Source organism: Vidua chalybeata, chromosome 1, assembly GCF_026979565.1.
Source record: "Vidua chalybeata isolate OUT-0048 chromosome 1, bVidCha1 merged haplotype, whole genome shotgun sequence".
Taxonomy (NCBI): domain Eukaryota; kingdom Metazoa; phylum Chordata; class Aves; order Passeriformes; family Viduidae; genus Vidua; species Vidua chalybeata.
In genome coordinates, this window is record NC_071530.1 from 120237486 (window position 1) to 120309574 (window position 72089).

The window sequence follows — 72089 nt, forward strand, 5'->3', positions numbered from 1 at the left end:
CACATGATTTGACTCCTAAGATTCCATCTGCTCCATTTCCCATCCGTACTTGCTGGATCACTCCAAACCTGGCATCAGAGTGAGCCGATGACATTGAGAGGCGCAGAAGGGGAAAGATAAAGTAGGAGTTGTTACAATCATCTTAGATGCCATGTACCCATCAAGACCTGTCCTCACCACCTACAGTAGATTTTCTGTCACCTGACAGGTGTAAACAGTGGCAAGTAGATCTGGTTCTTGAAATTATGTGTTTTCCATTGATTTTCTAACACAATTTCTTTTTAAGCCACAGTTTAAGCTATGATGTCTAACAATGAAGTCAAGAACAAGACATGCCTTCATGAAAGACAAATCTTCACTTAACATTGTCTTTCAATTAGCTTGAGGATTTAAAAGTTACAAATGCAGGTTTTTAAGAATGAAATATTTAAGTAGTTCAACAGCTCTTCAAAAGCAACAATCTGATGTGTCTTGAACTGAAGTGAATACAGAGCTCATGGGATCTGTAGATACTCCCTCTACAATGTACCAAGTCAAACCTAATGGAAAGTAACATTCACCATAACAGTTTTCTAAAAGCAGTCTAACTTGCCCTAAGTTGGGTACAGTTCTCAGATCCCACCACATTGCCAAATCACCAACAGAGCAGTGTGGAGGCTCCAATTAAGATTGGATGAAATTTTGCTCTTCTGTATCAGGGAAAATTAAGTCTACAAAGGCTTTAAAAGTTTTTCAGCTGAAGGGAGTGGACACATCAGAATAGCAAGTTCCCAGGCATCACCAGATACTGCCCAGCACAGCTCTCGGTGTTCTCCAAGTTCATGGTTACTCTCAAGCTGGAAAGTGCTACTCAAAGGACACAAAATGCTGCACAAACATTACAGCAAACAAGCCTCTCCCCTTCCCAAGAGGGAGGGCCAATGCAGTTTCTCAAGCTGGCAGAAGGTTTGAAAATCACAACTCCTGATAATTTTGTGCAAGATCCAGCTCCAGCCTGAGTTATAAGCCATCCCTCTTCAGCCTAAGCAGATTTCCTGTCTCTGGTGTTCACTGGTTCAAGTGAATATCCCCAAATAAAACACTGTATTTGCCTTTGAGCAGTATCTCCCTGATGCTTCTGGACTGTAAGCAAGGCCAGAAGCAATTGACATGCTTCCATTTTTGTAACAGACTATTCAAGCACAGTTTTAATTCGATACTCTTTATTATGATATCCAGGAAAACAATAACAAGGTGATTGCTTATTACAGCTTCCACAGACTGGGGCTCCAGACCTCATTGTCCTGGGTACACACGCGCACGCACACACACGCACGAAAGACAACCTTTGCCACAAGAACTTACAATCTACATAAACAAAACAAAGAGAATGATTAATCAAGAAACAAAGAGGAGGAATCACCTGCGTGAGAACATGAGTTAAGTTTTGGCTTGGTTTATAGTCTGGAGTTCAAGAGTTGAAATTCCTACCCTGTTACAGTATTCTTATTACCATGGGCTGAATATTTATCTGTTGATTACAATGCAAGATACAGTCTTCAACATTTAAAAGCAAATATAAGGAGACACAAAGCTCTAGACCATAATTTTTCATGTCATATGCAGCAAAACTACAGTCTAGAGATTCGGAGATCTTAGGTGCCCAGTTTCCTAAATGAGAAAGGCAGTGACAGTGAATTGCAGTATGCAAAGCAAAACCATCCAGGAATATCAACTTCTGTTAAACCAGACTGACCAACATTTTTTTTTCAGTTCAGTATATCATATTGCCGAATGCTCTTGTGTGTGGCATGTAGAAGTAACAACTGTGTTGTGCTGAACGATAATGCCTGACCTTTAATGTTAACCACAATAAATATGGACAAAGAATGAATACTGAAATGCTATTGAACTATAAAGCTACATTTTAGCTGCTCTGATTCTGCAAGAAGTTTCAAACACAAAAGAAGAAAAAGGAGTTGTCATTTCTGGCACTCACATCATAGACTTGCCATCCTTGAGCTGGATAAAACTAAAGTATCTGCAGAAACCTAAAATAAAAGTGACAGGACACATAGAAAGAGATCAAGAGCAAGTGTATTGGATTCAAAAGTAGGCCGTACGCTTTTTTTTTTAAACCAGAAATAAAAGTTGTTGCCTTTTGAATTGGCAACATCAAAAGAGCTTCTCTAAAAGGCAGAAAGCAGTCAACCTACTGCTGCTGCAGCCCAGCACTCCTCACCCATTGATCATCAAAGGGAATGGACAAGGGCAGATGCCAGCAGCAGTCCCATGTCACCCACAACAGCACTTGTTATGTGGATGTGAGCTATATCCAAGTTGTATTGCATTCTATTCATCCTAAAGAGTTTCAGTTCCCATTAAGAAGGTTCTGATGACACTCAACATATGGATGTGCATGTTTCTTTTGCACGTCTGATCCAAAAACACTCCAGCACTGAGCCTATTTTAGTTCTGAAGAACACACAAAATTCCTTATTGTGTACAGATTTAGGGTTATCAGATCCAAAACTGAATAGTTCAGGGAGCAGTGTGAAGAGGGCATACTCACCAGACATCCACAACAACAACTTACAGTATATAAAATAACCCCACCAACAAACATAGGCTAATCCAGTGCTCTAAAGATAATACACAGCTCACAATGTAAGAAATTCAAATATGATGAGCAGATGATAACTGACGTCAGTCCTTTGAAGCATTTTTCTTTTTAAAGGATTTTCTAAATATTCCCCAAGCTTTCATTTTGTAGGACATTCTTATACCCTGCACCAGAAATAACCTAAGTATTTGCATAACCAGATTCAGGCATTACACCACAGCCCCCCCTCCAGATACCATCTCTGTATGCAGGCTCCCACCAGCCTGTAAACGTTACAAACATCACCACTGTCTCTACTTTGTGTTCAAGTCCCTTCAATACTGACATTTTCCAGACAGAACAATTAGGACAGCAATGATCACCACTGCACAGGGAGCCTATTGAAACTGCCAATCTCCAACATTTACAACACAGGCCCACAGGGCTGAGTCACAAATGGAATCAAACCCAAGCATGACCTAGGAATCAGCTGGTGAACTTCCTGAAAACAGGAAAACAAAATAAGAGAAACCAAACAATCCTCCCCTCCATGTACCAAGACTCACATACAGTGTAATTCTTGTGAAGCTCTCTGGAAGACCTCTTCCAGTACATAAAGGGTTGATGTAGAAAAAAAAAAATCTCACACCAAAAAAGCAAAAAACCCCATAATTTCCTGGCTGTTAAGGAAAGCAATGTTATTTGTTTGATCCAGGACAATCTACATTTTCAAAATCCCTATTTCTGCACTGGAAACCCTGATGACAGATAAGAGGTATCTCAGTACAGTAAATCACAATGAGTATTTCCCCTTCTCCCACAAGATCTGAAAAAAATCCATTAATACTTCATGGATTTGGCATGTAGGAACTACCAGAGAGGCCAGGTCCCTTCTGGTACTGGTGACTGGAAGCCTTTAAAGATCTCCCACACTGTAATCTAGGGTAATTTTTAAGCAACATGCTGTTGAAAGGGGCAGTAGCCTTAGAACCTGATTGTTCTTTCCCTGCAACTTTTCTTCTTGCTTGCACATAATTACTTGTAAAACTCTGGGGTTGCTATCAGGCAACTAACCCAATGGAAAAAACCCAAACATCCTTGTTTTCAGGTGCACCAGCTCCCTGGTCTAGCTCACCATGCAACCAGAAAGGCTGGTGCTAGCTAAGGCAAGGGATAGAGCAACGATTCTGGCAGCAACCCACATTACTTTCAGGCTAGCATGGCTATGGAAATCCTCCCTTCCCTTTCATAGCAAGTTTTGCCCCCAGCAAAATCAACTCAGGTGCAGTCAGTCAGAAATGTTCAAAAAACAAAGGACTGCAGATGTGTATTGACCCTTTTTACAGAAGTCCAATTACCTATACCAGAGAGAGGACCACACTGCTTATTACGATTCTGTGTACTTTAAGTCCATAAACACAACTAAAATTTTCAAAGAAAAAGAGTATTTAGAAAAAATACCAAACACTTACAAATAACTGCTGATTTTCTAAATGCATTATCCCAACATACATAATTACCTTCAGCATAACCTAAACTTAGAGGAAATAGCCTATGCATTTTCTCTGCTCAGCAGATTCCTTCACCATTCCTAAGTGTGGGCATGGGATCACCAGAAAAACAGTATTTCCAAAGAGTATTTTCACATTCATGAATGATTCACACAGGAGAAATCAGTCTTTGCAACCAGTCAAGGAGAAAGTGTCCAGATGAAAACTAAAACTCTGAAAATTAATTTCAGCTGCTCTGCATTCCTTGTTTGTACTTTGAAATTAAATATAACCACTTTAAAAGTAAAATATTGGTTTTGAGAGAATATTCTGGCACCAAACATACATTTGGGGCTCAAAAAAGGCTTGAAATCATCTGTTGTTAAATCTTGAAAAGTTTTGACAAGATGAGGCAAAGAGAAGGAGGTTTAAGAAAAAGAAACAAACCAAACAAACTCTCTCCACTGTCTAATTATTCAATTCAAATCCATCTAAATGGACAAAGCTTTCTCTTTGTGGGACCTTGTAATTGATGAGGATAAATTAACTACTGCCTATTTTATTTGGAGTAGGATATAATAATGAACTCCTCAGTCATTTCTATTTCTAATTTTCTTGATGCCATAATTAAAGAAAACATGATTAGACAACTAATCTTCTTCCATCTTACTGAAACCCAGATTACAAGCAAAGAGCCAAAACTGCAATAACATTTGAAAATCAATTTTAAGCAATTCAAAAGAAGTTATCCAGCCAAACAATACTCTAACACTAAAACAAATAATATCAAACTAGAAATCAAAGTCTCAATATCTTCTAAGTTTATGAATATTTCCATCCCAAGGCAGATAATTAAAAATTACTGGTATTGCCTCATCAAACATGATAAATATGCATTTTTAGTTATGAGAGAAGAGACAGAAAATACTGGCTTCCAATGCTCTAACAAAATTCTAGAACAACTGTTGTTATTTTCTATTACTTGGTAATAGATACCAACAACTCCTATAAGGCAATGATGAATATTAAGCCATTGTGGAAACAAAAGTGCTTTTGTAAATGTCCAAAGGACAAGAATGTCCATCCATAAGGCCAAAAGGAGACAAAAAGCAATGTCAGTAATAACAGTCAAGAATATATTTTTCTGAAGTTTTTGGAAATTAACCTGAAGTCATTTCAAGACTACTGCATCAAAGAATGAGGTTTACAAGAGATAGTTTGCCTTGCCTTAGGGAAACAACTATTACAACCCTCAGACTCCTAGAAGTCTTGAAGATCTCAAGAAGTACCTTAAATGACCGCTTTGTAATTTGTTCCTCCACCCTTTATGGTTCTTTCAGCCCCAGTACAAGCAGATACCACAAGCAAACTGATTTAGAGCCCAAGCACCAGACTAGACACTTAAAATTTACCCCCTTTGGCTTAAGGTACAAGTTGAGAGCAAGGCACACAGAATCTTTGAAGGTTTTTTCTAGAAACATCAGACACAAAACATGATTTTGAACAAGTATATAATGTACACGTGTCTCTCAGAAGTTCCGAGTTCCAGTTTTGTGGTCAGGTTGGACAGATTCACAGTTCTACATGGGATGTCACAGGACATGGGATACCTACTTCTACTGAAGCAGACTGGGCATACTAGAGGGCACACTACCCCAGAGTCCTCAAGCTAAGCAAGTACAAGTCTGCCAAGTCCACTTCAGGAGCTGTGAACCACATACTTGGGAATTGTGTCTGTAACCAGCTGAAACGTAATAAATTATACTGTAATAACTCTGAACAGCACTAAACAACTGAAGAATGGATAGTTTCTTGTAGTGAGAATTTTGTACTAGAAATGTTTATTCTGAATAGTAAGCAATTGAACTGTAGAAAATACAGAATGCAGATTTATCATTTTGTTGGGTATAAACTCCATTATAATAACAGTTTTTAATTAAAATTATTTTATTTATCAGCTTGATTGTTCATAATTATTCCTTAATCAATAAGCAGTTCAATACTTGGGTTAACTTGATAGACTAATTCAGCAACTTCTTCTTAAGACTGCAATAACTGTCTCACTCATTCTCAAGTGAAATAGGTTGAATTATACCCATTACAAAAGTGTACAGAGGAAACATTATCTGCATATTAAACTGGAAAACTAACTGGACAAGGTTTCACATGGAATACAATTATGAAAGATAATGGAAAAATTCTTAAATTTAGATTTTTCCAGTTGTAGCAGAGGTCACAATAAATCAGTTTTAAGAAGCTGTAGCTTTTAAATATTTTTTTCATAAAAATATATATAGGAGAAATCAAACTATTTCCTAACAGAGGTGAAACAAAGCAAAGCAGTTAGAATAAAGGAATGTTTCTCATCACTTGATCCATTTATCTAATTCCCTCTTCATGGAGCACTGATTGCCTCCCGGAACAAACACAACATATTGTAATAACCTCCACCTGTAAAATCAGACAGACAAGTTTTCAAAGAAGGCCCAATGCACACTAATTCTCCAAGATACATACACTTCAAAAGCACAGACAGAAGTGGACAGTGCTACTCAAAGCAACTCTTTCTATCACCATACACACTCCCTTCTAGTTTTCAGGTGCTAAAAGCTATATCTCAAAAAAGTGTTGTGCTCCTCGTAAGAGATTTCTAATCAACAAACAATAAGACTCTGCAACTTTTCCAATTAGTTCAGTTTTGTTTTAATGATACAGGGCAATTCTTAGAGCAGACATTGTGCAGCTATAGTAACTACCAAATAAAGAGGTCTATTGGTGTGGTCTTGGAATCCCAAATTGAAATGTAAATTTGAGTCAAGGTAACTAACTGAAAACCCAGAGTATCTGAATATGCATACTATGTTTTTACTTCAATTTTGCAATACTTCTTGAGGAACTTGGAAAAAGTGAAGTTGGTAGAACAGTATCACCAAGATTACAAAAACTGGAAGGAAATAATACACTGCAACAGTGATCCTCATTAAGTTATTTCATCACAGTAAATATTTAAAAAAGTGTCAATGTGTTTTAAAAAGTGTTGAATCCTCCCCCCAAATATTTGAAGAGAGATAAACCTTTTTCCTTAGTCAAAATGTTTTTTTAAAAAAAGTTTCTCAAAACAACAGCAATAATCAAAAAACATGAATTGTATTTTCTTTAATCCATAATATCTCTAGTGCTGAAGGGCCATCCATGTAAAAAGCAGATTCTTTGGGGACATTAGTCAATTAACTTAAGAAAACCCAGTTTTACGAGGATTTATCCTTCCTGCTGCGAGGCGAGTCTGCTCCATTTGAGGTCACTGTTCCATTTATTCCATTTTCTAGAAAAAAAGAAAAAAACACTTTTCAAATACAGTGAGACCTTCATATTTTATTACATTTTTGTGGGTTCTACACAAACAGCCTTTAACTTCTTTTCTGATGTACCTTCTTCGTTAAACCTCTTAATTGTCATTCAGAGCACAACAGTATAATGAAGTTTTTTCAAACTGCAATATTTAAAGTTTACTGCAATAAATTCCAGTTTCCTGATGTGGCAAGACACTGAAATCTGTCCATTATATACATCTAGACTGAAAATGAAGACCAGTTATGATATTTTAGAAGACATTCTGTGAAAAAGTAAAGTACAACTTGAAGATGAGATGGCTCTGTGAAATTTTGGAGACACAGTATATACAGAGATCTCTGCTACAAGTCTTAATTATTTATCCCACCTACCTCATAATTCTTGCTAAAATTACACTCCTTTGCTTACCTTTACAAGCATTTGATACATAGAGGAAATCCCTTATACACAGATACACTCACATTTTTTAAAGCATAAACTTTAACATACAGAATCCACTTACTTTATGATGAAGATATTTACATAGATAAGACAGACAGAAGTAAAACACTAGTTCAGATATGCAATGAGTATGTGTAGGTGGAAAGAGTTCAAGATCAGGCACCTACCTAAGAACACAAAGGTACTTGAGATGATAGTTTGTGCTTAGATTTAGCTGTTTGTTATTTCTTATTTATATTATAGTCTCATAGGTAGTGTTTTTTGGGTAGTTTTTTACTAATAAGATATAAAATGGTTAACAATTTTTTGTTATAAAGTTTTTTAAGGTTAAACTATTTAATTAAGAAATTATACTTAAATTATTTTCACTTTTTATCTAATAACTAATTAGTCAAAGTCCGCAATGCAGACTTTTTTGTCTAATTACAAAATACTAGTTATACTTAAGAAGAAGAGGGAAGAAGAAGGTAAAGAAGGACTAGCTTATGCTTTGCTTTACAACTTCTATCTTGTTCTATATATATTATTTTAAAACTTCAAACTCTAAGTTTTTTACCTTGTGATATTACACTCTTCTAATTAACTACGCACTCATAATCCTAGTGTTATCAGTTAATTTTGGAAGCCTTCTCCACAGCTTCAGGTCAAATGTAGCGCTCTCCTGGGAGTTGGATTGTGTCAGCACAGAAAGTCTAAAATTCTCAGCATCCAGAACTCCAACACTCCCTTCATTCAGTTTCACCACAACCAAGGAAACAGATGTTGCCTGACAGTAACTATATTTATAAAACAGATCTAAAGAGCACAGTGCATAGCCAGCTACAATGCTTGCAGCCTAACATCTCTGCTCTGACTCACATCATTCTGACTTCAAGCAACAGCTGCTGGTTTTTTGGCTGCTTTTAAACAATTATAATATATAAATATTGATCTATTTTTACAAAGGACTGGGTAAACTTATTTTTTCTATCCGCAGAAGTGCTGAAGGTCACTAGAGTATGGACAGTCTACAAAAACAGCTGTTGGCCTCCCTCTTTCTCCCATGACACCCAAATGCTCCCATTTATGCAAACAAGCAACAAAAAAATGTAACAATGACAACTACACATGAGCACAAGACCAGACACAGGCCCAAAGAGTCAAAGTCTGTTTGACCACATATCTGGCTGTAAATGACACCACCATTTTAAGCCTACATAAGGTGGTCTTTGGATATTTCTGAAAATGTTTGAATTATTTTTAAATAAAGAAACTTACATACAATTAATTAGATCCAAGCCAGCTAACTGAAATCATATTTTCTTAAACAGTTTAGGTAAAACAACAAAGAACATGAATCAGTATGTGGCTATATATCCCACCTACATCACCAGCAGGACTTTTTACTGTCATTTCTTGCTTTTGGCATAGACTAAAAGTAACACATTTTATTGTGCCCTGGCTCCCCCAAAAAAAAATTCAACCACACACACACAAAAAAGTGTTTTAAACAATTCAGTTGCATATATTACTCTTTCAAAAATACTGCTTTGCTGCACCCTATGTAAGTGTTCTGAACAGATAATGTAACAGGAGTATTCAAAACAGAAGAATCTGAATGAACGGAGTTCTTTTATGTTCATTTAAAATAAGGAATAAAATTCTTCAGTGTTCAAGACAGGCATAGTTAAATTATTCTGCGAATTAAACCACAACTCCAATCAACTGACTTTTTCACTATTTGTTTATCACTTGCAAGTCTCCACTGAAGTTGGGTGAAACCCAGCAGATTCACTGAATTACATGAATGAAATAGATTAAGAGATTTTTAAAAAGCTATTACATTTCTGACTCCCTGACCAAGGCACATATTTTAAAATTATTTGACATAAAATACTTAAATTAAAAAAAAAAAACAAAAAAACAAAAAAACCCAACCATAGAGAGAAGGCCATGAACATGAAGCTCTGATTAAACAGGAAACTTACATAGGAAACTATCTTCACTCAATTAAAAAAAAAATTCCGACTGAATTTTCAGATGAAAAAAAACCCCTAACACTACACAAAAGCCAAGTTGTGATAATTACAAATCATCTAAAGGGAGTGCAGCAGTACTCTAAAACACATGATTTTAATAAAAATAGAAACTTGGGAGAAATAGAAAAATTATTGATCTCCCACCACAAATCTCAGTTCTCAATGCAAATCGTCTTGATACACACTACTTTCAATATATCTAAAAGTGGAACAGATTGGTAATACATGATTGGGAGCAAAGGATCATGCTGAAGAAAGCTTTTGAAACAACTTCTGCCATTTCAAAAGGGTGCAGAAGTTATTCAATCTAGCAGTTAAATTCACTGGAGTTGAACTGTTGGTGCAACAGATATACTGAAGTACAGGGATTTAATTTTTTTTTTTTTAAAACAGCACATAATTTTTTCTCAGAAGAAAGAGCATTCTGTTCATCTTTCATACCCTTTCCACAAAAAAGGTGTGACATAATTAAAAAGTCAAACCTGGACTCTTCAGTTAATTTCCAAATACTTCAACACAGGTTTAGAGTAGTAAGGTGCTATTACCTTTCCTTAAAGAACTACCAATTCCTGGTTTTTGTAAAAACAGTCCAACACAAAACTTTTTACTGGGTGGATCATCAAACTATCTCCTTGCTCTAAATCCTCAGAATTTTGTGGCAATGAAAAAGAAGCTTGAAATCCACAGCAAGAAAATTTTACAAATAAATGTCTAAGAGAAGAGATGTAAAATTGCATCTGTTCCCTTTATGTAAGAGAACAAAACATAAGCATGACACACTTTGTTCAAGTAATGAAATTAAAGAGAATAAAAATATCATGCTGCATTAACTAAAAAAACTGCAGTAATTCCTTAATTTGGGCAGTTAGAAAACCCAACAATATATAGTGGTTTTTCTTAAAAATCAATTCTTCCCACAGTAATATTCCCCAGTACTGCTTCTCTAGCTGAGTCATCTCAATCACAAGTTAAACAAAATGCTTCTTTAGCGACCTGAAGTTGGTTTTGAGAAGTCAAAGGAGCAGAAAAACTGAAACTACAAACCTCTTTCTTTTCTGGAGGTCTTTCCTTTAGCTGATACAAACTTCTTTTTCACTGACTGAGGCTGAGAAGAAGAATGCTCTCTCCACCTCCGAAGCTGGAAATTAATGAACTTCCACATCATAAATGCTTGGGTCATGCAGATGGAGGCCAGCACACTGATTCTAGAAACAAATAATAGGTAAAGTTTTATCAGTAACTTTGCCTCATTATTCAAACAAAAAAGGAAGATAGAACATCTCAGGATTTTTTTTCCACCCACTCCTCCTGGTAACATCCATTTTCTGAGCCAAGAGTTCACTTGCATAGGCTTAAGTACAGATGATCAAAACCAGATAGAGTGATAGTGAAAACTTTGCCCATCAAAACTGACAAGTACTACATTTCTTTCCTACTGTCTTTCTCAGAATTACTCTCAGGGTACCAAGCAGTAGCAGCTGAAAATGGTTTAAGACTGTCTTGCAGCCCGGAGTATCAATTTTGCAAGGTAATGCTGACATTGTCAAAGTTTCAATAACTTCCTTCTCTGCAGTCGTAAGAAGGCAGGCAGTTGGATCATGCAGCAGCAATAGGAGCCATAAGAAAGGCAGAGAAAGAGGCAGTAATCTGCAAATGAGACCAAAGCTGCTCTGGGCACAAATACCTTGACCTCTAAGATAGCAATTGTATTTAGAATTAAATTTATTAACTTTAAAACATTTGAAAGTAGTGTCTGTAATATATTCCTATTAATTCTGTTTGTTTGGTTTTGCTTTTTATTTTTTTGGTTGCTTGGGTTTTTTTTTAACAAAGAAAATAAGGGTAACCAGTTACAGATTTCTCAGCTGTAGACTAAATTCCGTCAATTCATTTCACTGCACCTTAAAAGTTTCTTACATAAGCTATTCCTATTGATCCCATTGGTTGCATGAAAACAATGATTCAGAATTACTGGCATTAGTACCATGCCACTTACACTGTGTATTTAACATGGGTTTACAGCACACGCTTAAGAACTGTTCCAGGTTTACTATACCTAACAGCCAGGATATTAAAGTTCCCAGTACTGAAATTCAGCTGCTGATCTTCTGCTCTTGCCAGTCCAAAGCCAAATGTGAGGACTGAGAGAATCAAGGTGAGAAGCCTTCCCAAAACAAAAAGAACTGCCCACAGTGAAAATCTAGAAATAGAAACACCACAAACATTAAATAAAGTTTCCATTCGAAACACATGCACTAACAATGCAAATTTCTTTGAAATGTAAGAACTTACCTAAATACATGATTTTGCACCTATCTTAAATTCATCTTTTATTATGTTATGAAAACTGATTTCAACTCAGAGGAAAGTGCTTTGCAGTACTATTAGAACAAAAGCACATTTTTAGTTCCTACAGAGCTGGCTGTATTAGCAATCTATCCAGTTCCTTTCTCTACAAAACGTAAAAAAACTCCCACATTAGTATACATTGAGAGATTTATTTAATTGAATACTGCTATTAATATTTACTTAAATAGGCTAAAACAAAGTAGAAAGCATACTGATGATTTAGAAATATAAGTACTAACACTAGTCTGGACAACTGTGGTTGCTTAAGAAACACTGTTTGAACTCCCTTGTAATTTTGGTTTCTGGTTAGTTAAGTGCAAAAGGCTCTAAGACAGAAATTACAGGATTTTTAAAGACAAAGACTATTTACCCTTTCTGGTATTTTTCATCACTGAAGTAGAAAAGACGGGATACGTGGAAAAGAAATTCAACGAAGTAATGCAATACCAGAAGAACAAGTCCAAGGTGGGTCAGACTATCAAAACAAATAAAACAAACATTCAGACGTTTTGTTAGATATTTAAGGCAAAGAATGGAGCCAGCAAAAGTTTACAATTGACTTACTTCAGGAGATAGGCTCCAGCAATATGAAAGAGGTAAAGTCCAATGTAGACAATCTGGCGAAAGATATCTTCCTATTTGGAAGAAAAGAGTGACCATGTGTTATACACAATGTTACACAGTACTGTACTATGTTATCTGTTATTACAAACTATTCCCTAGTCTTGGAAATTCTTCTTGGTGTATCAGCTACCTTAACGTGCTCTGGTCTGGCACTAAATCACTCAGCCTGGAACATCTAATTCCACACACAACTTATTGCTCACTTACCAGTCACAGTCAGTATCTTACATATGCTACTATGAGAAAAGGCATCAAACATGGAAAGATGCTTTTGAAAAGGATCCACTTTCATTTGTTATGACCACTGTGAATATATACAAGTTATTACATTTCTTATTTGGTATGTATTACTGTATCATCAGATCCTACAGTTCCACATGTTTGCTGCCCATCAAATTGTCAGATTGCTACAGAATAAAATAACAGTCTACAAATCAAAATGAAAGGTTTTCCAAGTGTTGACATCAATTTTAAAAAGTCAAGGCTATCCAAAATTCTGGCACACTGTTTCTGGCAGATACAAAGAATATTGTTACTAACCAGTAAAGCACATGGTCCCACTTTAAGTCAGGCTTTAGTCAGCCCAATTAAACTGAACACTTCATGGAGATGAAATAAGAAAGAGCAAGACACACAGCACATGGAAAGCAGATTGTGCCATATGTGAACAAAAGAACTCCTGAAGAATGCCAGACCACAATAAAAATCTCTTTTGGAGTGGTAGCAGAATACATTGAGTTGTGCTTAAGAAAACTTCTTTTTGCAGAGATTCTCTAAACTTCAAGCAAGGATCTTTAGCTTTATCTTGTAAAAAGGGCCTAAAATTTTAATCTTACAAGAGCTACACTGTTATTCAATACTCAGTATCACATCCAACAAACCTACAGAATCAAACAATTATGACAACAGCAAACATCACCCTCATAATACACAAAGAGCAAGAAAACAGGTGGAGAAAGACCTACTCTAAATTATCTGAAAGAAAATTAAAAATTGGTTATTTCAGATAAAGACACAGTAAATACACACACTTGGTTTCTCCAAGCACAACCAGGACCAGCCTACGACACTTTAACTTTAGAACTGAGATAACATTTAAGCAGCCCATGCTGCCTGCTTAAACAAACTGTCAGAGACTGCAGGCCTTGTGGAATAATGCATGAGGTATACATGACTATAGAGGAACCAGAACTGAGAAGTTCTTTTCTTGTTTATGTCAGCAAAATAGATAACTAGGCCTGAGTAAAAGCTGCCAGTTTGTTCAGGAGAAGGAATAAGGCAAGTAAGCCAAGATGGTAGAGGTTAAGCTATGGTTGAAGAAATATCAACAATGCTAAAACAAATGAACTATCACTCTTTAAACTTCATGCAGAAGTCAGAGGGCACAATTTCAAGGAGACCAAGTAAAACACTACTATTCAACAGACAGCACTTAGGCCACTTGTGACAGCTTTCTTGAAGTTATTTTAAGAAAAATCTCCACACTTGGTTGTGAAGTCAAATTTGGAAGGTATCACTAGCACAATAAGAGAACGTCAACTGCAGTGTTTCTGCAATATAGCATTTATACTGCAGCTGAGCAGCATAAAACCAGTGCATTTTGTTACTATTTAACTAAGCCTCTTCTAGGCTCCTGTACAAAGACCTGTGGTTATGTAACACCTATGTTTCATTTTCTTGAATAAAGCAGAACCGGCAAAAGAGATGCAACCTAGTTACAGAATGTTTTGGGCTCAAAGATACCTTTGTAGATCACCTAGTCCAACCTCTATACCATGGACACCTATCACTTGTTCAGGTTGCTCAAAGCCCCATCCAGCCTGACCTTGAACACTTCAAATGGAAACAAATTCACACTTCTCTGGGCATTGTGTTCCAGTTTCTCACCATAAAGAATTTTTTCACATCTATTCAACTTTTCAAAACCTTCTAAATCTACTCTAAACTCTTTCAAAAACACTGTTCCTTGTCACTACAGACCCCAATAAAAAGTCTCTCTCCATCTTTCCTATAAGCCCCTTTCAAACCGTGAGAGGCCACAACAAGCTCTCCCCGGAGCCTTCTCTTCTCCAGGTGGAACACCCCCAACTCTCTTAGCCTGCCTTCATAGAAGGGGTGCTCCAGCCCTCTGTTCATCTCCATGGCCCTCCTCTGGACCTGCTCAAACCAATGCACACTGTTCTTGTGCTGGGGACCCCAGAGCTGGATGCAGCACTCCAGGGCAGTCTCACCAGAGCACAGCAGAGGGGAAGAATCCCTTCACTCAACCAGCTGGTCCCTGCTTGTTATGCAGCCCAGGTGACACTTGCTTTTTTGGGATGCAAAGGTACATTGCCAGCTCATGTCCCATTTTCATCCACACATTTAAATGCTATTTAAATCAAATCCCAGACTTTCATACTCCTTTGATGTATAGAATTATTCACAGTTTATATTCTACACCTATATCATGATTCATGAAGCAACTGTGATTTCAATGAGCCTATTCAGACTATCAACTCTGAGAAACAAAGGAAAAAAAAACCCAAGAGTTGAAAAGAAAATCTCACAATCACTTGCTTGAGGGAAAATTCTTCCAGTGGATGAGAAACACTAGTGATTTTTATTTACACAACATATATTTAGCAATTTTACTGCAATTAGGATTTAACTGAAAAGAAAAAAAGCCACCTTGCTCTGGAGTTCCTCCCATTTACATTTTGAACTTACTTTTTTTGTTTTCTGAAAGTACAGTTCAGGAAAAGCATGAAACCAGTATGCTAACTGTAAGATGTAGAAAAACTTCATTTGAAACCTGTACAATACAGCAAGAATTGAAGAATATTATTTATTATGAATAAACTTAAAACATTTCAGAAGCTTCTAGTGAACTCATTTTATCACTGTCTCTTAAAGAAAAAATACAGATCCTTCATGCCAGCCAAGTCTAAACTAATATCTTTAATAACAAAATCATTCAGACAAAGCTTGAAAAAATGGAATTCTTTAAGTAATAGTCTACACAAAAAAAACTTTGTATGCTACAAGTTGTTAAAGAATTGAGCCCACATAAATACAACCAAAACCACATTAGTGACTAATATAGTTTTACAAACTACTTATTCTACACAGATTGTACATGACACACCCTAGGCTTAAAACACTCCCTCCTCTCCCCCAGCAATCCTCGAAGGAAGAGGCCTTACGGAATCAGAGTGTGTGGATAGTCCCTCCACAGAGAGGTGGGATCTGATATATAGTTCTCCTAAAAAAAGAAAAGGACAAACAAAAAACCCAAATAAACACTCTAAGATGCTACTTTCTAGTCAGAAATAATGACTGGGTGTACATATATGCATTTATGTATATGTACATGTATACACAAAAAATACATATACATACACAAGCAAAAGCTGCAGATCCATAAATTTACTTTTTTGAAAATCCCCAAAAAATCACAAATAAACAAAACCAAACCAACCAAGAAAACAAATCCCCAAAACAAGAGTTGCATGGGCTTAGGAAAATAAAAAGCAACAAAACAAATCAGGCAATTTTTCAAGATAGAACGTCCTTATGAGATGGAAATTATTCCAGGATTACTAGCCACAAGTCTTCTCTTGTAAACTGCTGACAAACTTTCAACTTAACTAAGAGAAAGAAAGGTTTTCCATGAGTTCTTATGTTAAAATAAAGAAAGAAAAAAAAAAAAAGGCAAGTCTTCCCTTTCTCTGAGCTAAGCTCATATACATCCAGCCACTAGCAAAGAGTATGTCACCTAAAAGCACACAGTGACCTGAGGTTACAGCAATCTGTCATATACCCATTCCCTAGGTTCCAGAATGCTATGTGTGGTGTTTTCTAAACATTTATTTTATGTTAATAAACCAATGCTAAAAAACCTACAGAGAATTAAATACCACAATAAAGTTAAATGGTTTTATCTTATTCAGTTTGACAGTAAATCTACTCAAGACTGAGCAACAGTAACACTACTGACTTTATACTCAGTTATGACTAAACAGAATCCTTAAACTTGTCCCCACTTTAAAAATAAAGCCAGCTAAAACCAGAAAAATAAGCCAAAACTATATTTATTATCAACATAAGTGAATTTTTTGAAATCTCACAATAGAAACAGAAGAGAAAGCATACTTACAGAGACAAGAATACTCGTTCCCCAAACACAGGAGAAAAGGTAGAATGCACTAAGTTGCCCAGACTCATTGAACTTGCTATGCTTTGTTTTTGAAAAGTGCATTTTCCTGTTAATTTTCTGAAATGAAAGTCCACTGTTATTCATATGCTGCAGTACTTCACATTTATTTGGTACTTGCATTACAGTACCTAAAAGTTTTAATGCATGCTTTTACAGTTAAAAAATTTAATGCAGAAGTTTACTTCAAAGTGAATAGTCTTGAAGTCTAATTAAAACCTGACAATTATCTTGATGAAAAGAATTAACATTTTGTACTTACATCCAGTACATACTCCTGAATTATAGCATGTATGATTATTGCTACAAGCATGTAAAAGAAAATTGTAGCCAAGTCTTTGATGCCATAGTAATAGAGAGAGATTGTTTCTGCAGATTGTTCTTCTGAAAGACAAAGAGAATTAACTGTTAGGCACCTATACAGTTTAATAGTTCATAAGTTTATTTCTCAGAGTGAAACCTTTCAGACAGAAGTAGCTTGTAGTCAGCTGAACAAATAAAAGTCAAATTAAATTGCCACCATGAACTAGGTCACTAGATTGTTTACAGTTATCTTCTCCATCAATTTGACTCTGGAAAGATACTATAAAACTAAAAACTTAAGTGCACTTAGGAAGCTTACCCAAATACACTAAAAGTGGACAATAAAAATATGTTAAACTATCACCCCACTTCGATTATTAAAAATTATCACCTGTAAAGCCAGAGTAAGAATTCATGTGAACTTATCTACCAGTCAGATGGTATTTCAGCACTAATAACGAATCCAGCAGAACACAAACACTGTCTCTAACTTAATTAGTTAAAACAGTGTTTTAATAAAAATAAAGTGAAATCCTTGAAAGCTGACCATTACCTATAGAAAGTGACAAGTTCCCTTCCTGTCAAGTCTAGGAAGCATGGCACACCAATAATGTCTGATACATTGTCTTCTAACTAACCTCCTGCAAGATACATACCTGTGGCAGGAATGGTAACATTATACTGAAGTGTAACAAAAATGACGGCTGCTTTTGCTGTAATCTAAAAGAGAAAAAACCAAAAGTGCTGTAAATTCTAATGGAAATAAACGACATTAAACTGAAAACATTTGCCCAGACTTTTGGCACCCTTGCCCAGCAAGTTTGTCTCCTCCCAAAAAACTGACCAACTCCCATTATCTCACAACTGCACCTGACTTTCCAAGGGCAGCACACATGGCGTGGTCTCTATAGGTTTGTTTACAGACTACTCAACCTGCCAAATGAAAGATCCTTGAAAATGTTACTTATATACAGCCTTTCCTGCAAAACTAAAATGAAAACACACGCTACAATTCTGTCTTTAGTCCATACTGTATTATCACATTAACACAATGTGCAATATCAATGAGTCCCTAGACCATGATGTATTCAGCAGTGGCTGAGAATAAACTTTATTTAAAAGTACTTTTCATATTTGACAAAATTTGGAAGTCAGTTATCATATTCATAAATCTGTGGGTGATCCGAAAAATGTGGACAGGGAAGGAAAAAAGGCATAAACAACAGAAAACAATTTCAGGCCAGTGGGATACCAACTCAGTACAATTTCCATTCTTTTGACCCTGGGGATCCTTTGGCAAGAAGCATAAAACAAATTAAATTAAATTTAGCATTAGTGGTACTACCCCTTTATGATGAGCTGTAAGAAAAAACAGAATGAATCAAAACAGTTTGAAGAGAAGATGTTCTCCTAATGGCTTTCTTTGAGGAGTGGGGTGGGGACATTCTAAAATCCCCAATATATAAGATGGAGTACAAGTTATTATTTGTCAATTAGCAGCTTATTTCTTTCTATAACACATCTTCACTGAATCCTAACCTGAATAAACATGCCCTAAATGAGAGGAAAAAATAACTGGGCTTCACCATATTCATGATCAGATGGTTTCTCATTGCTGTAAAAAGCCAGCGTCTATGCGGTAATTAATAGGGCTAACAAAAAACCCAAGGTCCTTAAGTAATCCTGGAAGGGTATGTTGAGTGTCTGAAGATAATGACTAGGTTACTACTAGTATTAATTATTCATAGGAAGTGAGATTTTTAAAACCAGTGCTTTGTCAACAAGCCCTAGATTTTCTACGAAATCCTGAATACGTGGCAGACTGTTCAGACCATGTAACTTCAGGGAATCCAACTAGTTTGCTCAAATTAGTGAAGTTGCCTTGGGCTCCCTATTCTTCAAGGGAGCAGAGGACAATTCGAAAGAGTACTCAATTCTGAACTGCCCTTTGAAGGCTCTGTCAGCTACTCTCAATACTGGAATTGTACAAGACAGGCAGTGTAAACACCTTAACATACCAACATTAACCACAGCAAGTGATTTCCTGTATCTGTATCTAACCACAGCAAGTGATTTCCTGTATCTGTATCAAAGCATTAAAGAAATTGCAACATACCACATCTGTACCAACAATGACACATGGCCTTTTTACACTGGGTTAGAAAACACAGTGGATTAAAAAAAACGGAAACAAAAGAATTCAGCACATTCAATCCCTCAAAACCTCTAAACCTACCAGTAATACCGTTAATACAGTAAGCCTGATGTAGGCACAAAAAGAAACAGTTTAGGTTTACCTCTTTGACTTCATTCCCCAGAAAATCACCATGTAACAGTGCTTTGGTGATTTTTGATAGCAAACCCAAAAACAACAGTGTAGCTGGTCCGCCCTGTTTTCACTTTCTATCTACCTATCTACTTCCTAACTCCAATGGCCTTTAGTGCTGAGCTGTACCAACAGCTGGATGAACCCTTCGTGAAAACCATCCCTATAACAAAAAGGTCCATAAGCCTTAACAAATGTCTCAACAAATGCCTAAAATACCAGAAACATTTAGTCAACAGTGTCTTAATTTGCTGATCAGCGATCTTAGATCACTGATAACATTTTGGTAGTCACACAGGTAAGTTACCTTTCCAGCGCCAAAAGGCACGTTTTAAAGCATCTGCATTCAACATGGGGGCCCAGAGAGCGGAGGGCCTGCAGCAGAGCCAGCCCTCAGGCCGGAGGGAGAGCTCCCCCCCGCCGCTGCCAAACCTCGGCGCACCTCCGAGGCGGGAGGAGGCGGCGGGGGAGCCCAGCCCCGCCGCACGGCGCCTGGAGCCGCCGGCAGCCCCGGGATGCTCCGCGGGCGGGGGCGCGGGCAGGGGGACCCGAGCGGCGGCCGTAAGGACACGTCACCGCTGCTTTCCCTTCCCTTCCCGCCGCGCCGCCCGCCGGGAGCCGTAGTGCCGGCGGGGCCCGGCGGGGCCGCGCACACAAAGAGCGGGGGATCGGCTGTCGCGGCCGGGCCTCGCCCCCCGCCCCCTCCCCGCCGTGCCGCGCACTCCTCCCTCCCTCCCCGGCTGCCACGTAACCCCGCCGCCCGCAGGAACTCCCGCCGCCGCGGCGGGCAGCGCGCCGCCCCGCTCCCGGCCCCGCACGGCCTCCCGCCCGCGGCGGCGGGGAAGCGGGACCCGGGTCCTGGCGATAGCCACGGCCGCGCCTGTCCAAGCCGAGCCGGGGAGAAGGGCGTTCCACCCGGGGAAGCGGGGATGCGCTGCGGGGAGGGCGCCCGCGGTGATTCTCGGGCGGTGCGGCGGGCGGGGGTCGCTCCCGTGCCCGCGTACAGCGGGTCGGGCGTGGGCTGGCGGGCAGGTGCGCCGGGAGGCGGCGGCGCTGATCGGGGGCAGCCGCAGGGTTCTACCGCAGCCCGCACAGCCTCCCCTGCTGCCACGGCACTCCCGCGCCCTGTCTCTCCTCCAGCCTCCGGTGGAGCGGGAGGAAGCGGGAAGAGGACCTCCGGCGGGGGCGTCGGTGCCGCCTCACCTCGAACATGAGCCCCAGCAGGAAGATCATGGCCATGCAGGACACGATGTCCGCATGGTTCTGCACGATGAACTCGTGGCTCAGCACCGGCGGGTTCTTGTTGCTCTTCTTGCGGATCGCCATGGCGGGCCGGGAGCTGGGCGCCGCCGCCGCCGCCTCCCCGCTGCCAGCACAGCTCCTCTGGCCGCGGCCAGGAAGAGGCGGAGGGGAGGAGGCGGCCGCGCAGCCGGGGAATGGCAGCGCCGCCGCTCCGCTTCCCCCGCCCCGCCGCCGGCAGCGCCCCTGCCGGCCGGCGGCGCCTCCGCCCGCGCTGCGCCCGCCGGGGCGGCGAGGCCAGCGCCCGCCAATTCAAAGCCACCAACCCGGGGCGCGGCGTGGCCGGGGCTCGTCGGCGCAGGCGAGAGGAGCGGAGCCGAGCCCTGTCGTGGCACCCGGGCAGCAGTGCCGGCAGCGCCGGCCGGATGCTCACTGGCGGGAGCCCGAAGCTCGCGCTGTGCACCGGCCCAGCAAAAAACCCCAACTCAGTAACAGAAGGCTCTTGTCAGGTTAAAACGATGAACGAAGAGGTCTGATAAATAAACGCTGATCCAGGCTGAATTCAGAGGTCCTTAAACTCTCGCAAAATTCGTGCTATCTTTGTTTGTTAAAGCTTCTGTTAGGCAGATACTCCCAGTGGATATATGGAAAAGAAATATAATGAAACTGACTAATTTATAGCTGAAATTTAGTGTTGTCAGAATGACTTTTGCTGCCGGCAGCTTATGAATGAATACAGGCGTAGCTATTTGGTATTGTTTTGCTTTGCCAGAATTGAGAGTGTGGACCAAATTCATTGTGTGAGCTATTTTAAAAAGGTTGATTTCTTCCAACTGTATGGAGCAGTGACTCATGGAACAGATTGATCAGCGTACGACCAGGTTTTTCAACTATGAAACACCTTCATCAGCTGTGTAGATGCTCACAGATCTTTTATGAATTTGTAACGAGACAGCTATATTTAGTGTCTGGAGATGATCTAGGACACTTAAAAATACAGAAAAAGCTACAGAAAAATGTCCCTTCACAGATGGATATTTTTTAAAAAGTTTAAACAGAAAGAGCATTCATATTTTAATCCCAAGATGTTTTGTATTCTAGAAATGCCTTAATCCCCTGAGTGTACCAGTATTGTGTAAAAGTAAGCAGGACATCATTTCAATGTGAAAGTGTATCTCTGACTGCATACAGTTTAGTCATGGATGGAACATACATGTGGGAATCCAGGGCATCCCTGTGGCTGCCCTGGAAGGTCTGGGATCCTGGCAGGGGGTCAGGAACCCCCCTGTACAGAGCCCTGAGAGACACTGTCTCTGATCTCTAGCCATGGAAAAGAGTTTTCAATCTTACAGGATGAATTACAAGCTCTGAGTGTTTGATATAAGTAGTAATTAGTGTGGCACGGGTGCAAAAGTAGAATTTTAGGATTCTAGATAAGGGGTTCAAAGGAGTCAAGATGGAGGAAATTTGGTGTGCCTGGTCCTTTTTCTTCTTCTTCATGCCCTCCATGTTTCACTGTGGTGTTGGCATTTTTCTATTGGTTTAGGCTGGGGACACACTGTTCAACATGGGTGATAGATATTGGCACGTTATTGTAAATGTAGCACATGTAGTTTCTAGTATATAATGTTTGTAACATCCCACTGAGGGGCAGAGCCCCGCACGCTGTCCTGTGAGACAGACCTGCTGCAGGTCAGAGAGAAAATATTTTAGATAAGAAGAAATAAACAACCTTGAAAACCAGCAGAGACGAATTACAACTCCTTCTTTGGCAGAGGGGCTGAAAGACAGAGACTTTCTACAGTCAGGATCATTAAAATATCACAGATCTTGACAATACTGTACCTGTGAAATACACTGGGTTGGAATAAAAATTGGACTCCATTTTGCAATATAAGTTTGCATCTATTTCCCATCTCAGACTTAAAAGAAATCGGGTCATCTCATCTCCATAAAATATAACAAGACTTAAGTGGAACAAGACATGCTTTCCTCAAGCTTTAATCAGCAAGTGCCTGGCTAGATATCCTGTCATACAGGCCCTGTTTCAGCTCAGCTGTGTGTTTGTCCCGATGATACACTGTAAACTGCTACACTGAAATGGAAAACAAGGCAATCTGTTGCCTCACCTGAAGTTTCCACACCTTCCTTTTATCAGGCGTTTCCTCTTCTGCCACATGAAGCTTCGTACGGTACTTTAGGCAAAGTGGGATGGTCAGCCCTCAGCCTGCTGCTTGCCACGGGTGGCTGGTCTGTTTGCCACATTTCTTTCCAGACATCCGTATTTTCCAAAACTAGGCTTCAAACTGATCACCTTATTTAGGAAGTTCCCTACGATCTGAGTCAGCATCTAGCATCTTATCACAGAAGCCACCACCATGTGTGTGTGTTTGTGTCCCAAAACCTTCCCAACCAAACCAAATATGGTGTTTCAGGTGGCAAGATCATGGAGACTTCTGCAGGAAGCACATTATGACACCTGCAGTAACAAGACACAAACAGCTTTTTATTTGGGAATCTTTCCTGAATTTATGTGTCATCAAGCATGCTTAGAGAGAGAACCAAGAACAGTATTTTAAAACAAATATAAATAAGTAAATCAGCAAGGAACAGAATGGAAAACTTCAAAAAAGATGATATCTACCATCAAATGTCTAGGTCTTAAATGTAATAAAGGATGTTGCTTTTCAGGACAGGTTCTTGAAATTAGCTAGCAGAAAGGCTGGAAATATGGTTTGTGCTTCCTTCTGGCCCCAGCTGTTTAGAAAGTTATCCCAGTAACTGGTATTATTAGCCTTTCTAACCTATTAAGATAGAAGTAGCCCCCTCCCCTCTTTTTATTTGTAACCTTTAATGTATTCTCAACAGATGAATATGTTCATGTGAAAGGGCTAATCCTCCTTTTTGTACATACATGGCATATCTTACATTGTCACCTTTTAAAAATGAACACTGCATTTGACATGATAATCAACAAGGAGCCTTGAGACTTTTTCAAGATGCCATAGCCAAGTATCCTTTATTATATATGCATCTTAGTAACAGTGCAATTTCTGCTCTTAATATTCCAAAGACACCATACACAATCATTAATTACTTGTCTGGTTAAACAGCCTTTTTCCTTGTTTTTGTTTTTGTTTTTTTTTTTGAAGATGTCAGGCAGCTCAGCAGAGAACATGGAGTTTTCTATTTGTATTCTCTTGCTTTCTTCACCACCTGCAAGTTCCAACAATTCTTTAAGTACATTCTAAAGCCATTTCCATGTATTTCAAAATTTATAGGAAAACAGAAGAAAATCATTAAGTGACATTAGATTTCTTCTTTAGCTCAGAAAAGTAATGAGACATCACCTCTTCATATCAGTTTCCTGCTGTCTTAGCGTTCTCAGACCACATGACAGCAAACTGTCATTTCAGTGATATTTCTGTTTTCTTGAAGCAAAATGACACCATTCAGAGCATATGGATTATCTTTTTATCTTTTTCAATAAAGCAGTGATAATTATGTTTTTATGCCTAACAGTAGAAAAGGTAACTATAAATTAATGGAATAGCTACAGGAAAACGAATTATTAATGGAAAGAAGTCCAATTGAAAAATGAGTAATTATTCCAAAAGGAATTGAAGAAAAAAAAAGTTTGTGGGAGGAAGGGATAAAAAGTGTCTGGAAAAATATAAGTAAATAGAAAATACAATAGGAAAGAAACCTAGCAGACCTGAGAAAGGCCTCAAAATGCCACTGTATAAAAAGTTAAAAGTGAGCATGTGTCATAATGTGGCCAAATTTCAGATCAGTGAAGCTTGAAAGAAGCATAATTTTTACAGAAAGTAATTATTCCCCTTCTTCGGGGGTCTGCCTACTACTTCAGAGCACCATTTCAGTTTTGGGTTGCTGTTCCAGTGAAGATTTGTGTTTTGGATCTGTCTCAGTTGATCAGAACAAATGCCATCAGCTTCATAAAACAATGTCAATTATTAAGATATGCCTTAAAGACCCAAACATATATGCATGCTTCACAAATGAGGGTACAGGATTGAATGGTCAAAGGTTTTCACGGTCATATATTTGTCCTTGATATTTTCAAATATCTCAGATCTGCTTTTGTTTTTTAAGGCTGAGTAATATTATAAGAAATTTATATATCACCAAATGTCTCACACTTTGAACAGACAAAGTAATGCAAATATTTATGTGCTATTCTGCAAGTCGGAGGTTCACAGAGAACTGAACTTGCAGTTTTAAATTAATCTCCAAACATAGTTTAATACACTGTACAATACCTTACAAACAAATACAACCTCTTAGTTAAAATATTTCTACTTTAAGTGGATTGACAGCAAAACTTCATATGGCGTGTAACACATATCTCAATTTATACGGCTTTTTAATCACATTCTTGCAGAATCTTACAAAGAATTTAAGAGTCTGCTCCAACTCTATGCATTGACACTCGTTAGTTAAAATTAATGCATCCTTTGAATGAATTCCATAGAAATGGTGTTTCCACCAAACAAACCAAAAGTCTAGAATTACTTCCAGTGTTTGTTAAAACATATGGCACTGAGCAACCAGCAAAGATGAGCACATTCAGCTAAATTAGAAAGGGAACATAAACCCCAGTATTACACCTGTTAGCAAAAATAACTTGGTTTTTTAATATGTACAGATAACTTATTAGAAAATTACTTTTTGAGAAACACAAGCAGATTAAACCAGGTTTAGAATAACATATTTTCTGGTTTTTTTACTAGAGGTTTCTTCTATATAAGTGATATATTAAATTTATAATATTGCTTTAAGATACTATAATATTAAGTTTATAAGACCTTGCTATTTGTCTTTTGCATGATAAATGCAAAAATTATAAAACTCAGCACTTTATAACAAAGGCAGGATTCAATTCTTCACACTCATTCCTTTTTATTAACTCAGTACTCACCAAGGTATTTTAAAATTCCAGTAGAGTAGAATGTGAAACATCAGTTAACTTACTGTAACATTGCTTTAAAATTGTCACCACTTTTTTTAAAACTAAGTAAAAATTAGTTTTTACTTTCCTCATTGTTATGATTTTTCATACAGCAACCATGAAGATTTAAATACATTCCTGAGCAATCTTGCCTAACTTATAAATTGTTTTTCCATCTGAAGTTGGGAGTTTCATCACGTACTGTTAAGAAAAAGACACCAAATTAGTCACAAATCAATACTTAGATTTTATTTGTAAACATTAGATTATCCCAAACTTAACATGTATATGTATGCCTACACATGACATTCATTATTAAAACTAATGAAATACTTTCCTTCATGCCAGTGTTCAGTTTTAATCAAAAGTGATAAACACCAACTATTTCACAATGTAACCGAGCAGTATAAAGAGTGATTAATAAAAAGGTCTTAATAATCCTCTAGTTATTTCAAGTTTGGTATATTAAACTTTCTAGATATTAACAAATCTGAGGTAGCAGAGCACTTGTTGCATTTTCTGAGATTTATAACCTTTAGACGTAAAAAAGTCTGTGCTCCTAAATTAAGAATAGCCAAATTATTTTTATCTCTTCATCAGCTATGATGTGAAACAATGACGAAATTATTTATATCCAACCATGGGATAAAGCTTACACATGCACATTGTGCCACACTCCTGCTTACAAGACATTATTTTTGTCTTAAGTAACAAGAGCAACATTTTTGTTTTAATTAAGAGGCCGTGTCGCTTTCAACTGTAGTCATAAAAGTTATGTACCAACAAAATCTGCAATCCCTAATATTGAGTGGATAATTAATGATTGCAGCAGGCAACATATGGCCATCATCTGCAGTGAGTAACTCACTTGTAAGGTTGTAATATGCCTGTCACATCCATTATTGATACTGACAAGATGTTCTTTTGGAAAAACATTTTGAGAAAATTAAACAAGACAGTGTTATGTCTACGGCTCAAGTCCTCCATAACAAGAACAAAACTTGAGATGCTGCAAGGTCTCGGAATATGTGGAAAGGGCATCAAAGGATATTAAAATCAAATGAGCAAGTACCATGAGTACACAAGCATTTGTATGCGACATGCTCAAAATCAACAGAATCAGTCTTCCTCAACAGATGCCCTTAATTTGAACTGAAAAATGGGCAAAGGTCACATAATGTTAAGCATTTACCATAGGTCTGGGCCTAAGCTTGTATTTAAAAATTCAGTAACCCCAAGTGTTCCAATGAGATTGCTTCTCGCTTTCTCTGTGCCCACAAATTCAGGTTTAAAAAACAAAACAAACTTCAAAGGGCACATCTCGTGCTTCCAGGAAAGCAAGACACACATCTGAATCAAGGGCCTCCAACTGGAGTAGGAGATTCCCAAGAATTATTCTGACTAGCATCTCCTCTAGTTATTTAACCTTTCTAATAATTTCAAGTATGTGCTCTCTCTTCAAAACTGAAATGTGATTTCTGAGAATGAAAAGGGTGGTTTTGAGAAAACAAACCCTTAAATCAGTAGCTCACTCAACCAAATTATTTCCTGGGCATTCAAGATGCAGACACTCTTGTAGGGAAGACTACCTTTAAAGAAAAAGTTAATTTATCTACTATTTGATCTCAACAGAAAATGCTGTTGCTTGAACTACTTTGAGAGTGAAAAGAAGAGATAAAGAGTCAACAGCACCTCATGCCCTTGATGAGTCTGGTGGCACAAAATTGGAGAAATGTATAGATCAAGGATGTATGTTAATAACGAAGAATTAAGATAATATTTAAAAGCTGCTGCAATAAGTACCATGCTAGCAAAGTTTCTATGGTATTCTGTACAAAATAAGCCCTGCAACAGCTGTAAATTCATGTGATTATTTACTTATAAATAGACAGTCCTGAGTGCAGTTATGTATTGTGCAGGAAGAAATATTTTCCTAAGCTTTGACTGAGTAATGCTTCCATATGCACATGCCATTACAGAAATAGAATAGTTCACCTTGTTCATTAAGAGTAATGGCACAATGTAAAAACAGTAAACTAAATATAGCAGCTCTACTTAGGCACTGTACTAATCAGAAATTATAAAAATTTACACTGCATGATTTTAACCATCTCTATAACACATACACACAATATTTAGTATGGGCACAAACTTATATGTAAACTCATAAAATGCATATGCATATTTAGGTATGAATTTCAGAAAATACAGGAAGATATAAATGCTGCCATTAGGAATGTATTCTATGGTATGTTTTAAATAAAAATTTAAAGGCATATGCATTGAAGTAATCTGAGCTCTAAGCACTCAAATATTTAGTAAAATATTTTCTAAAAGTTTGTGAATACTGTACAACCATTCTCTATATTACTCTACTTCAATTTGTATGATGGACAGCTAATGCAAAAAATTGCATTTCCCCCCCCCGCCAGAAAATAATGCACTAAAATAACATGAGAAATAGTGCATAAAACATCAAAATGAAAATGACCTTCCTTCCACAACTTACACACTTTTCCTTCTTTTTCCAGCTTCTTCAAGTGGACTAGGAGGTTATGTTCTGCTGCTGGAAGTAAATTCTCAGGGATTTCCTAAGGGGAACAAAAAATATGCATTTTGTATTTAAATATGCATCAATTATTTTTTTCAATATATGGAACCCATGGTTTATTACCACAGATTTTCCTCTTCTGAATTGGTATGGGAACATTCAGTTAGTTATGTAACAACTAACCCTAGGTTACCAAATCAATTTTACACCGGTTAAATGCGCAGGCCAACAACACATTTTTGTTTACTTTGCTCGGTTTTTTGCATTATCTGTTTGTATGATGAAAACTTTGGCCAGCACTAAGAAGACTCCTCCTCTGGGCTTGGTCTGCCCTGGGTTGTCAGTGTAGCTGAATATTTTTAAAGACAAATTTATAATGCATTTCTCTATAGATAACTATCTGTTCTATTCCATGACAACATTCGCATAGGTTTAAATATCCGGTAGCAATTACTATCTGTAAATGAGTAAACAATAAAAATATGTAACAGCTTCAGGAGGACAAAATATTTCTTACAATTCTTCAATGCTCGTTATGTAAAAAGCAGTAACACGTGTTGCCCAGAAAAGCTGTGGATGCCCCATCCCTAAGGAGGGTTCAAGGACAAGGTGGATGGGGCAGCCTGGTCTTGTGGAAAGGCATGGCAGGGGGGATGGAAATTGCTGACTTTAAAGTCCCTTCTAACCCATACCATTCTGTGATTGTATGACGACTGCTCAAAATCCTCCTCTCCAGCTCTATCATCTAAAGGTAAAGCTCTTTTTTTCCTTTTTGAAAATTAAAAAGTTCTTCAAATAATATGTATAGTATGAAAAGTCACTAGAAAACTAGTTAAATAAATTGTGAACCTTGAGAATATTTTGAAAGCATATACATTTCTTTGTACTGGAAAAATTATATAGGCGGGACAAGTGGTTTGTGATTTACAGAAACACGAGAATGGCTCTATACTTAAAACCTAGTTCACCAGGCAGAACTGCAGAAGCCGAATGGCCATAGGTAATGGTACATCAGCACTGCAAAACGTTCATGGTGATGTAGGCATTCTTTCAGAAATTGCGTAGCAGCAGAACCAGGAAAAATGAGCCTGAAGCTGTTACTGACTTGTTCACAAGCCACAGCCATTGGCAACTCTGACATCTTCCTCCACAGCAGAAATACTGTATCTCTTATCTCTGCTTGTTAGGAGAGTAACCCCCCACCGCAGGGAAAAACTGAAGAGGTTACATGAAGGATGATGAAGTAGCAAGAAAGTACTGTTACACCAGTCTAAAGACACATACAAGCCATCCAACATCTGGGCTGCAGTATCTTTCTCTGTCCTGCGGAACTGCAGTCCACTGGTAACCTCCTGCAGACTAATAAATCAAGAACTCAAAGTTTTCAACCATTCTTCAGGAGACTCCAAACACACTTTGGGAAATCCACAACTAACAGTCATGTAATACTTTTCATTTCGAACCAAGCACAACAATTTAATTTTTGCTTAGTCTTATGAAACTGTGCCTAAGACCTGGATAGTTAAATAAGTTTGTAAGAATCATGTGGGCCTCACCTCAATTAAGTGCTTAAACAAGACAATTTAAAGGCACAGTCATAATCGAACCCTGAACAGGCAGAAATATTTTTTATCTCTTTCAAAGAGCCACCATAATGTTCATTCAAAGACCAACACTGTTACATACAAGTTTTATGAACCTAACCTCAATTTTCTTTAGTTTGATCTAAAAACTTTTGACCAACAATTACCTTGTACACCATCTTTACAAGCTCTGAAGATGTATAGGATTTCCCAGTATTCTTCTGGAAAACATTTATAATTTGCTGTTCACGTGCAAGTCGGTGAGAAATGTAGTTTTGGATTCTAGTATTTGCATCACGTACTACTGGGCCATGACCTAAAAATCAAAACACATGTACCAGATCACTATTACTTACATTTGTAATTAAGTACACTATTGAATAATTGAAACATTCTTATGTAAACTCTAGTAGATTTAAAACTCTTGAGAAAAAGGTTTGAATGTCTGTATTACAGTCTGCATCTGCAAAGCATTAAGATGGAAAGGAAAAACTAGGATATTAAAAGTCTGGACAGGGAAAAGGGAATACTTCAGATGGAATAAGGAAAGCAAGGGAAGACTACTTTAGGCCATTAGAAAAAAGGAAAGAGTTCACTGCTGAACAGATTTAAAAGATGAGATTCAGATTACTGTATTATCTCCATTTTCCTGTCTTCCTCTCCCCAGAGGATATTGACACTAATGATTTAAACTGATACTGGCCTTTGAACAATAATGGCTGATGCAAAGGACTCAGGTACTACTGTCCTGTTGGGGCAAACACCAAGGTGACATCTTCAATTGTGACAAATCTTCAAATCTGATTCACACACTGTATTTTCTGCCTTTAAAAACACTGTCGTGAGCATGATAAGAAAAATTAATAGAAAACAAATAAGAGAGGCAGTCAGAACGTGTCAGGGCAGGAAAAATGGAAGGCACAGGGAAAGTTATAGGTGGATCATTTCATGTCTGGCTGGTTAAAAAGCAAAACAAATTGTTTCCTGAACTGACAGTGGCAGATCAGAAATGTTCAACTTACTTAAAGGTCTTTGAATCACATTATGAAACGCCTTAACTGGTAAAGCACTAACCTTTATGATATAAACCTTATCAAATACTGTCTCACGGTACATTAAAATGACAGAAAATATTGTTCAGCCATGAGAGCTACATGCATAAAAATTAAACTTATTGTGTTACCTATAGAGGAATTGACTTGCACAAACATTCATCACTTGCTTTTTATAGCAAGGTTTCCTATTTCTTCACCTGTACAACTCACCTGAAGTAGCAGCAGCAACTTCCAGCTCTGCCCTCTGAGTGCAAATTCTAAGTAATTTATAAAATTAGTAGGAGAGAAACTACTGTAAAAAAACTATAGCTTTCTTTTAGAAGTTATTTGGTATCATCAAAATCAGTTTCTTTTGACGTTCTCTAACTATTAAAAAAATCACCGTAATCTTTACTTGTACTTTTGGGTTTATGGATTAAATGGGTTTTTAATTTTTAAGCTTTTATAATCGAAGCTTATTTTGCCTGATGACAGGCAGCTTATAGAAAAAGAGCAACTGATTTTTCATGTTTTGAACTAAAGTGTCAAAGGAATCTTCTGTAATCAGAATATTTATACATCTCAGCTTGCACACTCCAGCATGTTTGAATTTACTAAGTATACATTGAAACTTACCTTGTTTAAGTATTATAAATACAAGATATGTAACGTGTAAACACAAAGCTATACTAGCATATGCATTTATATTTAATGATTTCAAACATATTTAATATGAAGCTATTTTTCCTTACAAAATAAATTACAAGTGTAACAGTATCTCTACTGTTACCATTTATACACCCAAAACTTAAAAAACTTTTTAGAAAAAACACAGTAAGATCTACAAAGCAGAGACTGTAATGTTAACTGTCCATTCTCTTGCATTCTCTCATGACAGAAGTCTCACTGAAGTAAGCAAAATTAAGGGTTGTACATGGAATCTCTAGGCATTCTTAAAACCTGTCCCTACTCTTCCAAGTGATTTAATTGACTTGGACTACAAGACCAATGTCAGAACCTGAACTGGAACCCACATTTTGTAAAGTTAAAGGGACTACATATCCATTACATCATCTGATCCATAGCTGTTGTGTATGCATATACGTCCATTAAAATGATCTCAGAAAGCTTGGAACTAAACCCAGATGTGGAACTTTCCCATCCATCATTTTTCAGTAACAGCAGTAATTTATTTATTAACTGTAATAAATGGATTAATATCTGAATAAAAGTAAAATGTTTCTGAGCATATGAAAAGCACTCTCAAATATGACCGTCTTTCCTTGAACTCAGCTTTAATTTCAGACAGATACATATTATTTCCTCATAACACATTGTGAAGTGTGAGGTTCTCTAAATTACAGCACAAAGAACAGAAGTGAAGAAAACAATTGGCTCATGAAATCTTCCACAAATTCCTAATTCTGGTACCATTTTTTTCTGTATTTCCAAGGAAAATCGTTTATTATTACAGGATGGGGAGCCCTCTGCTGACTAAAATGCCCTTTTCTTGTCCCAAGGATTCTCATCAAATATTATCTGTAATTAGATATGCTGAGTATTGTGCCCAAGTCATTCCCATATTAAGTCAAAAAAGAAACACAGAAGGGAAAGGATTGACAAAATTCACCTACTCTCAGGTAGTCAGCAGTCAGTTTGTTAAAAAAAATTGTGCAATTCTGAGGTTACCACATGAGTGCTAAAGCATTGGTGGAGGAACCGGTTCAAGAATTATGAAGACCTAATACTGCAGTACAGAGTGATTGGCTTATATAGAACATATTGGTAAAGCAAACTACTTCTGCTGTAGTGACACCCAACAGTATCACCAATTGTTCTGATTGGGCAATAGCACTTTTTGCATGACTGCATGTACATTTTGTGGTGCATGGATGAATAGTTCCAAACCTCCAAATCTCAATACTTAGCTATCATCACTGAAAATGCACAATGTCAGATCGGCTTCCTAATTGCAAGTCCAGTAAGAACACAATTAAAACAGCAGCAAACACTTACAAATAAAGAGCACAGATGTTCAGCCTTGGTGAATATGTAATCTAGATACAAAATCATTAAGAACAGAGTGAAATACAACAGATACATTTGATAAACCAAACAGAATTGGACATATATGGGGTTTTGGAAGGCAGAAATTCAGTTAGAGGAACAGACTGCATTTTGCAGGTATTAAGAAAGAAAGAAAGTAAAACATTTGGTTGAGGTTTTGGAGGCTAAACAATTGTTAGTTTTAATGGTTACTTAAGTCAGTTAAGTCAATAAATATGACCAAGTCACTATTCTGTCTACATCAACCTCCACATCTATGGAATATGTAAGAATGTTTTTCTTAAACAGCATTTTTATGCCGAGATCTTAAAGGACACATATTTCAAAAGAAGGCTATTTTAAGAGTGAACACAAGAGAGTAGGCTAAACATAGATGGCTAATGGAAAAAGGCACAACTGAGAACGTAGATACAGTAGCTTGGAATGACAAGTTGAAGATGAAACAGAAAAAGTCAGAAAAAATCCTGAAATGTAGCTCTGAAAAAGCAAATGAGGAGCTTAAACTGTAGTTACATAATGAATTCTTAAAATGTAGTCTTGTCAAACAGACATGTGGTATATATGAAAAGTAAATGCATTCCCAAGGTTTGAAGGGGAGAGAGAGAGAAAAGAACTAAAGGAAATTCATAGACTGAATGAATAGGCAACTTATTTTTAGAACATTTTTGGCCTCCTAGCTCTTGTTCAAACTGAACCTAAATCATTAACTAAGATTACCACTTTACAGTTCTACAGCTTTCCAAGACAAATTTGTGATTAATCTGTATTGCAAAGGACACGCAACTCTCTCAACATTTAGGTTACTCACATTGACAGTGTATGTATGTGGGGATGAAAAGGAATGAAAGAACAATTAATATTTTTTTCTTCCAGGATAACATTCAAGGACAGGGATAGAGTAATATAAGAAAATTAAATCTGCTGTATGATTCCAACAGTGAAAGACTTTGGCCCCTGGAGTCTTTAGGCACAGAAAGACAAGACCCACCCTGAAATGGAGAAATTTAAGAAAGGAAAGATACCTATCACTGAAAATGTTTTGCAAACCACCATGACAAAGTCAGCTTAGCTTACTGCTTATTAAATTGAATTTTTACATCAGGAATGATGTTTGATTGTAATAATAGTTATCAAATTCTTAGAGGAGATATTTAAAAATTACACAGTAAAAGAGAGCAATTAAAACCAAAACCACTTACCTGGATAAATCAAATCTGGTTTCATTTCTAACAACTTTTTCAAAGTTTTCATGTAATCAGATAGGTCTTCTATTACTGTTGTTCCTTCCCCTAAAATACAGTCACCAGAAAATATAGCATTTTCTTCTTCTAGATGTAAAATCATATGATCATCAGTGTGTCCTGGTGTATATAAAACTCTGTTTAAAGAGCAAAAAAGCATATGTTTTTCATATATATATACACTTCATTTTTGAAGCCAGAAAAAATGATGGTAAAATAATACACTTGCAAAGCAGCCCATAACAAGAACCAGAAAAAAACTGACCAAAAAAGGCTGAAAAGTTGATATAAACAGGTATCACTTTGCCTAATCCCAATCAATTTTCTTAGACCATCCAGAGAACACCAATCATCTCTAGCATGCTTTTACTTACATGACACACTGTATGTGCATTAATACAAGTGCATTAAAGGAGCTGACTAGCCATGCAGAATTTCTATTATAGAGGGCATTATTCTGAAGCTTTAAAAAATAAGATTGACATGTTATTTCCAGATTGAAACACTTGAAGTTCTTGACATACACACTGTACTTTGGAAGGAGGGTAAGGATGATAGCTATTCTTTTAGAAATTAACTACAAACTTCTGAACCCGACCCAGATAAAGTTCAGTCTCCAAAAATTTATTTTTCCCTGCAGCTCTTTCAGCTATTCTATGTGCAGGTCATTAAACACCTGCATGGTAAGGATTAAGAACCCACAGCTTGCACAAGCAGTGTTATTAGCATGCAGCAAAGGAGCAGTGGGTATGTATACAGTATATGGTAACCTGAGCTGCCAAGGAGCTGTACTGGGGTGTCCTTTCATGATGATTTCTGAAAAGTAGAAGGATCTTATGCTGAGGCTGATGCAGACTGAAAGTAACACAACTCCAACCAGCATCACTGATAATATCCATTAGAATCTTCTTGTTAATGGCAGATGCATCAAAGCAGTGATCAGGAAGTGACAGAGCTGGTGCCAAGTGTGGTGTACAGGGCAAGGCTAAACAGCTCCCAGCCGTGCTGAAGCAGGGCTGGGAGACCTCAAGTGCAGCATAATCTGATGCAATGACTGCCAGCTCCTACTGAATACTGAGCTCAGCAGAAAGCAGGTGAGCCATCTCCTTGTGGAGGCAACATCAAAATCAAGTTGATGAGCTCACCTTTGGGACATGGATCCTTCAGTTCTTGATGAAATTTCACCAGGAAGCCAAACCACTAACATGAAAAAATAGCAGAAAGACAATGCCAGACAGTGTGTGGAGAGGTGCTGCCAGCATGTCTTGCCCCCTGCTGTGGCACACCTTGAGAACCTCACGGCTGATAACTAAAATTTAACATGCAGATACTGCTGTTTTGGAACCAGTGGTGGATCTACGAGTATCCTTGAAGTGGTTACTGAATTAACCCAGGTGAGAATGCCTGCTTTTAACCAACCATAAAGTTTGGCTGCATCACTCCTGTTACAATTCACCCGTAGGGGTTGTGACATTTGTTACAAATTCTCTTCAGGATCAATAAGGACACCAGACTATGTGTCTGGAAACTCTCATGCTTTCTGGTATAAACTAGCCCACTATTTGGCCTCAGAAGTGCTAGCTAAGAAGCCCTTCACTTTGAGGACACACTTCAACAAGCTCCCAATCGTCACAATAAACTTCTCCCAGGTGTTGGCTACACGCCCTGTATTTTTACAACACCCTTCAAGAAGCTCTCAACTCCCACACCAGCACAGCCAGCCTGTTTGAACCCTCCAGGCACCAAGCTGAGGTGGGAGACTGGTGGAGGCACCATGAATCTGAAGGTAGAAAAGGAAGCTGGCTCAGGACCGTGCTGTCCCACCTCCAAGGGCCTCTCCCTGCCAATCACAACTTCCCTGTCGCAAGTCAGAATGTCTGAGACAAAACATGCCTACGCCTGGTCCTCCACAAACTTCAAAACATGCTAATCTTTGACTGACTTGGATTGAAATGAAAAAAATGATTTTCCATCTCCTAAGTTTTGTCCAAACACGGGCCACTTAGGGTAGTGAAAGGTCTTCAGTATGTAATATAAGATGCTTTTTCTTCTATTTTTACACGAATAAAATAAAATGCTTTTTGACAAAACACATCCCTTTTCTTTTTAAATGTTTTTTCCCTTGCAATCAACCAAGTGACATAGTCTACAAGTGGAATACAGTTCCCATCTAAAATGAAGAAAATAAGCAAACTTCATCCTTGTAAGAATAATGCCTTGTTAAAGAAAGGAGTCTGAAAACAGAATGGTCAGACCTTTTTATTGTGTGTGTGCCTCCACGAGGCAAATTAGCTTTCTGTTTCACACTCATTCAGACTAACATTATAGGTAGTATGCATCATCCTCCAAAACTGGCATCCTACAAGAACCTCATAGGTTCAAGGTCTAAAATGAAACATTTTAAGTATTAAATGTTTTAGAGTCTCCTAGGGAAATATTTTTCAAGTAAAAAGAAAGGCATGCTAATAATCCAGCCAGACTACTAAAGACTTCCACAATTTTAATAGTAACTAATTATGTAAAAGTGATAACAAAGTATGCAAAATCCTATTTGATTTCCCTGGAGAAAGTGTTTTTCTAGGGAAATACTGTTAATTTCTCTGCTGAGTCTAAAGACTAAATCCAAAGGCTAATTTCTGATAATTCTCATTCATAAAAACAGTGTCGTTGTATTAACATATCCTGCTGGATCATGATAGGAAGACTACATGCATAAGTGCTGAAAAGATTAGATGTATGGATTGGCAATCATTAAGAATTAGGATGCATGTACAAATCAGAATTCTGAAGAAAAAAGAACTTGAAGAAATTCATGGTTACCTGAGTGTGGCTCCCTCTGTCTCTATCATATCTCCATCTTTAAGATAAAAATATTTATGTCCTCCTTCTATTGTTTCCTCACAGTAAGGGACACGAGGGAGCTTACATATGCGATAGTCCGAGTCTAATATTTAAGGAAAGCAAAGACAATGATGGTTTGAATTTGTCGTTAACAAGGTAATTCCACAGACAGGTTACTTTTTGAATAAGTACTATTAATTATCATACAGTATGAATACAAAACTAGAAACAACAAATTCTGTAAATTATTATATTTATATTTGTAGGGCAGCCTTATTCCAGAGCCAAAACCACTAAACAGTGAAAGCCACTGATTCTGAATACAGCACTCTGTACCAGTGAAAAATTTGAAGTTGGAAAAAAACCACAAATGAAATTAATAAAGATCAGTAATATTATATTTTACAAATGTTCCTTCTTGACTCATGAGCCAATTCCCCCAAGTTTTTACAATGCCACTAAGATTTCTGCCCTCACATTTTACATTATGATTCACAGAAGCATCACTCAACATTTGTCTAAAATTGGATGAAGACTTTTTGACCTGCAACTTCTCTCAACTCTTATCATTCTGAACAGTGCACAAAATGCAAACACCTTGGGTGGAACAGCTATAGATAGCAACTCAGAAAGGCATTCATATCCCTTGCTAGTCTTTACAACCACATTGATAGGCTGGCTAGCCCAAAATCCTCACAAAGACACCAATGTACCCATGTCTCCAGGACACCAATTGTTTTCAGTAGTGCCCAGGCTTCGTTGCAGATAAGCACCTGGCAACTTTACAAAATTAAGCCTGTGACAAAGCTCGTGACAAAGTCCAACAATGTTAAGAATTACCACATTATCCATACCACTTATTCTCTTCTCAGATACCAACACAGAAATGTCTCTTACTGCTTGTCAACATGAAATACACATTTTTAGATCAGACTTTACTTGCACACTGCCCTACTGCTTTTCCCTCATGCTCTGAGGCTTATGAATTTGTCAGCAACTACTAATGGGCTCCTGTAAGGAATCCCAAAGTTATGCACATTTCTTTTTCAAAATTCAAGCAATTTGTTTTTACAAAAGTGAAAATAACAATAAATTTATCATTGCTGTCCAAGTAAAACAGAAGCAGTTTTTCACGTTTTTATCACATCTCTTAGTACCATGCTGACATTAACCTATGTTTTCATTATTTACACATAAGTAGAATTCACTACGATAGTATGCACAGGTATCAAAGAAAACCTGTAGTACTACAACTATTAAATTCAGATTATTCATTGCTCTCAATCTATACAGTGCAGCAGGATCATGAAATTGCATGTAGTTTATACAGAATAATAATCCAGTTGATTTGCACAGACGCATTCAGTTAATGCTTTTCTTGCCATGTATTTAACATTTTCAGCAATATCTGAAATCTCTGCCTACCACTCGGAATGCTTTTGCAGATATCAGGTATTCCACCAGTATGATCACGATGCCAGTGTGTCACTAAAATTTCTTGAATGGCGATGTTGAACTCTGACAGTGTCTGCTTTAAACAGCTGATATATTCAGGAATATCTGGCTCTCCAGTGTCAATAAGAACTCTTCTACACACGGACCACAAAAAAGGGAGGGAGAGACACACACCAGAAAATAAAGTGTTCACATGACAGCCAAGTAATATTAATAAAACAAGCCGACAGATAGAAATTTAGCAATAATGGATATCTCCATAGCCAGATGCCACCTGACATTCCAGTCCTGCAGCATAACAATTTAAAAAGTGGGGTAATAACGTAGGCCACACATTTACAACTCCGCAACAAGTGGCAGAAATCACCACGGCCTGAGGCACACGCCTGCGTCCCTCACTGAATTCCCGGCCTCGGCTCAAGGGTCGCTCGGACGAGGCTCCATGTCCCACCCGCCCAAGCCGCCTCCGGGCACTAGCTCCTCAAATTTAACGCTGTCCTTTCCTCTCTTCAGCGCTGACTAAGGGATTTGGGAACAGGCCGGTAGCGGCCTCTCGAGCTGAAGGCAGCACACGGTCCGCAAGCGGGCCCGGGGCAGCGGAGCCTGGTCCGCCGTGCCCCGCCCCGTTCTCCGAGCAGGGTGGGTACCTGTGCCCGGAGCCCACCAGGTAGGTGTTGGTGCCCTGCAGGGTCATGGGCCCCGGGTTGCAGCCCAGCACTCGCACCACCCGCGACGAGAGCCGCTCGATGCGCGGTAGCAGCGACACCATCTCTGCAGCGAACGCCCCCGAAGCCCCGGCTCCGCTCCCCTCTCGCTGCCGCAGGCCGGCCGGGCGGAAGCCTCTATGGCCGGGCGGAAGCCTCTATGGCCGTGCTCCGCCTCCTGGGGCGCGGCCGCGGCGCCTCCCGCCCGCCCCTGGGGCGGCTCCTTCCGTTCTGCAGCGGGGCTGGGCCGGGCGGGTGTGCGGCTAAAACCCGCTCTGCACGGTACACGGTGCCGTGATCCAATCCGATAAAGTTCTCCTGCGTGGAGGAGGCCGGTTCTCGGTGGACTTCAGTTCTCCGTGCCTCGCTGCTGCCCGGTGAGAGGCATGTCCGTGCTTTGCCGGCTTTTTCCAGAGAAATTTGTTGTAAGAGTCAAATGCACCTTTTCTGTGTCCAGGAACACGCCTACTTACATTGGATGTAGGAACTGCGTATGCTCCCGCACGGCATATAGGAGCTACCTAGGATTCAGCATTTTAAATAAAATTGGAGAGCTGCTGGAGAGTGTCTAGCATAGGGCCACTAAGCTGATGAAGGGACTGGAGCATCTCTTATGTGAGGAAAAGCTGAGAGAACTGGGACTGTCCAGCCTGGGGAAGAACAGGCTCAGGACAATCTAATCGTGTGTAAAAACCAGAAAAGAGGATGCCCAGGCTCTGTCACAGGGCAATTGCCTCAGGTCCTGTCATGGTGCCCAGTGCCAGCACCAGAGGCAATGGGCACAAACTAGAGCACAGGATGTTCACTCTGATCATCAGGAAACACTTTTTCACTGTGTGGGTGACCGAGAGCTGGCACAGGGGGCCCAGGGAGGTTGTGGATTTGCATCCTTGGTGATGCTCAAAACTCATCTGGACACGGTCCTGGGCATCTGGCTCTAGGTGGCCCTGCTTGAGCTGGGGCTTCAAACATGAACTCCAGTGGTCCCTCCCCAGCTCAGCCGTTCTGTGATTTTGTGAAATCACATATATCCATATATCCAAGTAGAAATAATGTGTTTGCAAGCAGCATTCATTGTAGCTCCTGCAAGGTGCTGAGATTTCCCTGTTTGGCTCTGCAGCATCTCCTCTGATACCCCTGATTAATTGCCTTTCAAGTGACATTGTTAAAGAAAATAGGGCAGACTTGTTCTCTCCTTAAACTACATGTAAATGAAGAATAAACATAAAAATAAAAGAAGGCAATATTACTGTGGGTAACTTTGCTAATAGTAGGATTTCAAATATTATCTGATTGTTTTATACTTATATAAAATCTCATATGGTACCTCTTATAAGGTGATCACAGCAATACAAAGCCATAGCCAGAAACTGTACCACTGATGCTGATAATCCCTATACTTAGGCCTTCAACCAATTTCCTTGATTTATCTGAAAAATCTTTACTTATTTGAGATACCCATTTACTTATTTCAGATATAAAACCACTACATTTATTTTTTTATTTTCATGCTCATTAAAGCATGAACTACAGACAACAGAAGGGATGTTTCAGGTCAAAGGAAAGAAGCTTTTATGTGTGCAGATATGTTGTTGAAATAATCAAGAAAACCTCATACACAATATTCTCATCTCTCCCCATATCATTTGCCTGTATATGCTCTTTTGTTAGAAACTGTGACTAGACCTGAATTTACCTAATCCTGAGGTACCCTCTTATGCTATTTTTGTAGCATGTTTTAAAGCTATTGGTACATTCAACCCATTTTCAGTCTTCAGGTAAAGTTTAGTTTAGTCATTAGAAAAAGCTACTACCTAAACCAAGTTGTATATTTAAATGGTTTTCTATTTTTTAAGAAAATTCTGAATGTTTTGAGAGGGTTTCCAAAATTATATTGTTTTATATGTAATTGATAACTCAGGTGGCGTTATTTTTAACATCACAAGACTTTTTTTTTTTTTTTTTACCCCTCTCAAATTAAAAATTGTTTGGGGAGCTATAGACTTGTTCTCCGGGAAATACTTGTTACTACTCTTGCTGTCCTGTAGTGAAATCATTTCCTCATGTTAGGAAGGAGCTGTGAATTTGTTTCATCTGTAGGTGGCAGCAATGATGCCTTTGGAGAACGAAGTTCAGGTTCTTTTATCATCTCCATTTCCTGCAAAATCCCATCTGTTTAAAAAATCTCTTATAATACAGAGGTTAATAGGCATGGAGTGAAAGTCCTGCTATTATGCTCTGATGTGATACAGGAAAAGATTAATGTATACCCTCAAGTTCTTTCGGTTCTCTGACTGTTCTGCATTGTTAAATTTTTGAGGGGAGAAAATGTTCTGAAGCAGGTAAGCTACCAGTAAAAAAGCCAAAACCCGCTGTGCTTCCTAAATAATAAATAAATAAACCTAAAATTAGATTGTTTGTGATATACAATGATTAATTTTGTAACAACTAAGAGGTAGAGAAGACACAGACTGTTATTTCTGAAAATCCAGCAAGGTTCGAATTTTTAGCACTCAAGAAATCTTTGAGTATTGGCACTTGGCTTTTTTTTTCACATTTTAAGTGTAAATGTTGAGGACGAACGCCTCTCCACTGTGGCTGTGTAATGGCTTAATAGAATAGCACAAGCATGTAATTCTGCAATAATTAGTCATAATCAATTGAATAGCAGATAGAAAATGTCTTGAAAGACTTATCTTCATAGCCATTGGCACATGAATATCTCGAGATTATTTTTTACTTACAGAATTTTCCTTTCTGTTTCATTATATTTTTATTCTTTTTATCTGGTACAGAGATAAGTAAAAAGACCTTAAACCAAAAAGAAGTGAAGCAGATTTTGCAGAGAGAAAGGCCATGGGCTGCAAGATTCCTGCATGGAGGGGCAGCACTGTGTAGAAAATGTGAAACAGTCAGATCAGCAGGATTGTGGGAGATGATTTGGGGGGATGATGAAGGGCCTGGGACATTTCCATAATAAGGAAAGGCTGAAAGAGCTGGTACTGTTCTGTGTGGAGAAAAGAAGCCTGAGCAATGCCTATAAATACTTTAAGGGTCCTTCCTGCCACATTTGGAAGCAAATAAAAGGATATATTCTGAATACCATAGGAGATTTGTCACAATTTAGAATTGTGCTTGCTTTGATGCCAAGTCTAACCAGAAAACAAATGAATCATCCAGCCAGTAATTTATCTTGTGGGTTGCTTGATTTACACTCCAAGAATCTGGCACACAAACTTTGCCCCTCCCTCTGTGCCATAGAGTTTTGTAATTTTTTTTTTATTATAACAAAGGTCATAGCAGTGAGTTTGTGATTTGGCTGACTTAATGGTCTTTCAAGCACTGCAAGGACTGTTTAGGACTAGGATGTTTCTAAAGTGTAAGGGAGAAGCAGGAAGGCACACAAAAAAAGACAAGGGTTGATATCCTGTTTGTTATGAAGACACTGAGGATTATACCTCCTGTCCTAAGAGCTAGAAAAGCTACAGGCTGAGGGTGAGCATCATCCTGTGCAGCACATCACAGAGGCGGACTCACACCTGTGTTTTGTACCCTGCAGCAGTTTTAAACATGCACAAAAATTTCATGTTGAGTAACAACAGCTCAGCTGGAGCAGAGTCTTGCAAACACCTGTAGTTTTACTAGAGGAAAACAATTTTAATCACCTGTCCTTGGCTACATGCAGTCTCTTCATGCATCATTGCACAGAAGGGTTTTTTTTTTTGAAGTGCATTGTACTACAGTTTTTAATTATAGCCAAAAAGGTTGTTCTTTTTGTATAAATCTTTGGGATATATACATGGGTGTACAAATAATGAATATATACATATAAGCAAACATATGCATATAATCACACAGATATACACTTGTGTTTCCAGAAATATCTATTGACTTTTTCTCAACAGGTCTAATGAACTAAAGTCTAAATTTGAAAAAGAATACACAGATACAGAAACATACAGGGGCAAAGTGGTACCTTTTTTATTTTACTTCGAGGAAGTAAATTGTTAAATTATTTTATTGAAAATAAATTTATAATCTGTTAAACTTAGTATATATTATTAACAGGGACTTCTATGCAAAATTTTTAGAATACAATTTTTATAATACCGTCATAAGAAGAACAGATAGCAAATCATTAACTGTGTCACATGGTTTCCAAATGATTTGAGTTTCACTTTGTGTTATATCAGTAAGCCCTTTAATTTCCTTGGATTGCAAGGAAAGCAATGAATATGGAAATCTACAGTTTTTGGAGTGAAAAAGACCTCTATCCATGGCCAGTATTAAGGTAACTGCATTTTAAAATAGAATTTTAAATATGTAGTGAGAACTGAAGCTTTATAATCCAATTTTATTGTTTCTGTTTTATCAGAAAATGATTCTGTATCACAAATTGATTCAGTATGTTAGTTTTTAGAAGGGGCTTATATTTATGTTGGCTGACAGTTTACTCTTCCTGACCCTGTTGTGTTAGATATCATGTGTTTAATAAGACTGGGGACAATTTAATTCTGATTGATACAAGACACTCTCTCCTGTGGCACTTAATTGTAAGCCCAACTGGTACTGAGACCATGGTGCTCTTTGGAGTACTATCATGCATAAAATGTAGGGCTACCAAAGGATGGGATCTTCAACAGTGATTTCATGTGCACCTGTGAGCAGGTGTCGGTGCTTGGATTTGGAATTAAGGCAATGGACATTTGTAATAATAGATTTGTGAGTCTTAGGCAGAATTTTTTTTAGGTTGCCATGAGCAAAATATAAACCTTGTGTCTTGTCAGCTGTTCCAAGGCTCTTTCAGGACTGGAATCCATATTCAAAACAATTGTGAGACAGTGAGCAAGCTGACATGATTGATAATGTGGGGCTCTTAATTTATCTCAGCTAACCTGATGGCTTCAAATAGCATCAAGATGTTCAGACAGGTCTGCAGACTGCTGACATGACAGTAGTTTGGACATTAGACTTGTCAGAAGTAGAAATCCCCTGGCTCACAGCTTCTCTTCATGCTGTTATTTCAGAGGAGTCTGCCTGTAAAACTTCCTTTCTCCTGTTCCACTTTGTGAAGTACTCATATACAAAAAGGATAGGGAGGCTGTAAAGAGGGAGGAATCCTTTTGTGCTCAGTTCAGGTGCAAGGTCAGAGGCTACTCCTTGCCACTTGAATGTCTGTTACAGTATCAGTCATTAAATGTGAACCTTGGTATCTTGCCTGATATGGCCATAAATTGTCTTCCAAAGGACTTTCTGTTTGAATCTAGTTATTGACTTACCTGTTAATGTTGTGCTTCCTGTAACAGTCAAACAGTGAACTTGCTGGATTTGTTTTGTTTTGTTTAATGTTTGCTTTTGGTTTTAAATCTGTTCTAAAAACCATAGATACAGCTTGACAAAGGTGGTACTCAAGTTGCAGAATGACATGTTGTTATATAGAGTAAATACTGTTTCCTTTGGAATTTTCTTGAATGAATCCTAGTAAGAAACTCTTAAGTTGGTTCATACACAAATTTTTTGACGTAAAAAATTCAGTCACAAACCAATTGGCATTGGAAGGGACCTCTGAAGATCTTCTGATCCAAACCCCCTGCTAAAGCAGGTTCTGCAACAGGTTGCACAGGATTCCATCCGGGCAGGTTTTGAATATCTCCAGAGAAGGAGATCCCACAACTGGGCTGCCTGTTTGTTTTGTCACCCTCAAAGTAAAGTTTTTTCTCATATTCAGATGGAGCTCCCTGTGTTTAAGTTTGTGCCCATTGCCTGTTGTCCTTTTGCTGGGCATCACTGAAAAGAGTCTGGCCCCATTTTCTTGACACCTGGCCTTAAGATATTTGTGTTCATTTATAAGATCCCCTCTCAGTAGTCTCTTCTTCAGATTGAACAGAACCAGCTCCCTCAGCCTGTCCTCATGAGAGAGATGTTCCAGTCTGCCAAACATCTTTGTAACCCTCTGCTGGACCCTCTCCAGTAGTTCCTTTTCTTTTGAACTGGGGATCTCAGAGCTGGACACAGTACCCCAGATGCAGCCTCACCAGGGCAGAGTAGAGGGGGAGAATAGCCACCCTTGGACTGCTGGCCGCACTGGTCATAGTGCACTCCACAATGCCATTTGCCTTCTTGGCCACACATTGCTGACTCATGGCTAACTTGTCTTTTTGTGTTTGTAAACACAGAGTTTAATTTATGATGGACTTTGTACTTAAGTCCACTTCCCAGAATCTAACTGTGAATTGGATATAAATTGCGTTAGTGATTTGCAGGAGATTAGTGGTATTTTATTGGAGAGAATAGGAAAGAACAGCGAAAGGATTCCAACCATCCCAGCTTCAAGCTTGCCTGATCTTTCTGACCTCTTCTGGGCCAGGACATGAAACCTAAGTAGGAGATAGAATGAGAGGCTAGAAATAGCTAAGGCCTAGATCCAAAAAAGTAATCTATACACTCATCACCTTTTCAGGCTGTTATGTTCCCACTTGTCTTCATTAGGAAACTTAAGTTCTCTTTTTTGGGTTTGTACCTAGGTCACAGTGAAGATGAGCCCAGTCAACCCAAACAAAGGTCATTACCTTTGTTTATGGGTTATTAACCAATTATCTCGTTTCATTCCTCTGTGGCAGTGTGCCTGAATTCACAAAATCCAAAGGGACCTGCCTCCACATGCCCTTTCCCTGCTCCAAGTTCCCTGGTGCAGCTGTTCCCATGTATTGTCTGCAGCTGTTTGGCACTGGCACCAGCCCAGGCTTGGCATGTTCTGCGTGCCATCCTTTGCATTTGCTGCCAGCAGCTTTTTCCTAAGATATGTAAATGAAGTAAAGGGACTTTGTAATTTTAAGTTTATAGCTTTGCAGAGGTGAATGAGAAAAAGAATGTACTGCCTTATAGCTTTTCTGTTTCACCTGCCAAATACCACAGATCTACAGAGGAAAGACATGTAGGGACTACCCAAGAGGTCACAAGAATCCTTGCAGTGTTGGGCAATATAAAATGTAGTTCTGACTACAAATTAATTATATTTGCAGTGAGCTATATGGTTAAATCATCTATGTGTAGCTACATGCAGCTTAGAAGACATTTCTCAAAGAGGTATAGACTGGCCTAGATCTGACTCCTTATAAGCCTCTTTAACAGGAGAGCTGCAATCTTATTCAGCACTTTCCTACTGCATGTGGAAAACCAAGCAGAAATAATAAAACCACTGGATGCATGCACACAAATGCAGTAACACACTTGGAAACTGCCAAATGATGTTTATTCTGATACCATGGTGTGTGCTCAAGACAAAAGTTTTCTTAACATTTTGTGCTGTGCAGTAAAGGAGAAGAGTTCAGAAATTAAGAAAGTTCTGGGAAGGAATCAATATTTTTTTTCCATAAGCTGCTTTTAAAAACTTGTTTCTTATTGTTTTGCAACTCTTAGGAATCCTCTCAACAGCTGTTTGGGTGGAGAGTCACTGTTTGGGAGAATGGGTGATCTCAGCAGGTTCAGAAATGCAGTTCTCTTGGGCTGATTGTTCACCGGTGTCTCAGCACATTCTGTATTTTGTACGTGCCTGTTCAAATGGTCATAAGAATTGCTGTAGGATATTTTAAATGATGAAGGTATTGTTACTGCTAATCTTTCTTTTTTTCTTCTTCTTTTTAGGAATCAGTAAAGAAGAACTACTCCATCAATTAAAAAGACAATTTACATTTATCTTTTCCAGAATAGATGTGCATTTTAGAATTTAACTTAATATTTAAATCAAGAGCATGGAAAAATGCAAGTCTCTTTGCCATAATAAAAATGGATAACCCAACTTTCCTTTGTATGAAGCAATATGAGATGGTGGTATTGTCAGGAAAAAGATTCCATTGTAGGAAAACATTTAGATTCCTTTACACTAAGTGAGGAGAGAATGACAACAGTGGCAGTTTCACACATAATGAAATTTACTAAGCAGAATTTCTTTTTTTTAGTTGGTGGAATGATAATTTATGTAGTTGATATTGGAGTGGACTTCTGGGTAGCTAGTAGATATTTCTGTCAAGGACAATATTCTTGGAGTATATTGATACTGTGTTTTAGAGGTCTTTCATCAATAGTAACTCAGATATTTAGTTATGAGTGGTTTAAAAACGACTGGGAAGGTACTGATACTGGGAAGCGGAAATTGGTTTTTCTAGTTCATCTCTTTCATTGTGGAATTTTTATAAGGTAAGCACATATAAACATTTATTTTAAAATGAGAAATGGTGCTTTTGGACAGTTATTAAGAAGTGCTTAGTATCGCTTCAGGGACAAGAGCAATTCTGGCCTTAACAATTACTGCTCCATGTAAACAAATGGATTTTTGTGGTAAATTTTGTCAGATTTTGATGGACATGTAGTCCTTCTTCCATATACCTGTAAGTAATGATTTTTATCATTCACAACCCTGCTCTGTTTGATTAACCAGCCATTTGATGAGGCATACCTAATAAAAATGATTGCTTTGAAATATATAAATATGAGTTTTCAAAGCGATGTTATGCACAGTAAGCATCTGAGACAGCTGAAGAAGTTTCAACCTGAGTGTCTAAACATGTGTAGAACTCACCAAGATTCAGAAGAGAAATGAATAGCTGGATAGTTAGTAAGGATATTTGCAGGGACTGACTTAATGGTGATAGAAAACTTTGTTTGCTTAGTGGATTACCTTAACTCTAAAGCAAAACTCTTGGATTTACCTGAACTCACACCCTTTCCAATGAATATTTCTTACCATGAATTTCTATAATTTTGAATCTTCTTTCCCAGAATTAGCTCCATATTCTCTGAGTGGCTTATTATCTAGTAAACATTATTTTGTCCTTTGACAGTGTTGTCAATTTGGTTGCTTGTTCTTTATTACACAAGTGATATTTTCTCCAGTGCTGCTACTTATGCTTGGAAAATTTCCAAGATGCTATGTAGTTACAAAGTTCTTTGAGCCACTCCTCACAATTCAGCAGTGTGGTAATGCATACTGTAAAGTATAAGCTGGTAACAGCAAGCTGGCATCTGGGCTTGTACCTTTGTGATTAACTATTACATACTTTTATTATATGTATTTTCCTTAGGTGTATCAAGGTACAACCTCCTCCTGTCCTTCCATTTAGTCATCTAATTTATGTAGTTAATTTGGACAATGAGTCTCTCAGGTTTATCTGTGCAGTAAATGGATAGAAATAGATTCTGTCAAGTCAGGTCACACATGTTAAGGTGAGATTCTTTAGAAGGTCCTTTGGAGCAGAAACCCATATTCTTCATTCAAAGAGGAAAATGAGGGTCTAGCCACTAAATAAGATTTGGTCAGTGAACTCTGGAGGCTTGAAATTATAAGATGTGAATAAATCTTATCAAATTTCCTTCCTTCCTTCCTTCCTTCCTTCCTTCCTTCCTTCCTTCCTTCCTTCCTTCCTTCCTTCCTGCCTTCCTGCCTTCCTGCCTTCCTGCCTTCTGAACTGCCTTCCGAACTGCCTTCCTTCCCTCCTTCCTTCCCTCCTTCCTTCATCTCCATTTACTCCTCCTGCTCCATCTTTGAGCTTAGACTTCTAGAATGGTTTGGTTTGGAAGGGACCTTAAAAATCACCTCCTTCCAACCCCCTTGTCATGGACAGAGATACCTTCTACTTGACCAGGTTGATCAAAGCTCCATCTAACATGGCCTTGAACACTTCCAGGGATGGGGCATCTGCTGCTTTTCTGGGAAACCTGTGCATCACCACCCCAACAGGAAAGAGTTTCATCCTGATACCTTTTCTTAACCGTCTTTCAGTTTGAAGCCATTCCCTCTTGTCGTATCACTCCATGCTCTTGTACAAAGTCCTTCTTCAGCTTTCTTCTTTCTAGGCTCCCTTTAGGTACTGGAACTGGTGACTTACAAACTAGTACCTTGGAGGTTTGTACAGTGCACAGAACAATGGGAATCAGTTTGGCTTTGCTAACACACTGTCAATGCTAATTAATAAATATGCAAATCATATTGCTATATAAATCTGCTATATATAGATGTATATACATACATACAATATATATAAAATCAGAGGCAAACAAAATCAAAAATATTTCTTATCTAAGAAGGCTTTAGTTTCTTTTGTTGGAAAGGGTGCATACCTGCAATTATATTTCATATGAAATAGTATGCTCTACAAGGAGACAAAATTAAGTTAAAAATGGTTAAAAATGTACATTTTAACTATGCTGACTAAAATTATATTCAGCCTGACCCATTTAAATGACTCACACAGATGTTTGTAGAATTGAGAACAGTCGTGAGAAGACAGACAACATTAAGACAATAACACTGTCATAGAATGTGGGGAAATGGGACATTTCCTTAGGGCACCATATGAATTCTGGAGCTGTCTGATGTGTAGCAGTGTGCTTCATCAGCCTAGGATACACCTGTGGGAGACTAAACATTAGCAATCCATAACCTTTGCTGTCAGATTAGGTCACAGAGGAAGCAGCCACTGTGATACTGGCATCTGCTGTTGTGCTTCTTGATGCTTAAAGGTAGCTCTGAATGCCTTGCAACTTTGAATAAAAGCAGAAGAAAAAGATTTTTTTGCATATTTGTAAAAATTAATTCTAGATCCATGAGACATCAGAGTAAATGCGAGTGCTTTGCTGAACCTGGGGTTATTTCATTACATATTTCTAAAAGGCAGTGAGAAAAATTCAGAGCCAACAAGGTGATGGGCTGCAGGGTGAGCCCTATTCTGAAGCAGTACCAGCTGGCAGCAGTGAGCACACCTGTGGGAGATGCACTTTGGAAAAGGAACTCCTCTGCTTAGTGACAGAGCTCTGGGAGGATCTAGAATTAATGAGGCTGATGAGTATCAGGGACAGTGAGACACACATGCAGACTGCTAGAATCACACTCTGCCTTTCCTGAGACTGCCCCACAGGCAGGGTCAGGATGTGTGAGATGGATGATTCCCTATCCACTGTTCACCTGTCTGAGCACAGTGACTTAAGGCTAGGGGGTAATCACAACACATTCCTGCCCAGTGCAGCAGGTGTGCCTCCCCTGTGACTACCCCACCTTCACAGGTGCCCTGGCATAACAGGTATGGGGCTCTGCAAATGGAACTGAACAATAACAAGGATGTTGAGTCATCTGGCTGGGAGATGTCACTGCAGTTAAGTTATCCTACACCCTGTGTCAAACTCTTACTGCTCTCTACAAATGAAAGCAGGCTATCGTGAGGTGGGGGTCAGTCTCTTCTCTTAATGAACAAGTGACAGGATGAGAGGAAATGGCCCCAGCTTGCACTGGGAAAGTTTGGACTGGATATCAGGAAAATTTTCTTCACTGCATTGGAACAGGTGCCCAAGGAAGTGAGTGAGTCTCCATCTCTGGAGATATTTAAAAGATATGTAGATGTGGCACTTAGGGACATGGTTTAGTGGTGGACTGGATAGTGCTAGAGCAGTAGTTGTTCTCAATGATATTAAAGATCTTTTCCAAATGAAATGATTCTGTGATTCTATATGTTTGATCACATTTTCTTAATATAAATTTACTGACCTGAGTATTGACTTAGTTGCATTAGTTTCATGGATTTAATCCAAGTATTTTGATACTTAGAAGGTGAAGTTTAAGATGCAGCGGAGAGTAATTTTCCTTTGATAAGGATTTATACAATGCTGAAAGCTATGACTGCATGGCCAGAATTTTGACAGGACAATCATTATTGCCAGGCCACTCACACCCTGCCTATATGAATTTCTAAATGGCACCCAAATATTTATCAGCATAGTTTGATGAGATGTAGTATAATGCTGGGATTGTGTTACAAAGTCAGTGGAAATCAGAGGGGAAGCATGTGATATGGAAACATTGGCAAGGCCACTTGCTTGTCACATGTGAAGGCTGTGAAGCAACAAAACAAAATAGCTGTCACCCCTGTGAATTCCCAGCCAGAGACAAAGCCTTCCTAATTTTACAGGATCAAATTTCATCACTTGTGCAATGATGATAAATATCTAGGAACATCTCAAGAACAGAGAGACAATGGACCTGTGTTTCCATGAGTGTTTATAATAAGTAGGAGCCCTGTCATCTGTGTTCTCCACAAAGCAACACTACAAATGCAGAAACCTTTTTTTTTCGTCCTGTCAAAGAGAATGATATTTAGAAACACTAGTAATTCTTTACCATTCACATATGACAATTCCAGTTGCAAAGGAGTTTTTGGTTTTCTACCCTGTTGGCTTCCAAGTAGCTTATATACCTTGAAATAATGAAAAACCTATTCTCTTTGATGAATTTATAGGGAGAAAAAGTAAATGGTAAACCTGCATTTGTCTGTATTATTGACATAACCATTTCACATTCCATTTAGGATGTACCTCTATCTAAAATACATAACTAATCCAGTACCTTTTATTAATGTATTTTTATTACAGTTGTAGTACCTTTTTAAAAGACTTTACAGTTTGTGAATATTGAAGCACAGAACTTCTATAGCAATAGATATACTATAGGAAAATAGATTAGAGGAGTACAGCTATAATAGTTTCAGAGTAGGCACAGGGTTTAACTGAGCTGTGGGCATGGTAAAGGAGAAAATTTAAACCTGACCTATCCTTTAGTATGGACTGAACTTTGCCCTAGGCTGGGAATGTACTTCAACACTAGGTCTAAAAGTTGGTTATGAGCCCTTCCTAAAAGGTCACATTACATGCCAAAGGGACAGATGAGAATGACAGTATAAGTACAAAGTACGCTTAAAGTATGAAAATTTGTCACAGTGAACTTACAATAAGTGACATAAGCATGTGGAGCTCAGAGAACGCCATAATCAAAGAGCAGTCGAAGTATTTGGAGTTTATTAAAAAAAAAAATGTATTCTATAAAGTGTTCAAAGTCAGAAGTGGACTAACCAAAACCGCTACAACTAGTGACAAATACATAGCAAACCATCTTATAACAATATAAACTAATTTACAATGCTCAGAAGGAATGTGCTTTGAAAACTGACAAGTGATTTCTGGTATGTATACAGCTGAAATATTTCTTTTAGGACATTTCTTGCCTTGCACAACACCTGCCATCTTGACTGTGAGCTCTGCAGCTCAGAATTTTTGCAGCTGGTTTCCACTTCTTGCTGCTTGGACAAACACAAGCTCTGGTGGATGAGTCCATGGACAACTAGCAGATCAGTCTACCCAGCTGTTTTTTCTTGAAAACATTGCAAACTTTCCAGATTTTTACATCTCAGATGCAAGAACCAGATGTTTTGGAATACTAATTGTTTTATAAACAGAAAAAAAGCTTTAGATGCCTTGCCAAACAGTTCAGTTCTTTGCTTATGAGCGGTTATTCAGGGAACAATAAGATAAATACACAAAACTATAATAATAAAAATGAGTTTCCTTTGGGAGTAAATAATGGATCCAGAGCCAGCTCATGGACTGAGTGGCAGGGATGCAGTCTATGAATCTCTGCAAGGAGAAAAGGAAAGGCTCTTGTGTAACAAAGCTGTTCTGCACCTACTCCTATTGTTGCTTCCACGTTGCTGTTCTCACTTGGATGGTCAAACTGCCTTAACATACCAGGGAATAAGTAATGAATCCTCTAGCATGCGCTTAACCCAGGAACTGACAATCCTGGCTGTCCTGCTTGTGGCTGTGGAAGAGAGCCCTACACTGCCTTCCCTGTGGTCAAAGGATTTGGTTTTTAACAGTGGTAAAGGTGTTAAACTTTTAACCTCTGAAGGAGCCAGGGATCCTTCCTAGCTCCCTTAGTAAGGAGAAGAGAGTCCTGTGCTCCAGCGTTACATTGGGAGGAGACGACCCTGTGAGATCTGGCTGGCTGATGATCTGATGATCTGCTGCCCTCTGTTCTCTACCTACGGTAAATGCAAGGCGCGGGTTTCATCAGGCCCGTGGTGTGTGTGATCCTGTCAGGGAATTAGAAAGCTGCACTTCAGCATGAATCTTGAAGTTCTCTCAGATGCTGTCTTAGGGAATGTAAATAGGAGGCAAGTTAAGGTGTAGGACCTTACCTTTCTTGTGTATTAGCAGTCTTGTATAACTGTCCAAGATAAACAAGTGTTGGTGTGGTGTTCTGCTTAATTTCTCAAGAAAATAGATCCAAATGAATGATGAAACTGTCATAATTTATTTACTGAATTAGTTTCTCTTTTGATGAGGAAAGACTCTAGTAGTCTTTGCAAGGCTAGAAAAATTGGCTGAATAACAGTGAGTTTTCTTTAAAAGGAATTACCTAGACTGTCCTTGCCCGCTGGTTATAGTCAAAGTGGGTTCATTGGAGAAGAATGTTAGAAGCTTAAAACATCTGGGAAGTAAATAGACAGAAATAAGTTTGGAAGAGATGTCTGAAGGCTGCTATGGTCAAAATCCTGTTTCTGGATGAACACATGGATTTATATACCTATAAAGCCAAGAACTTAGTGTAAATTAGATTCTATGGATATTCTCAGCTCAGTCAGAGAGAAAGAGAAAGGTTTTCTAACCAGGCGAGAGCCTGGGAAGCAGTTGGGAAAGAATGTAAATAATTCTCTAATCTATCTTGTTGTTCACATTGTTTATAGATATGTTCTGCTGCTGTGTGTCATTCACTGCACACCAATGGTGTGAGATGGTTTTACTCTAAGACCAATGAAATTAATCCGCACGATGTTCTCTATATATAGAGCGGTGCATTTGAAATAAATTGGAGTTCATTCTCTTTGCCTTCTAACTTGGAGTTCTTCTGTTCCCATCCTGCTCAACGGCGACAGATTCTAACAGTTGATTCCAAGAATTGTTATTACTCTAGATCTATTTATTACAGAAAAAGAAAGAATGCATCTATGCATAAAAGTTTTCAGTAATAATAATAATAATAATAATAATAATAATAATAATAGTAATACAGTTAAAATTGCTACACACATATTTTTTCATTCCTATCCCTTTTTTCAAGCCATCCCTTATCATCCTATGCATGTGCTTTTCTACACTGTATCCTATCTCTCCATATCTCAGGACCTCTGCTATTATAGCAAGACTAGATTTCTCTATCCTACATCATCATGCCTGTAATAAATATCTCATTTGATAGAAAGGAATAATGTAGTGTGTTTTTTAAAAAGTCCATTTTATGTTTGCAATTAATTAGGTATTATCCTTGGGGCTTATGGATCTATATTCTACTTACATAGATGTGGATGTTCACAGCTGGATATTCATTAATACCTTGAAAATGATGCAAAGAAAGTGAATGAGTATCTCAAAGAGAGATTGAGGAGAGACCCTAAGTGAATTTTCAGAAATGCAGTAATTTAAAGAAATTAGATCCTAACAAAATTAAGTTTGTAATCTTTATTCAAAAAAGTCTCATTCTGTTTCATTAGTTTTATTATTGCATCGTATTGCTGGGCTTAAATGATTCTCTGATATCCCTGATACCAGACAGAATTTTACCTGAGTAGAAGAAGGAAAAAGTTTTTGTAAGGCCGTATCATTTTATTGAGTTGGTCTTCTAAAAAGTCATGTCTAATCAAGTGTCCTTTTTAAAACAGGTATTGGTTTGCTTTGAAATATGGCTGTCAAGCTGCATTTAAACAAACAAGTAGCAGAGGTGCATCAGAAGCAGATCCTTCCAACTTCATTGAAAAACAAGCTATTGATGCAGTGACTGATATTAACATGCTCAGGGTGTTCAAGACTTTTCTTGAGACCACACCACAACTTTTTCTTCAGATTTACATCCTCATGGAAAATGGCAAAACTCATTTCTATCAATGTAAGTCTGTCCTTTTCCTTCTGTTGCAAATTGAGTATGTTACTTAAAAATATAACTCATGACTGGACAACATTTTAAAAGTACCTTGGAAAACATGCGTTACACTGTATTATTACTCTGCATTTAATTAGAATTTCTGTGTAGTAAATGGTCCATTTTGCTAAATCAATAAGAAGGAAGATTTCACTATAAAAATGAAAAGTCATATTTAAATACGGTGCATCATAAATATAAAAGTCATAATATCTAATAAAACCATAATTATGCATCTCTTGAAAATAAGCTCTTAAATGCAATTAGCATATAATTTGCAGAGCAGTTTGATAAGTGTGGTTTTGATTACAGATTCTTTTAAAACTGCTAGCTAGGCATTTGGAAGTCAGTAACATAATTAAAGCAGGCCCGTGAGCTGTCACTACCATCACACATGTTACAGGTAAGGGACAGAGTCAAAACTAAATCTAAGGATATGTCAGTACTGTAGAATGCAACATAGTGAAGGGATACTGGTTCAACTCTCAGAAGCAAGACAGCAGCTGTACCATTTCCAGCTCTAAAACTAGCAGAATTACAGGCAGGATATTGACTTATTCAGGGTTGGAATTTATCTAACCAAATGGGGATACCTGCATTGATGTCTAGTATTCCTTCAAAGTCTACGGAGTCAAAATTTACTCATGGAAAAGGATCAGGCAAATCTCATCTAGGATATAACCATGTGAAGGATCAAATCTTAGTTATAGATTTCTACATTTTAGACACAGCAGATTCACATATATTGGTTGCTGAAACTTAAAATTTATGATCTATTTGCAATACTTTGGGAATTTCTAAGTCACCTGTGTATGGACATGGCAGATATGACATGCAACTTAGACAAGACCATTAAAGACCAGGGGCTGGCCAGGATATCATAAGCGTACCAAACAGGATCAGATGCCTAGATTTAAGTAACTAAAGTGAGCTTAAAATTATGGTGACTTGCTTTGGAGCAGAGAGTAAATATAAAACTGGGTTAAAGAAAGTGTTAGGAAAGCATGTCATTTTCTAAAACTTCATTCAGCAATCATAATGTAAAATAGTGTATCTTTTTCTCTGATGTAACATTTTTCCTTGTGTTTTGTTTAGATGCTGCCATTATGATGTCTTTTTGTGGTATCTCCTTAACAATGGTTGATTATCAGATATCACTACGAAAATCTCTGCCTGACAAAGATGAATTTCGTGTGCTTTCCAAGTTCACATACCTCTTCTATAAATTGCTTACCATCACTTCATGGATACTCAGTATTTCATTGATCACTCTACTCAGTGTCAGAATTTCTGTAATTCTGATGATATTTCTTTGGATCGGTGGCTTCGCTTGGACTTTGAAACAGCATACAACATTTTGCAAGTCTAAGAAGATGGAATATCTGTACAGGACTGTAGTTGGAATCATTCTAATTTTTTCATTTTTTAACATAAAGGGGAGAAGAACAAAAGTCTGCATTTCTATTTATTATGCTACTCACACTGTAGTGACTCTAGGTATTTTGTTTGTATATATGTTCTGGAAACCTTCCATTATCAAAGAAATATGTTTTCTTACAATTGTAAGCATCTTAACTGTTTTGAGCCTGGTGTTAGGTATTATTTTTCTTGTTGTTTATTACAGTCATTTTCATCCCAGTACTTACTGCACACCTCAGGCATATTCAGATGAAGTTGATGGAGTAGCAGGGCAAAAAGTTAGAGTGAAAACTGGTAGATTTCAGAATTTCTTAATGCAATGAACATTACAGGTTTTTTTTTGGTTTTTTTTTTTTTGGTTTCTTTTGGTTTGTTTGTTTTGAGGTTTTTTTTTGTTTTTGTTTTGGTTTTGGTTTGATTATTTTTGTGGCCTTAAAAGCAAATTCTTGCTGGACAGTGTGTTTCTCCGTTATTGTTACTTGTGTATCATCACTGAGGAGTACATAGTGGACCAGAGTTGTTGGCTTTGAATAGCTATTTGTTTTCCACTATACAAAGACTCTGTAACATGAACATTTATGTGCTGGTGAAAGTTAGTTTGTCAAAGAAACAATTTAATCTATTCATCCAACACAATTCACAGTTTTAGTTTTTTAGCAATGCAAATGTAACATAGAAAAAACTAAGAATTAAATGAAATATAGCATTAAACCCACATTCTAGTAAATTGTGTTGATTCTGTTAAAAACAAGGCTTTTTTTGTTTTGGTTTTTTGTTTGTTTTTGTTATGTTTTGTTTTTCTTGCTGGAAGGAAAGAAGAGTGCATTTAAAATAACTGAGGGCAGTGATCAGTCCTCTGCTTCTCCCCATTACTGTAAGAGCTGCAGTCCTTCATGCTAACACTGTACTGCCTTCTCCCTGAACATCCCCTGAATAAGAATAGATTTATGACTCAATCACTGTCTTGCCACAAGGAAATTTGGGGAGATATTTTCAAGCATTTTATCATCTAGGTGTTTTAATGACTTCTTTGTTGTTTTTGTTCTGTTAATCTTTCACACAATCTTCTCTATTTAGGGGTGATGCCAGCTTGTTCTGGGTTATAATAGCAGCCTGAGGGATTTATGGATGGCAACAGGAGTCTTGCATACAAATGAAGAACCATCTTCCATGAAGCTTTCTTCTCCTTTGAGCTCTAAGGTGTAACACTTTAAATGCTGATTTCCACTGAAATATGAGGCTATGCAGAGCAGGCAGTGGTGCAGCGTCTTCTGTATCACTGGAGAAAAGAGCAGCAACTGTTCTGATAACTTGCACTCACGGGGTCTGGCAAAAGTTAAAACTAGCTTGTCTATCAAGAATTTTTGGCAGAAGGCAGAGTGAAACCAGACAACATTTCAGCTGTGTGTTTGAATGCTAAATCAACAACAATGAAATAAGGTTGATAGCCACAGTTTCTTCAGAAATAAAATCTAAGGGGGAATATTTCAGAGCTGCTGTGTTTTAAATCTGTATTATGAAAACCTGGGGATCTTTCTCTCCCCTCCTTTCTCCTTCCATTAAGGCACATTTACAGTTAGATTGGCCGCAGGCAAAGGTAGGGAACTAGGTTTGAGAAAAGAGGCTAGAGATAAGAAAAACTGATAAACTTTGCCAGGAACCAAATCTGTTGATATTATTTATTGACAACAAATTTCTGTGAAACTCTGGGGGAAGGGCTGAAGCTTTGGTTGATAATTAGGTTTCTTAAGAGCTGTGTCTTGTGTCTTTTGTGTCAAGCTCATGGACTGCAGACTGCTTTTTTCTTGCTACTCTTTCAGCCTTACCAGAGCTCAGGGGAAGTTTCTAAATGCATTTCTTTCCTGTTCCATGTCCACACTTCTTTTACCAAGCCGACCATGTACATGTCCTTGATCCTATTCAAGGAAATTAGTTTCTATGTGCATAGTTTGGACTGAATGGTCTGCCTTTCTGAGGCTGCACGTGAGAAATTGGTGTAGTGAGAAATAGTTTACTTCTAAAATCCCTCCTGCTTGGGGGTAACAAAATGTCGTCCACAAGTTAAGACAGAAAGCACAATCCACGAGACAAAGTAATACTAACTTAGTTTTACTAAAATTGGTATAAAAATCAGTACCTTCACTTCTTTTACTTTGGAAGAGAGTTATCCAGATTTGCTAGCCCTGGAACATCTTAGGTAAGGAGAAAAAGCCCAAGGCTTTCATGCACCATGATTGTCCTAAGTTCTGTCTTCTTTATTGCAGAATATTTATTACTGGTGATGGTGTCCTTGGCAGCAAAGTGCATGCCTGCTTTTATTTTGCTATGGAAAAAATAGACTTGTAAATAGTGAAGACAATCCCTATATGGCTTCCCACACTTTTGCTGTTTGCCAATCTAAAATCCTGAGAAGGGACTAGGGTAAGGGATGGTGGAAAATAGAGAATATTATCTCTATCTTGTGGAAAATGACAAAATGTTGTCTAGCTATTTTTTTAGAAGATGACCTCAAATTTTATCCATAATCTGAGAAGCAGATCTCTGGGGAAATATGTGATCCTAAGTCCTAGTATGGGCAATTAAGCCCTGGGGCCTCCAAGTTCTCTGCCTACTGCCAGAAATCTGGAGCCTGAGTTGCTCCTGAAGAAAATTAATTTCTGGTGTAACAAAATAATTTGTCTTGGTGATTTTTTTTCTCCTTTCAATGAACTGACAAATTCCAAAGAGAAGTCTTTCATTGTCATCTCCCTGGCCAACTCCTAACACTCATTTTCTCTCAGGGGAGAAAAGCTGAACTTTGTGCTGCCTTCTGTTGTTCTCCTTATGTCTCCTCACTCATTCTTCTGTGCCCCTAAGAAGAATATTACATTGAAGTTGAGTTGGTAAGAAAGACATCTCGGTGGCTATTTATATCATTCTAATTCAAATGCACACCAAACCAAATTACTTCAGTTTCAATCCTTATTTTAGGCTTGTAAGTCCTAGTGGATATAAATTTAGCCATATCCTAAGCCTGGAAATGGTCCTTTGGGAAATCATTTAGGTTCTTTTAATAAATCTTAAAGATCTTCAGTGTCCTTCCACCAATATGTCTCCATTTTGTTGTCATCAGTCCGGAGACCTCAAGAGATGGGAATTCCTGGTGGTTTGCTCCCAGTAAATTTTCATCTACAGGGGAATATTATGAGAATAAAAAAAAAAACTTTAAACTTGTCTCTTTCTTCTTTACCTTGAGTTCAAGATTTTCACTTGATTCCCTTCATTTTCACAGCTCTGAAAATGGCTTCTCATTCATCTGGTTGTTCTAACTCAGAAAGCACATGAATTGACTCCAGACACATTTCATATCACCAGTGACCGCTTCAGACAAAACAAACAAAGCCCCACTTCACCTGGGTGTAAAGTTCAAACAATAGACTTCATATATATCCTTTCTGCTTCCCAGCTACCCTTAAAATTCAGCTGCCACTCAGTTCATGCATTGTGCTTGACCTTGTCATTATAATCTAACAGCAAATTGAAAACAAATGGTTTTTTTCTTTTTTTTTTTTCTGTTAAGTATGCCCATTACATCTTACAAAAAGTATTTTAATAAGTTAAATAAAATTAATAAACAATTTCTTCCTGTTTTGACTACTGTCAGACCTGGGTAAGAAGAACAACATCCAACAGAATTGTTTTAATTATCCTACTAATATTCAACGTGCCATTTGATGGCATGGGTGAGCTCACCTGATGTACCACAGATAGTACTGATTTATTAAGCCATAATTGGGTTTCCAATAAACATTTGTCAGAATAACGTATTCATTCAAACCAAAGCCTTCTTTATTTATTCATATAAAAGAGCACTTAACTTTCAACAAAGAATTGCCTGCCATCAAAAACACTCCATAAATGGGGGAAATTTATGAAGATACAGAACCAGAGGGTGATCAGTGGAAGACGAAAGTTCACTTTAACCCTTCGAAGAGCTGAGTTCTACCTCTTGCTTGGTACTGGTACTGTACATATTTCTCACTAAAAGCCTCAAGCCCAAACATTAAGCTTTGTATATTTACACATGAAAGTACCATTTCTTTTTTCTACCATTGAGTCTTATATCTAAAAGACTGTTTCAAAACTAACATCTCTTATTTATATTATACAGTATAGAAGCATGCACACAGCTCAAAGTTCTTTAGGCTTACCTACATTCTGCCCACAGGTTTCACCACATGTACATTCTTCCAAAAACATGGTAAGCTTTGAGAGGTTCAACAACGCATCTTGTCTGAACCTGAGGTAATACATGTACTTGTAATTCACTCCAACTGAAGAATTTTCCTGTTGCACCTCTTTGCACTCTTCTCTATTTCCTTTGCACTTTAAGTTTAGTTTTACAGAATTTTTGTAGAAGAATAGCAAAGTAGATGGGCTGTACAACTGATGTCTGAATGGAATGCACCTTGGAGACCACCTTCAACAAAAAATGTTATTCTTTTACCTCCAATTGGCTAACATATAACAAATAAAGTCACTGAAGTCTTATGCTTATGCAAGTCTTATGTTTATTAGCTTAGTAAAATGTAGACCTTGGTGTGATAGGGAGTGTTGCTTCAAAATTAATGTAGCTTGCTAACACCTGTTGAAAATACCAACAGGCATAGAAAGGCACTAGCCTTTCTATGACTGTATTTCAGTTTCCATACTTTTAGCATACTTTTTATTCCTGACAGTGAACACAGATGTAAATAACAGATTAGAATGAGGAAGAATAGGAAGATTTCCAAGTGCATGTTAATGCTACAGAAACTCTTTTGCTAATCTCAATACAAATATGTCGATATCATTACCATTATCATTACTACTTGTGGCACTGCCAAGGTGAAGAGGATATGCTTGGAAGAATATCACTGTTGCAACTGGAATGCAACAAAAAGCTAGTGGTAAAGTTCTGTAATGCTTTGTCTTCTCAGCACTGACAAGTGATCTTAAGTCTCCCTGATTTAGCACAGGTATTTTTAATGGGAGCCTAGAAAAGACACAGTTAACTATTTCGGTCTGTAGGCAGTAGGTAAACTGCTGAAAATAAAGTGCTAAATGTTATTGGATGCTTCTTGGCTGCTATGAGGAAGTAAATGACAAAGCTGCACATTTGCAGAAAGGAACAGAGAGGAAGAGACATAGTGGATAGAGAAAGAGGGACCTGGTATTTTTTCACATAACGTATTCCACACATTCAATCTAACTTGAAGTGTATTATGCTGTAGTAGAGCAGAAAGATACCTCAAACATAATTTTATAGTTTGTCCTACAGCAGGATCACTGTGCTTGTTCCATTCCTGGCAGATGTTTTCTAACAGGTTCTGAAAAATACAATATTCCAGTCAACTAGGCCTACACAGTCTTCTCAGACAGAAGCCTCTTATGTTCAGACTCTCTCCTGCAGTCTCAGCCCCTTGTTGTTCTCCATGCCTTGTAGAGCAGACTGGTACCCTCTTTTGTGAAGCAGAATTTTACATGTTTGAAGATCATGATCATGTTCTCAGACTTCTTGTGCCAAACACAGGAAACCATTTAATAATATTTGCCTTTTCTTCTAACTGACAGTTCTTCCTGCTGCTTTATCTTCCATTTCACCATGTCCTCCTTCAAGTTCAGGGTCAAAATTGTTATGCTGTACTCTAGCTACTGCTGAATGTATCCAATGGATTATTTCTTGTGTCCACAGCCTATATTCCAATTTTTGTATTGTAACTAAAGTTTGTATTTTTGTATTGTAAATAAAATTTTAATATTTTATAATGTATTGACTTTTAATGACTCCTGTTCAGTGCATTGTAGAACAAATATTTCTGTGCAGAAGCATTGTCTTATTTGTTCCTTGCTCTTTGGGCATTTGGTTTCCAATGTAAGATCCAAGTTCAAGTCCTGCTTTCTTTAAGGCCTGGCTTCCTTCACAGATTTGTTTTCAGGAATAGAAAACATCTCCTCTTCAATGGCAAGTATTTATTCAACAAAATTTGTCTGGGTATTCACATAAAAGTTTGAGGCACTTCAGAAAAATACCATTAGCTTTCTATAATTTTTCTATGCTTATATTTGGGGTTTTCCAAAAACTACATCTTACATGAAGATTTGCATTATTAGTGAGCATTGAATTATTTAACTGAGAGAAGAAATGCATTTGTGTGGTTGAAGTTATGCTGTGTGGAGATACACAGCACTGCCATGATGGAGACTGCATGCTGTTGACTGTTTTGTAAGCCACCAGGTCTTTGTCATGCTGTTTAATTGGATGAAAAAGCAGAGTGAGAAGAGAGTATTTTTGTAATTTGGACTCTGAAAAATGGAAAATGTACAATGACATGGAAAGATTACATACTACAGGTCTCTTCCATCTGTTTTGGGCTGTATTTTGCTGGCCCATAGGCATTCGTAAACTTAGATTTTGAAGAATAGGTTGTAGTCACCTGACAGTTGCTTTTGTCACCACTCCAAAGCAGAAAACAGTACCTCATATAGTTCCATGCTGCTTTGCCACATGCACAAGTGTGCGGCAGAGTTATCTGAGTGGTATGGATAACCTTACTTGTAGGTTGGTATTTACCTCAAACTTCTGACAATTAATTCAAACTGTATGTTAGGTTCATAGGGTTCTCTAAAATCAATGGAGAAAAAAGCCACACCCAAGGTACTGCCATCCTGTCTGCCCTGCCACCTGTTTAGGATGTGGTAAATGATCCTTTACAGGTGCCCGTCCCCATTGACTACAGCAAGAATGTTGACAGGATGAAGTTTAGTTAGGCAAAACTTTGTTAACTTGGTTCCCAAGTTATGACCTTTTGTATGGTATTATGTGTTAGGTATTGCTTTGGTGCAAATGGCTGATATGGCTGTATTTTCTCACTTGAGAAGAAAAGAGAAAGCAATTTATTCTTGGTGAGTTCTCCCTGGGTTCTCTATCATGACTTTGAATGCATTGTAACTCATAGTCTGCAGAGCTGAACAGCAGTTGCATAAACACAAGGAAAACAGGCTAGGACACACAATATGGCCTAATTCCTGACAATCAACTTCTTAAATGACACTACTGGAACTTGCATAAGCTAATGAGTGTGTGCTTTGGCAATCAGTTATCGTAATCAACAGCATTTAAAAAAAACCCATAATATAAGCAAAGTTATATTTCAAGTCGAATGTCCATTTCTACTGTGATGTGTTAAGCAGTGGATTTTCATAGAAGAAATAAGCATGGCGGTTCCAAACAAGAATGACTATTGTGTAGAAAAAAATGAATATAAATTTATTATTAGTGATTTGACATCTGTAATTATAATCAGACATGGACAACAATAGCTATCAGTAACTAATTTATTTCTTTCTTTGAAGAAAGAAATGAAACCCTAAAAAGCCTTTTCTCACTTACATTCTCCCAGCCAAAAAAAATAATGTTTACATGTATGTATTTAGAAGTATAATTAAAGCAGCTGGGTGTGGCCTTCCTCAGTCAGAAAGAAAAACAAAACACAAACCCACAATGTTTTTTATTTTGGTTTGGGTTTTTCTTGATAATGAGGGATTGTTCATGGGAGAATAGAAATGAATAACTTGCAGGCTTTGTTATGGGCAATAATTGTTTTTCCCTCACCAAAGTGGGCTGGACCTCTGAAGCTCAGCAGTCACCAAAATACACGTGCAAGGTAGGTGGCCCCTTGTTTGCTGGTTAATGGCTACTTACCCTTGTGTGCTTTGAGGAAGGTGCTCAGCTCAACCACTTGGGAAGAAAACAACTGAATCCCACTAAAATGCTAGGTCTTCCAGCTTTTGTTTATCAATACAATTTTCAAATGGGTGACTGTCAAAGCAAGGATAAATCTGCTGCTTAGAAAAGTCCGAACAATATTGTGTTGGTGGTATCTTATGTCAGACAGCCATACATCTAGCCAAGAATTCTACATGATTTAGGACCACCATCTGAATTCTTGTTTTAAAAAAGGGCTTTCTCAGCAGTAGATTGGAGAGACTCTGTAGTTACTGATACAATTTGCTGTAGATAATCTCAGAAAATTGATGAGTGTTGCCCAGGGGAATAAATTGTTCTATTTAATAATAATAATAATAATAATAATAATAATAATAATAAGCCTGCTTCCTCATTCCTGGATTCTCTGGCAGTCACAGCACAGCCTGAGAAGTCAAAACATACAACATCCCAAGCCCTTAAGAAATTATTTCAGAGAAGACTTGCCTGTACCTTGTCCCTCTCACTTCTTTTTCTGTGAAGGCTCACCTGGTGCTTTTTCAGCAGCTAGCTCTCCTGCTGCTGTCCATTGAGAAACAGCAGTCTATGCATCAGTAGGACAATATGGCAGCAGGATTTTATGTACCACCAGAGTGGAATTAAGGTGTAGGAGAGACAGAGAAAGACTATGTTAGTCTGTTGATCTCCCATTTCATCTACTTTACTGCTTCTGTGCACTCATCTTCATTTTCCCAGGTCTTTTCCTACCCCTTCATGCTTTTATGTGATTTCTCCGTCCTCTGATGCCTGTGCCAAAGCCACTGCTGCACTTCTGCCCCTGACGTAATTTTGTTACTTACTTATTACTACTTCTTTTTCTATCCAGCTCTGTCACAATCATGGAACAGCTGAGGTTGGAAGGGACCTCTGAAAATCATATAGTTCAACCCTCCCACTGAAGCAGAGAAACCTGGAGGCACCTGGGTGGTTGTGAAAATTCCCAAAATGCAGTCACGATACAGTTATAGCATTCAGCAATGTTCCTGGATTGGAATTTTTGGGCTGTAAGAACTTGAAAAAACAAATACACCAAGAAAATCTCCCAGATCCTGAAGTAGCATTGTGACTCATGAGCAGGCCACAGTACTTAGCATTTCCAGGTAAAACTAGGAAACATAAGAGGAACCCAGTTTCCAGAAAGAGCTGTAGCTTTTACAAGGCTTTCAACACCTAGGTATTAATAGGAAAGCCTGATGTAGTCTTCCTCATTTAAATGGTTTGTGAGAAATCTCAGCCTACATATTGTCGCTTTATCAGACAACCTTTCCTGATACTGCTATTCCCCTAACTTCCCACAGAGTGAGGTTGAATAGTCACACGTTCCATGTCTGCAGGAGTCCACAGGAGCTGCAGAATGACCATGCTGCAAGGACAGAAACCTGGGGACCACCTCTAAACCCCTAAACCCCTCTGAAGGGAAGCGTTAGTGTACTTCAGTGAGCTGCTTAGTGCGCACCTTGGGCCCAAAGAGTTTTTTACTGTGGATGTGGTGCTGTATGAGAGTGAATAAAGGCCTCTGGGCTTCAGCCAAAGTATTCCCACAATGTGTATAGTCTGGCTTTGGTCAGTAAGTCCAGGACTCCAGAGCCACTGACCTCTCTTCTTTTTAACTTAACTCTGTGTTCCTATGGCCTGGTTTACATATGTTTGTATAACCTGCATTTATTTTGTCCTAAGTGTTTTACCTTCATACTCTAGGCAATGTAGTTGACTGCAAAAAGAGTGCCTCTGCCAATGTTGTCTTCTGGTGTAACAGCACAAACATGATACCAACAAAAATAGCACAAAGCAACACAAAATAGTAATATATATATATATATATATATATATATATAATGAAAACAGATGGTTGTTGCTGTGCTGGGAGGGGCAGTATTGTATAAGCCACTGTAAGTGTGGGGGCTGCTTTTCATTCTCCTAATCCTTCCTTGACATCCTTGGTCTGTTGCCTGCCAACTAATCTCCCTCATGCATAAACTATTAACCAGCAGTTCTAGCATTAATCGTGCAGTTGATTGTCTTTATCTAGGCACTATTTTCATCTGAAAACAGTTTACATTAGAAACACATTCTTAGCAGAATTGCTAAAAAAGACCTTGTAGTTTTTCAAATAGGCATCAGGGCATTGGTATGGTGATTTCCTTGCATGGTAATAATGTCAGAAGTTAGGTTTGTGAAGAAAGCATTCTCCATTTCTGAGATTTAATTCTCTAAGTGTTTAATAAAGAAAGGAATGTATCAGAGGGACAAAAATAATTTCAGATACTAAATTTTTTTTGCAACTTTTTGTATGACTCCATTCTCTCTCTACTCCCCCTCTAACTGTCAGGGTTTTCTTTTTCTCTTGGCTTACAAAGATGGGAGGTTAACAGTGCCAGCAGTAGAATTTCTGTTTTAATCCACAGAAATTTACAACACAGGTAATGGCATGTTTTCAACCCACCCTGTCCTATCAAGTCACGCTGTTCATTTAAGTGGTGTCTGCCCAAAAAAGGTCAGGTAGCAAAAACTTGAACATTAAATTTTTAAAGAAAAGTTTCTATGTGTAGAAAGTGGCATCATTATCACTTATGTCAGTTAGAGTGTGGGATAAAGAATTATTAGATTTCTTGTTTTGATTCTGTAGTTAAAATGTTTCAGTTCTCCTAGACAAGAAGTTCAGTGGACCTTGCAAAACCAGAGAAGTTCTAGTGAGGTATTTAACTCATGGGCTTAAACACATCTGCAGCTGTGTAGCTAACCAGTGAAGGTTAGCTACATAAACATGGGTTGAGGGCTTGGATTTACCTGAAGAATTATAATTACCCTAGGATTATTCAGCAGTCTCTGGATTATTAGAGAAATCTTTCAATCCTCTATTACCCAAGACTTGGTCTAACAGATCAAGAGTTGAACAGATGTTTGATTGAATGGGATAATAATTTAAGTAGGCCTGACCTCTCTTTGAGCTGGAAAAGCTGCAGTTGAACTCCAAACTGAGATAAAATTTTGTTTCTCAATGCTTTTATGAAGGACTTGTTTTTGCAGCAGTACTGCACCATTCTACAATTTCACAATGTGTTGACCTCAAATATTGAATGCAGTTCTTATTTCCCCATCTCAGGAAAAGAATGATTACAAAAGATTCCATAGACAGACAAGGACAATCAAAGCTATTTCACAACTTTCACAGAAAAGGAAAAGTTGTATCAAAATTCTTGCAACTAGAGTGAACTGAAAGGTGGCATATTACAGGTCTACAAAATTAGCAAAGAAAAGGAAATGATCATTCACTATTTACTTCTCTCTTGTGATATAAGAATGGAGCATCAAATGAAAGAGATGTGCCACTTCTGAAACAAAAGGAAACACACATATGCTATGAAAGCTCTTGCCATAGATATAGCAGATGTTAAGAAATTATGTGGGTTTACTCAGCCACTGTGAGGATGGGCATGAGGGGTGGGGAACAAACAAACAAAAACCTAGAGAATATAAATTATTTGAGGGCTATTAAATGTAGGCACATTTTTATTACAAACTTGTCCCAACTCTTCACCACAAGTCTAAAAGATGCTTACCTGCAGTCCATTGCAAGTACTGGGCATGCAGGAACAGGACCTGGAGGTGAAGCTCTAGCACTGGTAGTGAGTTTTCCACATAATGAGGTGACTGAAATTTGTCATTACAGAATCACAGAATGCATAATGTTGGAAGGGACCACAGTTGGTTGTCTGGTCCAACCCTCCTTCCTGCTCAAGCAGGGTCATCCTAGAACACAAGGTATGGGATCATGTCCAGATGTTTCTTGAATATCTCCAGAAAGGAGACTCCACAACCTCTCTGGGAAATCTGTTCCAGTGAACTCCCTGTGTATCAATTTCTTCCCATTACCTCTTGTCCTATTGCTTGGCACCACCAAGAAGAGCCTGGATCCAGCCTTTCAATATCCTCCCTTCAGATACTTGTGTACATTGATGAAGTTCCCTCTCAGTCTTTTCTTCTTGAGACTGAACAGGCCCATCCCTTGCAGCTTTTCCTCATAAGAGAGATGCTCTAGTCCCTTCATTGTCTTTGTAGCCCTTCACTGGACCATCTCCAGGAGCTCCATGTCCCTCTAGTACTGGGAAGGCCAGAAGTGGACAGAGCACACCTCATACAGCCTCACCAGGACTGAGTAGAGGAGCAGGATCACATCCCTCAATCTGCTGGGAATGCTCTTCCTAACATAGAGCAGGATTCTGTTGGCCTTTTTGGCCACAAAGGCCACGCTCACTGCTGGCTCTTGGACAGCTTGCTGTCTGCCAGCACATCTGCTTGTTTTTCACCAGGAGCCCCAGGTCCTTCTCTGCAGAGCTGCTTCCCAGCAGATCAGCCTGTGCTGGTGCAGAGGGTTGTTATTCCCTGGGTGCAGGGCACTGCATTTGCCATTGTTGAATTTCAGATGGTTCTTTGCCTATCTCTCCACCCTCTCCAGGTCCTTTTGAAGGGCTGCACAGCTCCCTGGGGTGTTGGCCACTCCTCCCAGCTTTGTGTGGTCAGGTAACTTGCTGAAGAGGCATCTTCTCCTTCATCCTAGTCATTGATGAGTAAGTGAAACAATACTGGGCCCAGTATTTAACTTTGGAGCACAGCACTAGTGACAGGCCTCCAACTAGATGCTGTCACACTGATTATGAACCCCTGGAATCTGCCATTCAGGCAGTTCTTCAGAATCTTTGGAATGTTGTCAGTATTGCAGTGTGACAGGAAACTGCATATTCAGAGATCCACATTGTAATAAGCATTCATTAAGGGTACATCCATTAGCTACATTAAAGACAGATGAGTAACCACCTACTAGTGTAAAAATGACAAAACATAAACCAAATGGGAAACACAGTGATTTGAATGTTTCAGTTCCAATCACTGAATCTAACTTTCTTGGTATCTTAGTAGGGAGACAGAAATTAAAGAGAGCTGCAAATCAAAAATGATTAATACTCTTGCTCTCCTTAGAAAACAGGACATGAAAAGGGTCCGGCTTCTGACTTTCAACTGATAGTCTCTGACAAGCTAAAATGATGATTTAGGCCCAAAGTCCAGCCAGCAACACCAGTCAGGAGCAAAACATAAGCTATTGCCCAGGTCTGATGTCCATGCAGGAGCTACGCTTAAGAACAGAGTTGGAGAAAAAGATTCCTACCACACAGACCTGGTATCTATTCAGAAAAACCCACAGCCAAAATTAAATGGGCTCCTGATGCCATGGGCAGAAGGTGTGTGTGTCCCAGGTGAGGCTGCTCAGGGCAATGGAAGCCAGTTGGTGCAGCCCGGGCCCTGACAGAGTCTAGGAAAACATCCAGCAGGAGCAAGCTAAGCCAATGTGTTTGGTTTGACAGCCTCTGCTGTGTAAAGGAAGTCAGAAGGAGGTTTCTTAGTCTCACTGACTAATCTCTGCCCATCTTATAATATTTATATGCTCAAAACAAGCAGGCACTCTTTTAAACTAAAAAAAGGGTCAAGTTTTGTCCTGTCCTCCTGACCTCAAGTTTTGAGGTCAGTAATAAAATTCCAATTGATTTCAGTTGGGTCAAGACTTTACCTCACTGTTTCTTTTCCTGAGCTGCTGTTTTGAAGTCCAACATGGTAATAAAAATAATTAGAGGAAATGCCACAGACGCTCTTTTTCCAAGCCTTTTCTGGAAATCACGGGCATCCTTCCTATATGAGTGCACTTTATACTCCCTACTTTGACCCTTGTGTCAGGCTAATGCCTTTCTGATTAAGAGTCAGATAAACCTGCTCCACAGTGCATCAATATCACTCCGTTTTGGCCAGAGGTCTGTGTCAGTGATGTGTACATGAAATATGCCTTTCCTCCTGACCTGCTGATGGAAAAGTGTTGTGCTACTGTAGGGCTTGCTGCTCTGAGTTAGAGACAACCTAACAGATGAATCAGAAGTGAAGTCCTTCCCAGGGTAATTCTTTATGCCCAAATTGTTTGACTATTTTCATAGTTAATTTTACTGCCAATACTTTACCCCACATGTTTCTGGAAATGGATGAATGAAGACACTGTTAATGTCTTCTTGTCATAGACCCAGGGATTTCTGTTTGTTTATTTTTGCTTGAGAAGAATAAACAAACTGGGTCAGTATGACTAGTAACATGCCAAGAGTTTAAACACATGAAATGCTTAAGTTAATGCTTTCAGTGTTTTTCTTCTCTGAGGGTCTTCATTGTTTAGTGTTTGGCAAACAACTTTTCCTAAGATTATATTCTTCTCTGCTCTCGGTGAGTTTACTAAGGCAGTCAGAAGTATGTGGACTTCCCTCTTTTAGCTAGGAGCTATGGAAATGACACAATACATGGAATGTAGGTGTCTACCTAAACTTACCAGTACACTAGCATATGCACACTAGCTGTCTAGTCCACAAATTTATAACTCCACAGGGAGCTCTTCAACTCACTGTCCAGTACAGATGGGATTCCCTTGCCTAATCATGTAGGTCTACTGACATTTTTCATGCCCCAGGATATTTCACCTGGCTACCATTTGCTGCTCTTGAAGGACAAAGATTTTCTGCAGGTCTTGGGCCCAGCCTCCCTTGATTCTGTCCCAAGTATCCTAGAGCATCTCAAATAGCTCTCAACATCTGTCTTTAGAAGCGTGAATGCCTCTTTTGTTTATTTATTTTAGGATAAGGTGAAATTCTCTCCTGGCTTCATTGACTGTATTGACTGGGTCTCCATTGATTACTCTGAAAGTTTAAGATGACCTTGGCTCAAAGTTGACCTTGGCTCAAAGTAGAATTTGGTGACTTTCTGTCTGAAACCTACTCCTTGTGCCCCTAAATAAAAGCTCCTGAGTCTTCAGGATTACAATTAGTATTTCTCATCATACCCTGGTTTAAAGAATTATTATTTATTTGGGTCAGGTTGCCCTTTAATCACAGCATGTAATGGTGCTGGTGTTCTCACGTGAGGCTTTAAAGGGGATTTAAGATGTGGAAGAACTTGTACTAACAAAACACAACAGAGATCAATTTAATATTTTGTGACTTTTCCTTTAAAACAAACTTACTTATCCAGGAGGTTTTGTTCATATGTCTGGCAACTTGCTCAATAGTAGCCTTTGGAAGACCTGTTGTGCCACTGCCAGAAGGTAGTATTTTTTTTCTAATTGGGATTATCTGTAAATTCAATCATTACCTTTGCTTATAAATAGCAAAATATATTTGAGCCTTAATTTTGCTGAAAAGCCTTATGATATGACCTTATGACATATTTAAAATTTATACAGTATTTTGCAGTGTCTGCATAGTAGCAGCCTCATGTTAATAGATATTATTACTCCTTTGAAGGTATAACTCTGTCACTGTATTGCTCTGTATAGTTTATTCGTACTAATTTACAAAGTGCTGATGTATTAATAATAGTTGTACAATCTCCGTAGGTATCATCTGGTGTTCAGCTCTGAACTCTTGAGAAATTAATGATTTGGGGTAGAACAAATGAAAAATTCTCCTGCTTTCCACTCAGAAGACATGAATCATGGCCATAAAAGGGACACATAATTACATTAGTAATCTCTTCCATAGATTACCTAATAGCTCAGTGAATAGCAAACTAGATTTATATTTATATGCTCACTTGTTACTCTACAGATAAACAGGGCTTTGCAATCTTGCAAAGAAGACATCAGCTTTTAGGTTTTAATCTTTATTTTGTTTTTCCCTTACAAAGAAGAGTTCACATACAGGCA

General features: G+C 38.3%; 3 protein-coding genes across 5 annotated transcripts; 1 reads left to right on the forward strand and 2 right to left on the reverse strand.

Moving 5' to 3' along the window:
* Nucleotides 1-1185: 1185 nt before the first annotated feature.
* TRAM1 (translocation associated membrane protein 1) lies at nt 1186-21065 on the reverse strand. 2 transcript variants are annotated; one of them, XM_053935461.1, is made up of 11 exons: nt 20882-21065; nt 18009-18072; nt 17312-17433; nt 16993-17109; nt 16040-16098; nt 15564-15648; nt 12795-12865; nt 12601-12705; nt 11938-12081; nt 10926-11086; nt 1186-7393 (listed from the first exon to the last, which is right to left on the reverse strand). In XM_053935461.1, the coding sequence occupies exons 1-11, from the start codon at nt 21002-21004 to the stop codon at nt 7320-7322; spliced, it is 1125 nt and encodes a 374-aa protein (XP_053791436.1). In that variant the 5' UTR covers nt 21005-21065; the 3' UTR covers nt 1186-7319. The 2 variants fall into 2 exon arrangements, with proteins under 2 accessions (XP_053791436.1, XP_053791443.1); XM_053935468.1 differs by lacking the exon at nt 20882-21065 and adding an exon at nt 19986-20079.
* Nucleotides 21066-23907: 2842 nt separating this feature from the next.
* Nucleotides 23908-39580, reverse strand: LACTB2 (lactamase beta 2). Of its 2 annotated transcripts, none has more exons than XM_053948718.1 (7): nt 39306-39580; nt 38629-38792; nt 37183-37306; nt 34321-34499; nt 30188-30336; nt 28400-28477; nt 23908-26087 (listed from the first exon to the last, which is right to left on the reverse strand). In XM_053948718.1, exons 1-7 carry the CDS (start codon nt 39425-39427, stop codon nt 26013-26015), a joined length of 891 nt encoding a protein of 296 aa, XP_053804693.1. In that variant the 5' UTR covers nt 39428-39580; the 3' UTR covers nt 23908-26012. The 2 variants fall into 2 exon arrangements, with proteins under 2 accessions (XP_053804693.1, XP_053804683.1); XM_053948708.1 differs by having other exon boundaries at nt 28396-28477; nt 39306-39576.
* Nucleotides 39581-43598: 4018 nt separating this feature from the next.
* XKR9 (XK related 9) lies at nt 43599-57285 on the forward strand. The gene is made up of 3 exons (XM_053948732.1): nt 43599-43653; nt 54902-55125; nt 56254-57285. The coding sequence occupies exons 2-3, from the start codon at nt 55029-55031 to the stop codon at nt 56898-56900; spliced, it is 744 nt and encodes a 247-aa protein (XP_053804707.1). The 5' UTR covers nt 43599-43653; nt 54902-55028; the 3' UTR covers nt 56901-57285.
* Nucleotides 57286-72089: the final 14804 nt, after the last annotated feature.

Bases quoted from the DNA above. Each gene is read 5' to 3' on its own strand.
- LACTB2 (XM_053948718.1), bottom strand. From the start codon at position 39,427: ATGGTGTCGCTGCTACCGCGCATCGAGCGGCTCTCGTCGCGGGTGGTG. The intron at 34,500-37,182 runs GTAACCATGAAT...CTCTTTAAACAG, and splicing joins ACAGAGGGAGCCACACTCAG to AGTTTTATATACACCAGGAC. The intron at 28,478-30,187 runs GTAATTGTTGGT...TGTTCCCCTTAG, and splicing joins TTGTAAAGATGGTGTACAAG to GAAATCCCTGAGAATTTACT.
- XKR9 (XM_053948732.1), top strand. From the start codon at position 55,029: ATGCTCAGGGTGTTCAAGACTTTTCTTGAGACCACACCACAACTTTTT. The intron at 55,126-56,253 runs GTAAGTCTGTCC...TGTTTTGTTTAG, and splicing joins CAAAACTCATTTCTATCAAT to ATGCTGCCATTATGATGTCT.
- TRAM1 (XM_053935461.1), bottom strand. From the start codon at position 21,004: ATGGCGATCCGCAAGAAGAGCAACAAGAACCCGCCGGTGCTGAGCCAC. The intron at 18,073-20,881 runs GTGAGGCGGCAC...TTTCTCTTTTAG, and splicing joins TGCTGGGGCTCATGTTCGAG to ATTACAGCAAAAGCAGCCGT. The intron at 11,087-11,937 runs GTATAGTAAACC...ATTTGTTTCTAG, and splicing joins TTTAATATCCTGGCTGTTAG to AATCAGTGTGCTGGCCTCCA.